The sequence below is a fragment of the Callorhinus ursinus genome, unplaced genomic scaffold (genome assembly GCF_003265705.2).
Source record: "Callorhinus ursinus isolate GAN/ISIS: 27379988/994484 unplaced genomic scaffold, GSC_fseal_2.0 scaffold9, whole genome shotgun sequence".
NCBI lineage: Eukaryota > Metazoa > Chordata > Mammalia > Carnivora > Otariidae > Callorhinus > Callorhinus ursinus.
The window spans coordinates 56,541,347-56,613,155 of NW_027397071.1; the positions used below are offsets into that span (position 1 = coordinate 56,541,347).

General features: G+C 45.6%; 1 long non-coding RNA gene across 1 annotated transcript; it reads left to right on the plus strand.

Moving 5' to 3' along the window:
• The first annotated feature begins 3,213 nt into the window (after positions 1-3,213).
• Positions 3,214-30,659, plus strand: LOC141373441 (uncharacterized). The gene is made up of 4 exons (XR_012379470.1): positions 3,214-3,397; positions 27,326-27,478; positions 28,652-28,747; positions 29,769-30,659. It is a non-coding gene; the product is annotated as an uncharacterized lncRNA (long non-coding RNA).
• The last annotated feature ends 41,150 nt before the right edge of the window (positions 30,660-71,809 follow it).

Genomic DNA, 71,809 nt, shown 5'->3' on the forward strand with positions numbered 1-71,809 from the left:
ATAAAAAAAAAAAATCGTAACTCAGGGCACATGGGTGGCTCAGTCAGTTAAGCATCCGACTCTTGATTTTGGCTCAGGTCTTGAACTCAGGGTGGTGAGATCGAGCCCTTTTGGAGCCAACAGCTCCAAAGCCAAAAGCCCTGTGTGGGCTCCATGCTCAGTGGGGAGTCTGTTAGAGATTCTCTCTCTCTCCCCGTCTCCCTCTGCCCCTCCCCCTGCTCTCTTTCTCTAAAGTAAAAAAATAAATCTTTAAAAAAAGAAAAAAAATCCTATCTCAGTGTGAAATAAAATTCAGAGTCGGTATATACCTACAGTGGAATGCTATTCAGCCTTAACAAGGAAGTAAATTCTGACACATGCTATAAATGGATGAACCTTGAGGACATTATGCTAAGTGAAATAAAACAATCACAAAAGGACAAATGAAGTATGATTTCACTTATATGAAGTATATAAAATAGTCAAAGTAAAAGAAAAAAGTAGAATGGTGGTTGTCGGGCTGGGGGAGGAAAGAACAAAATGGTTAATGGGTATAGAATTTCAGTTTTGCAAGATGAAAAAGTTCTGGCAATTGGTTGTACAACAACGTGAATATAGTTAACACTACTGAACTGTACAGTTAAAAATGGTTAAGATATAAAACTTTATGTATAACTTACTACATTTAAAAGTTAAAAAAAGAAATAAAATTCAGAGTGTGTGGCGGGCGATTCAGCTGTACCTGGATCTGTGTTATTCTGTTCTCCTGAGAAGTTAAAGAACTCAAAATGTCAGTGTTCCCTGTGAGAGTCCCTTCTGCCTCTAGCCACCATGAAGGAGGAAGGGGAAGCTGAAGCTCAGAGAGGTAGTATAGCTTGGGCAAGCTCACACTGCCAACAGAGACAGGGTCTTATGATTAGAATCTAAGTCTTTTTTTTTTTTTTTTTTAGGTTTTATTTATTTGACAGAGAGAGAGAGAACAAGCAGGAGGCAGGGGAAGTGGCAGGCAGGGGGAGAGGGAGAAGCAGAGTCCCCGCTGAGCAGAGAACCTGACGCGGGGCTCCATCCCAGGGCCCTGGGATCATGACCTGAGCTGAAGGCAGACGCTTCACTGACTGAGCCACCTGGGTGCCCCTAGAATCCAAATCTTGACTCCAGTTCAGTGCTGTTCCCTCCCACTGGCATTCAGGATCAGGGTCAAGATTAAGGTCAGGGTCAGGGTCAGGTCAGCCTCTGCAGCCACCTCTTACATACTGACGCTGCCCGGAGTTCCACCGTTTTCACCACAGCAGACAGAAAATGCATTATTCCTTTGACATCTCTGCCTAAATGTCTAATATGCACCTCACACTGCCCTAAACTGATTTGTCATCCAGTGATACACGTTTGAAAATAATTTTTTTAAAAGATTTTATTTATTTATTTGACAGAGAGAGAGACAGCAAGAGAGGGAACACAAGCAGGGGGAGTGGGAGAGGGAGAAGCAAGCTTCCCGCTGAGCAGGGAGCCCGATGTGGGGCTCGATCCCAGGACTCCAGGATCATGACCTGAGCCAAAGGCGGATGCTTAACGACTGAGCCACCCAGGCACCCCTGAAAATAATTTTTGATGATAGTTCACTATGTGGTTTTTGGAAGATGCCTTAGAAGGAATTCAAAGAATTGAGTCACATTCCTTTAACAAACTCTTTCCCCATGTACTTATTTTTGAGAATAAGGTTTCTCAGTGCTGACATCTGTAAATATGAAAAATAGGAACAGAATTGAAGCTTAACTATATACCAATGGGTACATGAACTGAGCAAACAATTCTCATATATCTCATTATGAGATTCATTTCCAATCAAATTTTACTTTATGTGTTTAAGAATTATTTTTAAAAATCCATAATGTATTTGTTGTTTTGATCAATTGTGTACTATTGATTATTACAATTCAGATGGAATTTTTTAATACTTAGAACCACATGGATACAGGAAACAACATTTTACATTTCCATTTATATCCACATTTTGTTAGATATATGGTATGATGATGAATAAACGACTTTCAATCAAATAATCTGCACTAGGCTAAGATTCTGGAGTGGAGGTAAGTGGAATAAAAATATAAGTTCAAGGAATAAAAGGAAGTATGTAAAATTTATGATTCTTTTGTTCTTTCATCCATTTTTTAAGTAAATGTAAGCATCAGAATGCTATATTTAAATTCAGCTGGATACACCTAAAAGACTAAATACTTTTATAATTTCAATATTTACAAATTACCATAAATTACCATGTTTGTAACTATTTAAACTTAAAATGAACAATTTTTTTTCAGATTTGTGAATTTATTTGTGGTAAAGTTCATATTGATTGCTTAAAAAATTAGATTCTATTGTGCATTTACATAATTCTTAATTAAAATAATTACAAGTATACGACATTGAGAGAGTGCTAGGAAATTTCTGGTGGCCATTCATGTAAACTAAATGCTGTGCATGACATACACAAATGTATATACATGACAGGGATTCAGGGATGGATGAGATCATAAGTATAAAATGAACAATTTAATTTTTTAAATGTTAAAAAAAGATTTTATTTATTTATTTGACAGAGAGAGAGCAGCAGAGGGCAAGGGAGAAGCAGACTCCCCACTGAGCAGAGAGCCTGATGCTGGACTTCATCCTAGGATCCCCCATCATGACCCGAGTGAAAGGCAGACGCTTAACCAGCTGAGCCACCCAGGCGCCCCTAAAATGAACAATTTTAGACACTAACTTAAAAATGTGCTTTAGAGTACCTAATTTTTCCATATTCTTTCGGAGGGCAGGTGAACAAAACAAGCTTGACCACCACTGGAACATACGGTTCTTGATGAGTTGCTCCCCAAAGGGTGCAGAGCAACGGGCAGGAAAGCCGGAGGGATAGGGAACCAGAAGCAATTTTTGTTTCCGGTTTGGCTTTGCTTTGCTTTTGTTTCTAAAGATTGGAGAAAACCTGTGTGCCAAGGAGAATGATTTAGGCGAGAGGGGTGAGTGACAGGGCGGGCGAGAAGATCGTGGGCACGGAGTGCCAGCGGAGGCGAGGCCTAGGAGAGCGGCCAGGGCCACCTGCAGACCCCCAAGCGCGAGGGTGGGCACAAGGCCCGGCGCAGGCCCAGCGCCGATCTACATGTGGGGGGTGGGCCTCGGCCGCACGTGGCGCATCTAGCCCGATTGCGTCTACTTCCGCAGTAAAATGGCGGCAAGATCAGGAGCTGTGAGGAAGGGGGAGGAGGTGTTGGGCTGGTAAGAGAGATGTCAACGGTCCTTTAGATTAGTGGGGAGGAATCCCCTCGGGAAACGTAGTAGACTTGGAGTTGGTGACAGGAATTTATTGAGACCAGTCAGCATGGTGGTGTGCTCCTGGGCCGTGTTCCCGAGGCCGGCGCAGGTGAGGGCGGACGGGAGGTGGGTTTTAACCAGCGAGGGGGTTGGCACGGGCACAGGGTGTTGGTGGGGGGGGCGCGTGGAAAGGGGGTTGAGGCCCAGCAAAGGTGATGGAGGCTGGCCTTGGAGCTGCGGAAGGAGCCGAAAGGCGGCATAGAGCTGAGTGATGGGAGCAGCGGATCTCCGAATCTCTGAGGGTGCAGTAGGGATTTTTATATATTCTATATATAATTTTTTTTTTCCAAGAGCACTTTGTGACTCTCCAGTTCTCCTTTTCCTTTTTGTAATAGCCTCTGCGTCGCTTTCCCGAGTGGAGTATCTTCTGACTTCCCGGAGGTGATTGGAGTTTCTCCCAGGGTTACCTCCACCGCCGCAGGGGCCGGCCGGCGCTTTGCGGTTCGCCTCTGCCAGCTTTCCCGCGCGCCCGCCGCCCCCTTGGCCGCGCACTCCGGTGGCGGGAGACGGAAGGAGGCGCTGATTGGAAGCCCGCGGGCGGGGGCGGGGCCTGGCCCGCGTGCCGGGGCTGGTGACCCTGCGGTGAGCTCGGTGTGGGCTCCGGAGCCCTCGGTGCCGCGTGGGGGGTCTCGGGTCCGCGCGTGGGGCCCTATGGGCCCCAATTCCCTGCTTTTCATCCCCGCCCCCACGGTTTAGACTGCGAGTGCTGAATGCTGTGTGCAGCGGCGGCGCGCTTGTCCACCGTGGCCTCCGGGGGGACGGGGGAGGGCGGGGCCGGCGCGGGCCCAGGGGGAGCCGCCCAGGGCTTCCAGCCCGGCCCGGTTTTGAGAGGACCCGGGTCAGAAGAGTGCTTGAAAGCTCTCTGTGGAGGCGGCTTATCCGTGGGGGAGGCGGGGTGGCGGGAAGCTTTGGATTTCCCAGCTGCTCAGAGCACTGCATGCAGCCCTCCAGCAGTGTAGTCCGTGCTTTGTGCCACACCCGGGGGACGTTTCCGGACAGAAAAGCGACTTCCAGCCTTTTCAAGTGACTCTGTCTTGCCCCAGCTCTTGGCCGTCCCTGCATGGAATCCTCACAGCCCTATGATGTAGATATTAGTCTGCCCCTTTTTAGATAAGGGTTGAAGTGACGTACCGAACATCATCTAGATGGTAGGGACAGAATTCGGGTTGGCCCAGATCTGCCTTGATAGCCTAGGCACTTTGTAATACTCCACCTGCGCCATGCCCTCCAGGGGTACCGGTCTGGGTCGGGAGAGGAGAGAAACTAATGATTAGTGAAGTAGTAAGTGCTATTATCTGGTGAATGCTAAAGGCAAGGGAAGATGCCAGTGGTCATTTTTGTGTGTTTGCCCGTTTCCGTGTGATTTGACGAAGCATCCCCAGATGAAATTAAATGTAACCTGGTCAATGAGGATGAGTAGGGAGTTCACGGCAGAGAGAGATGCTTCAGGCCCAGGGAGCAGGAGGTTCCAAGGGGCAGATATCGGGACCCTCAGAATGGAATGACTAGAAGACCCTTAGGGATCCCCTATCCTTTCATTTCACTGAGGAAATAAATGGAGGCCCAGAGAGGGTAAGGAATTATTTAAGATCCCTGAACGGTCCTTGAATGCAGGTTCTCTGCCCTTTATGCTGTGCTCTGGCTTTCTTAATAATTTAAGGTTAGACTTATCCTGTAAGAGTAGTTCACACTTGTTTAGTACTTATTAAATAAGTACTTTATAATATACTTTAGTTTCTTTTAGTTCCTGTAACAACTCCATGAGATATTTGGGCAAAATACAGTATTTTTTACAAGTATTTTACAAAGGAGAAAATTGAGACAGAAGTAACTTACCCAAAATCACACTGCAAATCTCAGCCGAGCCCAGGCTCTTTACTCCTCTGTTATCTTTAGATATAAGTAGATAAGTAAAGAAGGGTATGACAAAAAAAAGCAGGAACCTTTCAGAGTAGAAATGTGTACCATCCTCTTATTCAGATGAGGACCTGAGGCTCAGAGATGTTGGGTGATTTGCCCAAGGTCACAGAGTGAGAAGGAGGTGGGGCCTGCACTGGAGACCAGGCCTGGATTCTCTCTGCTCCATCTAGCACACCCCACCTTAGCTAGGGAGGCAATCACAGCCCTCCTCTTGACTCACATCTTCCTGACACTGCCTTGGGGATATTGGCCTCTGCAGGCAAAATAGCTCTAGTCTTGGCCCAGTTGTATGGTCAAATATCACTTTTCCCATGAGGAATTTCCTATTCAAACAGGACAGGGACCTGGGTCTTCTGGCTTCCAGTGTGATGATTTTCTGCATTCCTCCTCGCTTTCTCCTGTGCAGCATGTCCTCAGGGAATCTAGATCACATTATCCCAAAAAAACGAAGTGTGAGATGCTTTTAGCTCTGGGACCCTTTAGAGAAGCTAGTTGGTAAAGCAACTTTGGTTTAGGTTTGCAGGTTAAGAATCAAGGGGGCAAAGCCTGGTCAGGACAGCCTGCACTGGAGGCATGGGGCCTGCTGGAACTCAGTTAGCACCTCTTAAATCTGGGTGAAGAGTGACAAATAGAGTTATGAATTGGGGGTGGAAAAATGAGCCCCCCTCCCAAGTATTTCTCTTCATGAGTAACCCTCACTGACCTAGTGAATAAGATGCATGAGACTTCTCAAAATTAATTTAGCTCCTCTGGCTTGTCTTCATTGCTAACTTAGGTGTCTCTGAAGGCTTGGCTTCTATAAGGGTTATTTAGAAGGAAAGAGGGCTTCTACTGTGAAGGCAGCTCTGGACTCGATTCCAGGAGGTCTGGGGGGCTTGAGCCAGTGCTGCCAATCACTGGCTGTGTGACCCTGTGAAAGGCAGTTCCTTCTCTAGAGCTCAGTCATTATTCATTCAGTCATTCAGTAAACATTTCTGGAACCCCCACTGTGGACCTGGCATGGTTCTAATGGATGAGACAAATTCTAACAAGACAGTCCTACAGGGGAAGAACTCTCAGCCTCGAGGCTCCGGAGAAGAGACAAGACCAGACATTGTTAGTGGATCCTCAACTACTCTGGGGTATGGGCAAAGGCCCCCCGGAGGAACTGATGTCCACAGGGCCACAACAACCCTTATGGAATCTTCATGAAAATTTGAAAAATGCTCCTCCCCCCTTTTTTTTCTGGGCAAATGCAGCCCCATACCGGAGCGCACAGCTTGGCTAGCAGAGCCCAAGCAGGTATTTGTGCTTCCAGTCACCCCCTGGGCTGGTCACTCCTGCCTGGTGAACAGCTTGCAGATCTGACCACCGCAGCCCTGAATGCCAAGACTGAGGTGTAAAGGTCCAGTAGAAGGCAAAGGTGGAAGAGTCCATTTCAGGCAGAGGAATGAACATGTATAAAACCTGCAGGCTTGAGAAAGCACTTCCTTCACTGGGGAACCTGTGGTGTTCAGTGTGACTAGAAGGGGGAGTGAGTGGTGCTCCAGGGGAATTGAGGAGACTAGGTTGGAAGGATTGGCAGAGCCATTTATTCACTCATGAAGTAAATAATCAGTGGGCGTCACTCTCAGTTTAGTGTTGTAAACACGAGGGAAATAGTAGTGAGTCCACATAATCCCCTGCCCTGGAGGGATTTACATTTTAGTGAGATGATGGGCCTCTGGTGTCTATTACAGTATCATAAGGGACCTTCCCTCTAGCATTGTATGTAATGAGATAATGTGTGTAAAAAGCCCTTTGAGAACTGGGAACTTCTGCATCATTCCTATGAATAAACACTTCTAATCTTCACCCGTGTGACCAACACCAGGGCCCAGGCATTTGGGGGCCTGTTCTTGACACCAGGCACCTACCTGATTGTTTCTTCAGAGCAGAAGTGACCTTTGGTCGTGATCGCAATGCTACAGGAATTAGGACCTTCCCTCCATCTGCTGTCACCGCCCATCCTGACCTGGGAAGAAATCCCCTCTCTCTGGGTCAGCTGAGCAGGCTGGGTGACTTGTGACTTTCTGGGGCCTGTATAGGAATTCACCGGGCTCATCCTTAGACTGTGACCACCTGCTGTGGTCAAAGGTCTTTCTCTTCTGGTTGAGATACCAATGGAGTTGAGAGGGTCACTATGAACGAAAGGGAAGCTCCATCTCTGGGGTAAGAGTGGGCTGAGGGACTCCAGGAGTCTTGTCAGGTTGTCCCTGGGTTAGAAGCTGTGTGGTCTGCTTGGTAGCTCTGATTCAGGTGAAGAGGCTGATTTTTAGGCCTGGGAACTTGGCTGCTTCTCACTATGTGGTTGTGGGCAAGTCGCTTCCTCTTTCTGGATACTAGTTCCTTCCTCTATAAACCAGAAGGTTTCACTTATTGAAATGTGAACAACAGAGCTCTTTGAACTCTTGTGTGGACCCTCAGTATGGAATCCAGATGAAAACAGTGGACTGTGGTTGAGGCAGGTTTGGGGCCTGGAGTTCTCCTGATTTCAACTGTACCTTGTCCTCCTTATTCATCCTCTCAGGACTTCTGGCTCTACTAGATATTGCCCTGAAGTCATAGTGGAATTTAGTTGGAAACAATTGGATTGAACATTTCCCCTCTAAATTGGCTCCTCTGGTCCCTGGGCTTAAGGTGGGGGTGAGGGCAATTAAAAGGTGTTGTGATCATTTTTATAATTTCACATATACATTAAATGATTATCCAGCCCTTTCTCCATTCAGTGTAAACATAATCCTCCTTATCTAGATGACTCTCCCTCACCCCTTTTTTCCATGGACAGACACATGAAATTTAAGCAGCGCCCTTGGCGTTTATATGTACGAGTGTGGCAGCACCCTGAAAACATCTAAAATGTTCCCTGTTTCACTTTCTTTGTGCAGTGTGTTTCCCAAATTGGGGAATCTGTTAATTTTCTTTTTTCTTTAAAAGGGATGTATTTGTTAGAAGACAGTGGCATAAACAAGTAGGAATTTATTTCTCTCCTATAAAGTCCAGATAGGCTTCCCAGGGCTAGAATGATGGCTTCTTAAGTGTCAGGATCTCAGCTTTTTCCATCATGTTGCTCTGTAGTCCTCAACACATGCCTTCCATCTTGTGATCCAAGATGGCGGTTCTAGCTCCTGCCGTCAAGTCTGTATTCCATCTAGCAGGAAGGAGGATAGGAGGAAAGGTGAGAGCCTACCATTGCCTTTGAAGGGCAGAAGTTGCACATGTCACTTCTTTTCACATCCCCCTGCCCATAATTTGGTCATGTGTCCACCCCTACCTTCAAGGGAGGCTAAGAAATCTCTTTAGCTGGGCATCCTTGTGACCAACTAAAAATTCTTTATGCAAAAAAAAAAAAAAAAAGAGAGAGAGAGTGAAAACAGATGGGCTAAATGGAGATTGCTGCCATAGGAGCTAGCCATTTCTCAAGCTTGAGAAAGACTAATTTCAACAGTCCTTTCTAGGTATGAAATTCTGTGATGTGAGTAGACTCTGAGGACTTCAAGCTGTAAGGGAGCTCAAGGGTTTAGCTAATCTAGTCTCCTTCATCGAAGGACTTTACAGATAAGGCCCCTGGGGGTATACGAGATTAGGCAATTTGCCCAAAGGGGGAAAGTCAGTCCAGGAGTGGCAGGATTCCCTGGGCACACAGAAGGGCTCTTGTCTCTGTTCTTTATATTCCTACGTCTGTGGTGTCCTGGCCCCTTCAGACTATCCCTTTCCATTTATTCTACCATTTGGGGGATATAGTAGAGTCCGCCCCAGGCATCAGGATACCCTGAAAGGAGCATGAGCTTTGGAGTCAGGCATAGTTGGCTTTCAGTCCTGCTTCTGCTCCTTATTGCTCTGTGGCCTTAGGCCAGGCATTTCATCTCCTGACTTTTGCTATCCTCATGTTTACAAAGAAGGTATTACCCACCTTACAGGTTTTCTTCTTTCCTTCCACCCTTCCTTCTTCCTCCCTTGCCCCCCTCTCTTTCCATTCGTGGAGTGAATAAGTGAAGGAATTAGGACATAAAAGTGAAGTGAGTAAGCTGTGGGATTTAGGACATAAAAGTGAAACCAAAGGTAGTTTCCTTCCTTTCTTCCTTCCTCTTTCCTCCTCTTCTTTCATCTTCTTTCTTTTTTTCAGTCTCTTTTGATTTTCTACTCCTTCCCACCAGCCTTAATAATCACACGATCCAGAGGACTAAATACATGTAGGAGTTGGTAGGCACCAGATTATCTTCACAATGTGTGATGCCCAGAAATAGTTTGCCCTGACTGGTGAACTTCTACTTCCTTTTACCATTTTTCCCCCTTGTTTCTTATTTTTTAATCAGACAAGGAGAACTGCAGTTCTTCTTGGGTTTCCCCCTTGACCATCTCATCACTGGCCCCTGATGTGGCTGTTTCCCCCCTTCTCCATGACTTCTGAACTCTTTACGGTGTTGATATAATTTCATGCTTACTGTGGGTTTTTTCTCTTCCTTGTCTTTGGCTGGAGTCTTCTGTGAGCTCCTAGAGGACAGGGAAGGGACTTCTCTGTATCCCTGCAGCTTGGCCCACAGCCTGGATACACAGACAGTCATGTGGTGTCCGAGAAGTCGGTCAGGGAGCATGGGTCTGTAGAGGCCATGTCTTACCACCTTCATGTTTTATAGACACAGGAACTGAAGTTCAGCTGGGGGTGAGCTTGCTCCTCTGAGCAAGGACCCTGCGCTCTACCCTGTGTCTGTCACAGTACCTGCTGGGAACAAATCTGGAAAGGAGTGGAGGGAAAGGGGAGGAAGAGAGAAGGTGGGAAATCACCCTTGATTCAGCACTAAAAGTACCTGCTTTTAAGTAAATGCTATCTTCATCTTGACAACAGGAATGTGAGGTAAATACCATTAACCGTCCTGCAGAGGGTGAAATTAAAATGGAAGCCAAGAAAGGTGAAGTCACTTGGTTAAGTTCACACGGTACCTAGGAAGCGTAATGAGAAATGAAACAAGGTCTGTGAAGCCGAGGCCACGCTCTTATTCTTGAACTGTGAGTCAGAGTTACTGACACGGTCAAGTGTGAGAATTAAATGGCCTGTATAGGAAGCCAGATCACTTTAGGAGATCTCTCCCAACGACATTAACGAGGCTCTGTGACCCTGCTGGGAAGTGCACTCTGTGAGTGCTAAGTCCCTCTCAGCTCTTGAGTGCTGGCATTCAGTCTACCTCTCTCTCAATTCCTCCACCATCAGTGTGAGCCATTTAAAAATGACAGATTCTTCCAGGAGCAGCGATGTCTCTTTAGCTTGAATCATCAAGGTCAGGCCAAGCATACTTAATTTGGGGTTTTTGATGGGATTTCTCTTAATTGATTGGGGTGAAGAGTTCAGAGCCAAGTTGGAGGATTGGCTTTTCAGCTCCAAGCTGCAAGAGACTGGGGCTTGGCACGATTCGAGGTTGTCTGATGAGGCTGCATCTGCCCCCGCTTCATCAGCCCACTGGAGAGCACCTACTAGCACCCTCTACTCCCTGGAGCTTATGGAGGTAGCTGCTGCACAAGGAATAAATATGCTCTTAGTCTTCAGAGAAACCATGTCAAATTTCTGGGGCTTTCCTGTTTTGATTCTACCCACTGCCTGGAGGGTTTTCTGTGTTGTTTGGCTGTCTCTCTCCATCTACCCCCCCCCCCCCCACCCTCCCTTTCTCCCCCCCCTCCCTCTCTCCCTCCCCCCATTTTTTTCTTCTTTTCTTCCTTCCAGATATTTTATTATTCTAGCTTTAGAAACACTTTAGGACAGTAAGAAGTTTTGAATTATAATGCTCCCCAGACTCCAGCATACAGTGGCTTTTGTTTTCTGAGCATTGGTATGTTCTGTCTCTTCCTTAGGAAATTCATTTAACTAAGATTCACTGATGATAGCAATAGTTTCAAGAGGGAAAACTTATACCGATGGTACCAGGCACCAGTCTTTCAGGGACTACCGAGTACTGCATTCTTTCTGTCAACAGTGTTGTCGAGCATCTAGCCACTTCAGGGCACCATTGTGGCGCTGGGATTTAGCAGTGCCCAGGGTAAGTCCCCTTCTTCACAGAGCACACCTTGTAGTTGGGAACGCAGGCAGTGAGCACATAAACAAGTATAGAATATCCTTTCAGATTATCTAATTACATTTCAAAAAGACCTCACACGGCAGGTATTACAAGCCCATTTTAGATATGCAGAAATACTGAGGTGCAGATAATGAACTTATCTGCCCAAAAAGGAAGGAGAAGTTGGAATGTAGCCCAACCTGTGGTCTTTCTAGCACCCAGTGTGGCTTTGTATTATTAGCCCAGAGGCAGATACACTGTGAAGCCGTAAAGCTTAACTCCAGGGTCCCTCACTTGCACGGGCCCTTTCTAAATTCACTTCATACCTAATTTTTAACCCTTTTCTTAATGAGGACCCACCACACCTTATAAGCCTCAGGCCTTGGCCTCACAAAACCTGGACCGGTCCCCACTGATAAAAGGATTCAGAGACCATTCTGAGTTTCCATAAGAACTCGGAAGCCAATAGAGGAGACAGATATGAAAATAAATCATCCTGATTCGTAGAGGTAAGAGCTGTAATGGACATGCTATGGACTGAATTTTGTCCTTCTCCCCTAAGTTCATATATTGAAGACCTAACCCTGAATGTGACTGTATTTGCAGGTATGACCGTTAGGGAGGTAATTAGGTTAAATGAGGTTTGTTAGGGTAGGGCCCTAGTCCAATAGGATTAGTGTCCTTGTAAGAAGAGGCAGAGATCCTGGGGAGCTCCCTTCCCATGCACACACAGAGGAAAGGCCATGTAAAGTCATGAGAGAAGGTGGCTGTCCCTAAGCAGGAAGAGGGTTCTCATCAGAAGCTGAATTTTCCTACTTCTTGATCATGGATTTTGGCCTTCAGAACTGTGAGGAAATAAAATCTGTATTTTGTACCACTCAGTCTGTGATATTTTGCACCCAGAGCAGACTAGTACAGGAGGGATGTACAAGGCAGATGGATTTGAGGAGGGGGAAGCCTTCTGGGCATAGGAAACAGTCTGAGGAAAGATACGGAGAGCCAGGAGAGCATGGCATATCTGCAGACCCATAAGTAATCCTCGTGCACCTTGTGGAGTGCGAAGGGAGGGGAGGGGCAGAATCGCAAAAGGTGTGGTATGCCACGCCGCAGAGTTTGGGTTTTATCTGGCAGATGTGGGAGCGTCCCCGGCTTGCCCAGAGCAGGGGAGAGTCACCACTGTCATGGTGGCTGCACAGAGGAAGATGCACAGCAGGACGGGAGACCAGTTAGCCCACTAATGCAATAGCCCAGGGAGGAGAGGGTGTGGCTCTGGAACAGGTTGGTGATGGCACAGGGAGAGGGATGTGTTTGGGATCTGGCAGGAGACAATAGGAGGAAGAGGGAGGAGCTAGGATCACACTTGGGTTCTAGTTTGGGTGTCAGAATGGATGGTGTTTAAAATATCTTGGCCATGTCTAAAGTAACTTGAATATTTACATAGATTGAATTTACTTCTGAGGAAAAGGTTTGGAAGTCCCATATTTCAAAGAAATACCAGGTGGAAGTATGCTATGGTCCTAGATCTATAGGTTTGGTCAACTGGGTGCTCTGCCATGACAGAGTTTTGGAGGGACTCAGGGTCAAACTTGGTAACTTGGCTTGGTGCAGAGAACACTTCTGTCCTAACCTGAGTCTTGGTCTTGATCCAATTTGCTGTTTACCTCTGGGTGAATCATTTGCTTTCTCTGGTCCTTAGTCTCATGTTCTCAAAAAGGAACCACTTGGGTTAAGTGATCCTTAATTTCCTGTTTAGTGCTAATAGTCTACACATCCGTGTTTATCAGCCTATGTACAAATCAAGACTTGGGCGAAGATTAAAGTCTCATTTCCAAGGACAATACCCAGTTCAGTCCCAAAGGACAAGCTTTAACCCCCATGTCATTTCAGCTCTGCTTGGACTCACAGATTCATAGAGGACTCTAGAGGGAGGAGGATACTTGGAAGCTATCCAGTCCAGCTTCTTTGTTCTGCACTTGAAGAGACTGAGAAACAGGAAGAACACTGTCCAAGAGCATCATACAGCTAGTTAGAAGCAGAGCCAGGAATTGAGCCCAGGTCTCCTGACTAGGGGCGTGGGGGCCGATTATGCACTGCATGACTGTAGATGTTGATGGGAGTTGTAGCCCCTGGAATTATGGAAGTAGAGGTCCTGGTCGTCACCCTTATTTTGGCACTGCTCTCACTCTACGTATCTAATTGTTTCAAATGCCTCCTTCTACCCCCCTGGATACCTGGTATCCCCTCTTCCTCCCTTTTACCTGCCTGGTGGTACTCTGTTCATCCTTTACAAATGTCACCTCTCTGGCAGCCATTCTTCCCTTTGTACATACCTCAATGGCTATATATAGTGAACACATTATGTGAAAATTGGTGTCTTACTTACCTCCTTACAGTTGACCCAACAAGGGTGGGAACCATGTCTTATTTATCTCTGTACTTTTAACATCTAGCCCAAGTACTTAGTTAATGTCCATGGAAAGAATGAATACAATAGATAAATAATGATGTCATGAATGAATGAATGTAAACTGAGGTCTGCTGGAGAATATATAATCAGAAAAAGCTTAGGAAGCCATGCCCCACGAAGGGTAAATGAGACTAGGGTTTTCCTCTCATCTGGACCTACAGGTCATCACCCTCATTAAGGATAGCTCCCCTAAGCTGTAAGCAGGAAATGCCTCGGTATCAGGTCCAATGGCCCATATTGAAGACATAATCCTTTGGCTCACCAATGACTCACCAATGGATTCCAGAAGGCTCAGTGTGGGTGGCCTTCCTCAATCAATCAATGGTTGGGCGTCCCAGCTTGTGATTGGATCCCCTTTCTGCCACCCAAGCTTATAGGTCTCTCAGATGCAGCCTGTATGGAGACCTCTGGCCCTCAGGGCTTGCTCAGTTTCTAACCACCCACCAGGAGACTAGGGAATCATCCATAAAAGCTAGATTTTATGACCACTGACACCACTTGAGCATGGTCATTATGATTATTTAACATTTATGAGACACCCTCAGTGCACTTGGGGCAAAGGAAAGGCAGTTTGGCAGCCTCAACACAAACGGATGTTTCTCTATAACCCCACAAAGGTGCTCCCTCCCACCCAGATTAGTTCATTTGCAACTATGTTCAGGAGCTTATATAGGCCAGGGCAGAACTCCCTTAAAGCATCCTATGTACTGTTTAACCTGGGCATTTCCAAGAAAACCTCAGTTAGCCAAATCCCCAAAAAGGAGAACCTTTAATTAACCAGATTTTGATTTTTGCACTTCTCTTGCTTTGTTCTGTGAGTGATGTTGATGTGCAGATTCCTTTATTCTTTCTCATTCAAAAAAATATATGGGCATCTGACTATGTCAGACTATGTGTCTGGTCTTGGCATTATAGAAATAAATAAGACAGCCCATGGTCCTAAACAACTCAAGCATGGAAACAAAAATATAGTGTTATAGGTGATCTATAAGAGCCAGATTGACAGAAGAGTGCAGGCCTGCAGGAGGAAGTGGTCAACTCACTCTTTTGGCGGGGGCAGGCTAAGAAGGCTTTATAGGAGGAAAAGCTCAAGAGAGCATTTGATTGATGATGGTTTCAGAGTGGGTGGATGTGGACCTCATAGGCAGAGAGAATGACCGAGCAAAGGTACAGGACGGTGAAATGGCAGAGCCTAGTCAAGGAATTCTAAACCATATAGACAAGCTGGGATCTACAGTGTGAGGGGATGAGGTGGGAAATGTAGGCAAAGGCTAGATTATAAAGGGCTATGCCCATCGCTGAAGAAGTGTGGTCATGACTGCTGCTTTGGGAAACCATGTCACTCTTCTGGAAAGGCACTCCTCCCTTGGTTTGGTTGACATCACTCTGATGGAGCAGCTCTTACCTCCCTGGCCACTCCCCCTCTGTCATGTCATTTGCATAGGGTTGTCTTTCTCTGCCCACCTTTTAATGCCAGTGTTGCTCAGGGTTTCCTCCACTATTTGTCCTGCTCTAGAACCCCCTTTGGGGAATTTTCCCATTGCAGTCATTCCCAAAATGGTATCTCTTACCAGATGAGTGCTTTCCTGAACTCTAAAAGTGTACTTAGACCCAACTACCTGTTGAAGTCTCTACTTGATGCAGGTGGCCATCTGCTCCCTAAACTTTCACTCATCCTCTGTTTCCTATGCTTATGGACATCATCACTGTCCGGCCGCTCAAACATGGAATTACCCTAGACTCCTCATGTCCACTCATAAGTTATTACGTGAGGTCCACTGAAGATTCATTCATTCAACACTTACTCAGTTTTTACTTTTTGCCAGGGCTGTGACTAGCAGCTGGTGGCGTAGAGATGAGTAGAACAGAACTCTGGCCCTGGAGGAGCTCAGTCAGATGGGAAGAATGGCACATGAACATTCTGGGTGCACAACGTAGCCAGAAAGGGCTGTGGGCAGATGATTTACCTGAGTCCTAGAAGTGCTGTGGAAAAGGCACCTACCATCGCCAGGTGGCTTGGGTGGGGCGAGGGAGGCCCGGCAAGGCTTCCTCAAGGGGATGATCCTTGTGCTGGACCTCAAAGAATAAGTAAGAATTAGGCAGGGGTGGAGGTCGGTGAGGGAGGGGCGGTGTCCTAGGGAAAGGGAAAAACATGAGGAAGTGAGTAGAGATGATAAGCGGTGTGATGCGGTTTTAAGCAGCTCACAGGTGCCAGAGAGAAAAGTGGAAGGCAGGAGCGGTAGGAGGAGATGAGGCTGGGCTCTGTGGGGCCTTGTGTGTCCTGATCGAGAGTTTGGATGTATCCCAAGGGAAATCGGGATTCAACAGTCAGAGCAGAGAACTGACCTGATCGGGGTAACTGTGTGGGAAGATCAGACCAACAGGTAGGGTGGGTTGGCAGGCGGAGGAGGGCTGCTGTGGTACAAGGGCCATGAGAGAGGCAATAAGACCTGGCCAAGGGCAGGTGCTCCAGGGACGGAGAGGAAGGGATACTGGGGAGACATTTCTCAAGTAGAATCAGCTGCCTTTGTTCATCATTTGAATATGAGAATCATATAGAGATGAAGTAAAAGATAAAAGACACTGAGTTTTTCTACCTTAATGATAGGTGAATATTGGTGTCTACTGAGAACACAGGAGTGGAAGTAAGCTTGCAGGGTATAAGAGTCCTCAATTTTAGACCAGTTTTGAGATATTGTACCCAAAAATGCTTTGTAAGCTTGAAAGATGTTTTTCACATGGGGACTGGGGGGTGATTGCTGCTCTGGAATCTGACCTTGACCTCTCCAGGTGGAAGCCATACCCTTGACTTGGGCACAGAGGCCCAGGACAGAACAGAGGGCTATTTTGCAATGTGGGCAGCAAGGATTGAAGTCTTGGTGATCTTCAGACTGAGGAGAGGCCTTAGTAACCTTTGCTGACCCCAAGGCTGCTGGCCACACTGGGACTTGTGCTCTTTGCCATCTCCTGCTGGGAATGCTGGGCCATTTGGGACATGTGGTGAAACCCCATCTATGCCAGAGAGGCAGGAGCTGCTTCTTCTTCTTCTTCTTCTTTTTTTTTTTTTTTAAGATTTTATTTATTTATTTGAGAGAGAGAGAATAAGATAGAGAGAGAGAATGAGAGGGGGGAGGGTCGGGGGAGAAGCAGATTCCCCGCTGAGCAGGGAGCCCAATGCGGGACTCGATCCTGGGACTCCAGGATCATGACCTGAGCCGAAGGCAGTCGCTCAACCAACTGAGCCACCCAGGCGCCCAGAGGCAGGAGCTTCTTGAGCTTTGGCCATTCCCATGGTTACTCCTGTCTACCTCCACATGTTTCTCATGAAAGGGGTGATGGAGGGGGCTGCTGTGGTTGGTGGATTCATCCTCAGTCTGCTCTCCTCCAACTCAATCCTTAAGGAAAGCCACGGTCTTCCAGGAAAAGGGGCTTTGAAGAATAAAGTGCAGTTCTCAGGGAAAAATGGATTTTAGGGTTCTGTCTAGATAATGGTTTTCTTTTTCTCTGTTTTGCTTTTCATTTATTTTGTTTTAAAGGGCAGATGTTTCCTGCTGTCTTGGAACAGAGTAGCATTTCTCTGTATCTCTGCTATTTGGAGTAAATGGAATGAGGTTGGCCTGAGGGTGAGGATGGTGAGCTTGGAGCCCCTTCTTCCTTGTCTGTAAGAGGTTGGACTAGATGCAGCTGCAGGTCCTCTTATGTCTGAGTGTGTAAGAAATGGTTCTTGTGGTCAGTGAGTTTGGAGACTGCACCAGAAATGGAAGGAGCAGGGGCTCGGGAGTCCTTACTCACCAGCCATGAGACCCTGGGTAACTCCATACATCTCCCCAAGTCAAGATTTTCCTGTCTGTCCGATGAAGACAATTAGCCTGTTTGCATACTTTTCAGGCGTTTTTGAGGATTAAGGGCAACTCTCAAAGTGTGATTTGTAAAAGGCTGTGCACCTTCAAGGAGCTTGGGCCTTCCTGGTGACTTTGCCCAGCCTGCTGTTTCACTGGTTCAGGCCAGTTGAATTGTGGCTGCCCTGCAGTTGGCGTGAATAGGCAGGGTCCCTCCTTGGCGGCCTCCCCAGATTTGCTCATTTGCTCCATGAGTATAGTAGTAAGTATCTCATAAGGCTGTAGTGACCCAGGGACATGATTCCACGCAGCTCTGCCTCCATCCGTGTATGGATGCAGCAAGCTTGTATTGCACACCTGTTCTGCACAGTTTCTGTACGAAGTGCTAGAGATGCAGAAATGAATAAGATGTGGATGGCTCTGTTTTCCATGAAAGCACAATGCAGGCACAGGGACACCAACTCTCTAGGCACACATACAAACTATACCCCCCAAAATTATAAAACAGGAATTTAGGGAGAGCCCTGTCCTTGAGGGACCTGGGAACCCCGAGGGGAGCGCATCTGGCTTAGCCTGCAGGTCAGCCCAGTCTCTGAGGAGGAGATGGTACCAGAACTGAGCCTTGGAGGACGAGTTAGCCAGCTGTGACAGGGGGAGGTGCACAGGAGAGGCAGACCACCGTGCAGAGGGGCTTCTTCTCATGCTCTGCTCCCTCACCTCATCCAGGCTTCTGCTCAAAATGTCCCCTCCTCACAGGCGTTTATTCTGAGCACCTCAGTCACTGTCTATCCCTTTACCCTGTTCTAGTTTCCTTAACATCACTGCTCCTGAGCTGAAATGTCTTTCTGTGGCTTTACAGTCTGTCCTCCCTGTTGGAATGTAAGCTCGCTGTGGGGAGGGACCTCCTGTGTCTCATTCAGCGTGGTCTCCCCATGGCCTCAGGCCTGATGCTGGATTAGTCTGCTGCTGCTGCTGCTGTAAGGAGAGACTACAGGCCAGCGGCTCAAACAACAGAAGCTTAGTTTCCCCTGTTTCTGAAGGCTAGGAGTCTTGGATCAAGGCATAGGCAGCGTTGGCTCCTTCGGAGGCCAGTGAGGAAGAAGCAGTTGCATGTCTTCCCCTAGCTTCTGGTGGTTTGCTGGAGATCTTTCATGTTCCTTGTCTTGTAAATACATCACCCTGCTCTCTGCCTTCATCTTTGTGTGCCATTACCCCATGTGTGTCTGGGTCCAAATTTCCCTTTTTAGAAGGATACAATTCATATAGGATTAGGAGTCCATGCTATTTCAGTGTGACCTCATCTTAACAAATCACATCTGCAATTTTCAAATAAGATCATATTCTGAGATATTGGGGGTTAGGACTTCAAGATATGAATTTTGGGTGGATGCAATTCAACCTTCAAAAGACACATAGTAGATAGTCAAAATATATTTGTCGAAGGAAGGAATGGTTGGATAAAGGCACAGAAGCAAGAATTAGCTTGCTGCGGGGCGGCGGGGAGAGCGGTGGGGAGGCAGCCTGGAGGGAGCTCTGGGTTGTTTGGGATTCTTGGAGCTTCAAGAGCAAGGCAGGGACTGGTCAGAGCTGACACCCAAGAGGTATGCATACCTCCTCCTTAGCATGTGGAAAACACTCAATCAGAGGTAGCTTCTGTGATCTTAATTTCTACTGGTTGTTAGGTGGATGCATGAGTGTATCAGTGTGCATGCATCCCTGCTCCTGGAAGCCTCCCTTCATAGTGTAGTGGAACTGCGTGTCAGCAGTTTGGACCGGCACCATCCTGTTTACAGAGGGCCACATGGGCACCCGCTTACTCAGCAGGTCCCGGAGGCCAAGTCTTGTACAAGACGCTCTAACCAGGTCATCTTTCCTTTACATCTCAACAATAGGCTGCCTTCTGCCCCTCTGATAAACAGCTTGTCCTTCATGAACTGAGATCAGTGACGGGTTGGCGGGGGTTCTGGAACATTTCCTTCAGGGTCATAACCACTGAGACACAATTTCTGATTAATCAACCCTTGTGATACAGCATGGCAAGGTAACAGAAAATAAATAGTGTAGGAAACCAAGATTAATGTGGAAATGTCCCTGAGATATCAGGATAGGAAATTGCAAAGGAGCCACGGGGGCTCCTTGGAGAATGAGCTGGAAGTCAGAGGGAGATAAACTCATAGTGAGGTGGAAAAGGGCCCTGACATGAACCCAGCCTCTGCCACCTACCAGCTGTGGGATCCAGGGGAAGTCACCCTCCTGCTGGGAGTGTCCTTTCCCTAGCCCAAAGGTGGGGATAATATGACCCATGGCACTGTAAAAACGAGAGCAAATATATGGGACTTAAACACAGAGGCTGGCCTTTAGCAAGAGCTCAGTGCACGGCAACTATAATAATAGCTTACATAAATTGAGCGCTTAACAAATGGATGAGGCATTATTCTAAGTGATTTAACCTCACAAGGTAGGTGTGGTCATAGAGCTCATTTTACAGTTGAGGAAACTGAGGTTTAAACAGTGTAAGTAGGGTGCCTGGGTGGCTCATTTGTTAAGCGTCTGCCTTCGGCTCAGGTCATGATCCCAGGGTCCTGGGATCGAGCCCCACATCGGGCTCCCTGCTCGGCGGGAAGCCTCCTTCTCCCTCTCCCACTCCCCCTGCTCGTGTTCCTTCTCTCAATATCCCTCTCTGTCAAATAAATAAATAAAATCTTTAAAAAACAAACAAACAAACAAAAATGGTTTAAGTAAATGCCCAAGCTCACCTAGCTACCAGGTGATGAAGCTGAGATTCACATTCAGGCATTCTGTCCTAAAGCTTGTGCTTTTGACTATTAGGCTATGTAATTACTGGCATAATTATAATTGACATGGATATTCTGTAGCTATAAAGTGAGAATTTGGGGCATTTTCAATCAAGAAAACTAGAAGGAAGAGAAACAACAAAAGTTAAGCAATTCCCAGGTGCCAGGCAATCAAATACATTTATCTCAATCAGCCTTCACATGCAGCCTGGAAAAGATATATCATCTACTTGCATTTTAAGAAATAAGTAAACCAAGAGACTCAGAAAGATCGAACAGCCTAGATTCAAACCCAAGTATCTCTGGGCCCAAAGCCCAGGCTCTGTCTACCACACCTGCTGCCTCCAGGAAATTCACTCAGGTTAACACAGAACGGGCTGCAGGACATGGACAGCTCTGTCCCTAAGGGGTGACTAATACATGGAGGCTCTTTCTGACTTGTGTCAGGGCTGGCAATTAGGTAAGGGAGACCATTAACAAGTTCACAGAATATCGGGTCCAAAATGAGTAACAAGTCAGACTGCCGGAGGAAATTAAGAGGGCAGTAGGAAAAATACTGCTGGTCTGAGGGTCCATGAAGTTCGGAGGAAACATTGGTGAGTAAGGAAGATGGATAGGATAGCCTATATTTAAAACTGGCTGGAGGAAGGGAAGGAAGCGATTGGCCTAATTTTAGAAAGCCTCACACTCTGAGGCTCCTAAGGTAGGAGACAAGGAGCTCAGTGAGGATTACTTGTCCTTTGTCATCCACGGGTCTCCAGGGGAGGGGCTGGGGCTAATGAGGAACCCCCCAGTGAGTAGAAAAAGGACAAGGTTCGAGGCCAGATAGACCTAGTGTTAAGCTACATATGATCAAGTCATCTCTCTCAGGCTTGGTTTCCTCATCTATAAAATGGGACGATAGTATCTGCCTGACAGAGTTTTTGTGAAGGATGAAGTGAGAAAAGATAAAGAACCTGCTAAATTGTCTGGCCCTGGTAGGCACTCAACTAATGTTCACTGCATGAGTCTCATGGGGAGATGAAATGTTTGTAAAAAGAAGTCTTCATTCAATCACGGTAAGAGTATCACCAGTAGATTCTAATTTCTTTAGATCAGAAAAGAGATTTTCATGTCTACAGTGTTTGGCCTTTCCCTTTTTCAGGCATACAATGCACTAAAGACTCTATCTGAGAATGGTTAATAATGGCATGACTAAATGTATATACTCAAATCCTGGCATAAAATATTCTTGCTAATTATATAGTATGCTCTGAAGTTCACATTATAGGACTTTAATACCATTACCTCTTTTTTTCCCCAATATTGAGGTATCTTTATGTTTTTTTTTCTGATTTTAAAAATAATGTAAGTTGGTTGAAAAAAATAATTTATGAATTCAGGATGATATGAAGTAGCAAGTGAAAGAATACTCTCTAATTCGACTTCCCAGACATAACCGTGTTTTGTTTTATGTATATGCTTCCAGACTTTATTCATATAAACATATATGTTGCATTCTACATACACATGGAGACACACAGACCCCTTAGCGCAGAATCTTTATTTTTATTTATTTATTTTTTTTAAAGAGTTTATTCATTTATTTTTGAGAGGGAGAGAGCAAGCAAGAGCACAAGCAGGAATGGGGGAGGCGCAGAGGGAGAAGCGGACTCCCTGCTGAGCAGGGAGCCCGATGCCAGACTTGATCCCAGGACTCTGGGATCATGACCTGAGCCAAAGGCAGACACTTAACTGACTTGAGCCACCTGGGTGCCCAGAATCTTGATTTTTAGCTGAGCACGTTGCCACCTGGAAGAGACTGCATTTCCCAGTCTCCATTCCGGACAGGTGTGTGCATGTGGCTAAATTCTGCCCAATAGCAGAGAAGCAGACAGATTGTGTAACACCAAGAAGGTTGCTTACAAGAGGCTAATTCAGGTGGGAGGTGTGGCTTTTTAGCTCTTTTCCTGCCTCCTTCTGGCCTACAAAACAGATGTAAAGTTAGAGTTCCAGCAGTCATCTTAGGCCACAAGGGAACCCTGAGGATGGGAGCCACACGTTGGCGATTACAAGAAAGTGTCTGAGTCATCGACAACTTAAAGGAATAGCTATACCACTTCGGACTGTCCTTCCTCAGGCTTTATTTCACATTGGAGAATAATTCCCTGTGGTTTTTAAGCTACTGTGATGAGGTTTTCTGCAATTTCTAAATGACACACAGTTCTCTCCCACCCTTTCCACTTAACTTTATATTATAGGTATTTTCCCCTGTCAGTACACTGAAAAATCTGCTATACTCTTTTTCATGACCAAGTAAATATTCCCTTGTAAGGATTTACCATAATTTACTCAGTTCCTTATTGATAAATATAAGTTATTTCAGTTTTTGAAAATGACAGTGTGAAACATAAATCTTTGTGCACATTTTAATATTTTCTCAGGATAAGAAGAGGAATTTTAGAGCTAAAATGTTTATGCATCTTTAGTTGGTAATTTAATTAATGAAATTGATAAATAAATTGGTGCATTGTAACTGTTACACATTGCCAAATTATCTCTAGAAAAGTCATTCCTAGTTATACTTCTTTAAGTAGAATTAAAAAAAATTTTTTGGTAAGACTTTTCATACATGCAGGGCACAAAGAATAGCATCAAAAACACATCTTCACTATCCAGTTTAAGGAGTCAAGCTTTCCCATGGTTCCCTGAAGTGCCCTGTGTATTTTGCTCCAGTGGCATCATCCAACGCTTCTCTCTCAACAGGCCAGGGGCTCTCTTGATCTTTCACCAACGCTGGGGGCCAGTGGGTGAATCTGTAGGGTTCTCTCACTCATAAGTGATAGACATTCTCCCCTACCCAAAAATAACTTGGTTCATACAGTTTCAATGCCCTGGGGGAGAACTTGCTATAGGAAAGACTCAGAGGAAGTCATCAGGACCCCACCTGAATTCCCTTCCTGGGCTTTTTTCTCCCTGCTGGCTTCATTCCCAGTTTCCACATAGTGCCACCATGGCAGCCAGCACCTCCACATCTGCATTCTCTATATTCACATCCAACGGAAAAAACATAGTGCCTCTTCCCAGTAGCTCCCTCACAAAACCTGTATTCACTCTGATTAGGTTAACCAGAGTGATGTGCCAATTCTGAGTATATCCAGCTCCCACTATGACTGGAATCTGTCAAACCCTTCTGATGCTCATTTCTATTTGCTGCCTATTTTGGGTTCTTAAACCCCAGGGTTAACTACCTTTTTGATAATGTGGTCCCTGGCCAAGGATAATCATTGTTAACATCGCCTGAGTGCTATAGTGTATTGGGCACCTTATCTCATTCAGTCTCCCCAACAAATTTGTGAGGTGGGTGTGATGTCCACTTAATAAATGAGGAAAATAGAGGCTTAGAGAAGATAAATAAGTGAGCTGAGCTCCCACGGCTTGTGTGTGTTGGGACTGGGATCCAGCCCTTGGTTTGTCTCACTCCGGTGCCCAGTGGAGACACGGCCGACCATACTGTCTCTTGCAAGAGGCTTGTGTTTACCTAACAAGTTGCTGGAAAATGAAAACATTGTGTAAGCTGAAGATTCACAAACATCAGCTCATTGAACTCACTGATATGTCCTAAATTTACCTCCTTCAAGCCCCCCAGGGGAAGGAAGGGGACAGCTTGGTAACTGGCCCGGTCATCCTGAGTAAACAGATTAGGTAAGGGATGAGGGAGACAAGTTATTTCCTGAACGATTTTTTTCTTTATTTCTACAAATACATTTTTTGAAAAGATATCTACAACTGTTTAGGATTTTAAGAATAATGTTAAGACGCTGTCGGTGAGTATTTACTCTGGGCAAAGTGCTGGGAGGACCCACCCTACATGGTGTGATGGAAAGTAGGATTCGGAGTGAACAGGTCAGGTTTCCAGTCTGCCTCTGGTTGTTGTTGGCCCTACTGTGTGACTTGGAGTTGGCCCAGTCTCCTTGCTGGTGTCAGTTTCCCCATTGGTTTAGTGTAGGGTTTGGATAAAGACTTCTCCTATCCAAACTCCCATAGCAGCTTTTCATCTATAGAGTAAGTACAGGGTGAGAGTAACTAGGTGGTCATGGGAACCTGGGCTAACCAGGTGTCATCCCTGAGAATCTCAGAAGGAAAAGAAAATATCTTCCATTGGTTTCAGAACAATCTCCTTGTGGGCTGTGGAGGAGCTGAGGAATGGGACCCTAGGGGTTTTCCTGTCTCTGGAAATATCTGACTTTGGTTATTCCCCAGCCAAAAGCTTCACGACTCCTGCAGGGGGTTGCCTGGAGCACCTGGCCAAGCTCCAGTTTGAATGTGAGGAACATAGGTCATTAGTAAGAGACTTTAATATCCCGTAAACTGGCTTCCTGGAGTGGAGTGCTCACCCCAGCATAATCGAGCTGTTAGCAAGAAACCCAGCCTGTTTCCAGCCAGGGAAGTAGTTCCGTGGAAGACCAGAGGGGGTGTAGTGACAGAGGTGGGAGGGGCCTGGACTGGGAGTCAGAGTTCTAGAGGCTCTGCCACGGACTGGGGCAAGCTACTCCCATTCTCTGGACCTTAGTGTCTTCATCTGCAAAATGAGGGGTGGTATTGGATGTACTTTGGGGCTTTTCAGCTCAGACAGAAAACATAGGAGATTAAGTGAGCACATTCAGGAACCCCCTTGCCTAAGTTCTGATCCAGCCTTGCTGCTCACTGTCCTTGTGTTCTTAGGTAATTTATTTAAACTGTCTGCACCTCTGTTTTCTCATCTGTAAAATGGGAATACTCATAGTATATACCACATGGGGTTTTGTGATGATGAAATGCAAAGCACTTCAAATAGTGCCTGGCGTGAAGTTTAGGAAATGCCCTACAAGTACAACAGTTACTGTGATTCTCACCCATCCCACAGCAGGCAATGCCTGCCCTCTGTTCCAGAGGGTGGGTGGAGCCGATGTGCCACTGCTGGGACCGCAGGCCTGTGGGGCCCTGACAGCGCACCAGGCTTCCTGGGCTGGTGGGAAGGTGACTTTATGCCCAGCTCTACCTCTTCAGGACTGTACAGGGGAGGATGTCTCTGACCAGGGAAACCCCTGGGGGGTCCAAGTGTAAGAATCAGAGGTCTCATGGCAGGGAAAAGGAGAGGGCAAGAGAAAGGAGGGGAGAGGAGGTGGTCTACCCTGTACAGTCAGGGCAGGAGGGGCCGGTCAGGAGGGGCCAGGAAGGCTTGGCTTCCGGTCCTGGCTCTGACGCTTACTTGCTGTGGGAGCCCTGACCAAGTTTCTGGATTCGTCTAACCATGTTGCTTATCTGTAAGATGAAAGCGTAGTGCTCAGACCACAGATCTGTGGAGGGTCTGAATGAAACCACACAGTGGCACAGAGTCAGCTGTCCTGGGGATGCCCGACAAGTGTGAGTTGGATCTGAATCAGAGGAACAAAGGATGCAGCTGGTGACAGCACCAGGGCACGTCGATTGGTGCTAGTGCTGGCGTGTGTGTGAGAGGTGCGTGTAAGGTAGGAGGAAGAGGAAAGGTTTGCAATTTCCTGAGGTTTGGGAAGGCCTTACGAATGGCTTGTCAGAATCTCATTACCCTAAACACCATTGCTGGGGTCCAGGCCTACCCCCCTCCCACAGGAACATCTGCCACGGCCTCTCAGCTGGGCTTCCTGCCTCCAGTCCTTCTCCTTCACACTGTGACCCATTCTTCTAGGGTGACACTCCCCTTAGTGCAGTGACAGTGTCACCACAGGGGCTCCCCACCACCCTCAGGATAAATACCAAAGCCCTGGACATAGATGTTTTCGGATCGGCCCCTGTGGGTCTGCCATCCTCTGGGCCTCAGGACTCTGACCCATACTGAGTGTGTCAACAGGCCCACTGGCGTGAATGTTTCCAGTTGGCCTCAACCAGTGAAGCTCCAAGAGGTGGCGGCGGGGGGGGGGGGCGGCGGAGTGGTCAGAGCATTTACCTCCAGCTTCCCCCCTGCCGGGTTCCCACCGAGGGCTGCATCCTTCTACCGAAGGCCACCGCTCCTGTCACATTCCTGTCCCCCTCCTTCCTCTTGTCCCCTTAGGCTGCAGGTGGTGGTGGTTGCTAGCCTTTGAGCACCACAGCATCCATGATCATTTTCCCAGTTCTGCCCACACTTTGTGTAAAGTTCCTTTCTTAAGCTTTCCTTAAATCACGCAGGTGAGCATGTCACCTCCCTCCCACCGGGACCCTGCCTGACACATATGGCTTCTGAGGCCCTGTGTGAGCCACCCCAGCCGATCTCTCCCCTGGCTCCCGCCGGTGTTCACATGCACCAGTCCCCTTCTCACCCCAGGGTTTTCCCGCTTTGTTACTGTACATCCACTTCCTCCAAGAAGCCTTCTTTGATACCCCCAGGCTCGGTCAGAACCCCTCCTCTCGCTCCAGTAGCTCCTTGTACGTCCCCCATCACAGCTGAATCATACTGTCATTGTCTGCTTACTTGTCTCTTTTCCTGCCAAACTGTGAACCTCCTGAAGGCAGAAACCATATCTTGCCCCAAGGGAGGTGGTATAAAGGTCAGGAGCACAGACTCTGGAACTGGCCTGCTTGGGTTTGTGGTCTAGCTCTTCACTCCTCTGCTGTGTCTTTATGGCCTTAAGCAGGTCACTTAACTTCTCTGTCAACGGCTGCCCCATCTGTAACATGCGGGTACAGAAACTGTCTACCTCCAGGCTTGTTATGAGAATTAAATTAGTTAAACAAGTAAAACAAAGCTTTTTAAAAACATACATTAACACATTTAATATATGAAATTTAATGTAGGATTATTAACTAATTTGATATATGGAATTAGTACCCAATAAATCTTAGGTATTCTGGTCAGCTTGTGACACAAAGTGTATGCTCAGCAAATGGAGAATATAAATGGATTCTTTCTTACAGGTAAATGATTGCGCAATGCTGTACTTTTCCCTCGAGTTTTTACGGCAGCCTTAGGAGGAAAAGAGGGTAGCAGTTCTGTATCCACTTTATAGAAGAGGACACTGACCTTGGAGGGACTTGCCCAGGGACCCACAACTGACACAGAGTTGAGAGGCGAGTAGAACCCGGATGCAGAGACGCCGCTGGGTGCCCTCTCCCGCAGCTGCCCCAGGGCATGAGAAGGCCTGTGGGCTGCAGCTCTGGCCAGGTCTGCCCTGGGAGAGGGGCAGCTGTGGGGTTGGTAGAGTCCGGGGGCTTTAGTGGCCTCAGCCGTGGTCACTTTCCCTGAAAGTCTCTGAGTCACCTTTGGGATTTTCCAAGTTATCAGCTTCTAGAGGGTTAAAAAAAAAAAAAAGTCCATTGTGTTGCAAGTTCTGAAACTAGCTGCATTTACAAGTTCTGTTGGCCCAAGTGTCCATCTGAGGAATGCGGGATCTGAAGGGAGAGCCCAGGAAGGGAGACTCATAAGGGAAATGAGCCTTTAATGTTCCAGTGACCAGCAATAATAATAATTTATGTCAGGTTCCTAAGAACCCTGAACATTTATCTGGTGCTGCTGGGTGCTCAGTCAGTGCCCTAATAACGCTTAGCATGCTGCCTTGGGTTAGTTGCATCAGGGTCCTTTGTCCTTGTCAGCAGAGACTCTCCTTCAGCTCCCAAATCCCAGAACCCAGCTCAGTGCCCCATATACCAGGGGAGCCCCACAGGTGGTTGTGGAATGACTGGCTGAGTATGCAAATGGATCTAATGTTCTTGGTCCCCACATAACTCCATTTTACAGATAAGGAAACTGAGATTTGGAGAGGTTCAATGCCTTGACCAAGGCAGCACAGTTAATAAGGGAAAGAGACTTATTAACTTCATGAAATTCTTCCAGGAGGCCTCCTGTCTTGGTTCAGTGGGGAGCAGCGAGAGCATTCAGTCACAGACATAGGTTCAGGTTCCCAATCTGCCAGCTACCTGCTGTTTGATTTCCTATAAGTTACCCTCTCTGAGCCTCAGGGAGCCGACGTGGTGAAGTGGGCATAGTAAGTATTTTATCAAGTTGTTGCAAGGATTAACAAACATAATGAATGCAAAGGGACTGGCACATAGGCACAAAGAAAGAGCTCTGGAAATATTGGTCACAGTTACCACGGTTCTCATTTGTCCTTAGTTTCTTTTTTATTGCTATTACTTCTTATTATTAGATAAAAAAAAAATACTGCAGTATTTGTTACTTTTATTATTGACTATGGGCCTGGTATTCATTTGGTTTGCAACAAATGAGTTTTTTTCCTTTTTCAGGGTTAGTCTCTGGTTGACTGTCCTGTAAGTGGTGGCCCAGGACTGAATGTTTGCACACCCTGACTCTTGCAGATGTCACGGGCATGGAAATTGGAGGTGAAGAAATTGGGGGTGATGGCCTGGTAATACATTTACTACAGGCAGATGTGCAGAAAATATCACCCGGTTTCTCAGCAATCCTAGAATCACATCGCACAAGCCCCAAATCACCCACACTTTTCCTGCTGTGGCTGCGTGAGCTGTTTGAGGGACTTTCCAAGGGTTTCTTGAAGCTTCTTGCTTCTCCCAAACACTCCTACATCCCAGTCCCCCTGCCAGCCTCTCCCTGGTGACTGACATAAATGCTTTTGGTGTCTTCTGAGATATTTTCCCAATACAAAGACAGCTCAAGGGCCAGCTACTTAAACATTTATTTATAACCCAACCAGGAGCCAGGTTGTCTCTCCATGTAGAGACTGTTTGGATGGGCCTCTGTTGTTTCATATTTACAAATCTCAGAGACTCTTGCTGCCTTTTCATGACTCAGAAGGGGAAACTGAGGTTGAAATTGGTGGGTGAATTGCCCCAGATCACACATTGGTTAGGGGTAGGGTCACAGATCAGTTAGGGATCTGGAAGAGATCCAGACTTTGGGACTCATCATCAGTGAGCCAGCGTGAAGGAGTGGGAAATGAGGACCAGCCTTGACTGTAGCCTGGTTCTAACTTTTTATTGCATGTGTAACCTTGGGCAAGCACTGCCAGTACTCTGAACCTCAGTCTTCTTACCTGTGAAATGGGCATAATTATGCCTTCCTCACAAGAATGGTAGGAATAAAGAAGATAATGGAGAGGAAGTCATCCAGTACAGTGCATGGCAGAAAACTAATAAACCCCTTCTCCCCTACCCGCCCTTTCCTTCTTGAAGTGAACAGGGGCTTTGGAATCAGCCCTGGGTTCAAATCCTCTGTGAACTTGGGAAAAGTATTAATTTCCCTGGGTTTTTGTTTTTCTTATGTATGAAGTGGTGATAAGAACAACCATATTGAGGGTTCTTTGAAGAATTGAAAGAGATGATAGATATAACATAGGAGGCCTTTCTAGACAAAGCTTCTCTTTTTCCTTCTGCCCTCCTCCAGGATTCCTTCCAGAGCGTCATGGGCCAGGGTCTCCTGACCCCAAGCTAAGATGGTGGGAGACTGTGTGTGTGTGTGTCTCTGCCTCCTCCTCCAGGCACAGAGCTCTGCAGCCAGCTCTCAGTTCAGCCAGCAGAGCTGATGGCTCTGGGGACAGCAGTCCTCCCTCCCAGCCCTCAGGCCACTTCAGGACACGGATCCCTTGCGGGGTGTCAGACCCAAAGAGGGTCACTGCAGCAGCTTCCAGAGGGGGTGTTGGAGACCCGGACACTTAAATAACCCTGAGGAGACAGCCCCTTGGCACCCCTTCCTGGTCGTCAGAAGTACGCATTACGTTATTCAGAGAGACACTGAAGTTTCAAACCACTTCATATTTAATCGTCAGTCATGCTCCCTTCCAAAAGCCATTCCAGGAAAAACATCAGTTTGGTTCTACGAAAACTTGCGCACACAGCCCAGGCCTTGAGGGACCAACTCCCAGCCTGTTTTGAGCCAGAGGTGGCGCCAGTCTCAGACACTGTGGCCAAAGCAGTGCACATCTGTCTAGGGTTTCAGTTGTCCTGAGGAGTGGTGTTGCCAAGTTCAGGGACACAGGGGTGTACGTGGGTGGACACGGATAAACCTGTGTTCCAATCCTCCTCTGCCTCCCACTGATGGTGTGTCCTTCAGCAAGATGTGGAGTCCTGCAGAGCCTCTGTTCTTTGCTGTAAAATAGGAATAACATACCTACCTGGAAGGTTGTGTTGAGGTCTGAATCACATATGCCAGTGGTTTAGGTTGAATCATACGAAATTGCCACTTTTGAAGGTCAAAAATGGTTGAATGTTGGTGATTTCATATATTTCAAGTGCTCTCTCTATAAATAAATAAATAAATATATTATAAATAAATAAATATATATGTGTGTGTATATATGTATATGAAGTGGCACATTTAAATAGTCCCCAAAGTGGGCTAAGCATTTATGCAGTGAGTCTCAGAAGTTAGTAAGCATAAGCAGTGGGGAGGGGGCCATTGGAGATCTGCATGGGGCCTAGAAATCTGCATGTGAACAGATGGGATCCCCACCACAGGTGATTTTGATGAGGTGATGCTTTGTGCTTGGTTGAACTAGGCTTTGAACAAGAATAATCTAGAGAAGGAGGGGCAGATAGGATGCTATATGCCAGTTTCTGTCTCCTATTCCTTTTCTTTCTTTTTTTTTTTTTTTTTTTGTCCACATGGGTAGTAGGATTAACTTGGTGTGGGGTGTGTGTGTATAAGGAAGAGAGGGAGAGCATGGGAGAGAGGGAACTTGAGATTCCCTCTGGTCATATTAAAAACCCTAATCCTCATATTTGGGGCCTCTCTTTCTTTTTAAATTACCTGTGCCTTAAATCTTTGCACCCTTTTGAGGTGGGGGGTGGTCAACATGTGTTTTACTCTCAGTAGTGCCTCTAATATTCTAATATTAAGGACACAATTTCAGCTCTCTTTGAAACATCCTTAGACATTGGCGCTAAAGGAATTAGCCAGTGGGAAATGTGACTATCAGACTTGGAAGCAAGTTGTGAACTCTCCTGACGCCACCTCCTCTCATCCCAGGAAAGAGACAGCACCTCCCCATGTCATGCAGTGGGAGATGGGGCAGCAGTGGTACTTGAACTCAGGTCCTCGAGGGCTAAACTTTTGCTCTCCTAGGAGTTTGTAAGCAAACTTCTCCTTAGTCTCCTTGTCACTGTTAATGGCCTAACAAACACTGGCCGGCAGTTATACCAGTGTGAACCCATATGACTTGTTTCAACTGCTCCTTCCTATTGTAATTCATGCTGGACACACAGCACTGCCAGGTAAAATAGGCTTCTTAATCATCTGTTCCTTCAGCACTGAGGATATGGTGACAAGCACAGTAGACGTAATTCTTGCCCTCATGAACTCCACAGCCTCCATGCTACCATTGTGTATAATTCTCTGAGCTATAGGTAAATGCAGTGGAACTTTGAGAATGTATAACAGGGAGGCCTGCGCTAGTTGAGGCTGGGTGGGGGGAGTTACTTGCTCCTTTCTTTATCATGCGAGCCTGATGATGTGTCCAGGCTTCCAAAATACTTGCAGATTTTTATTAAATCCATGCTCATTCCAGACACCATGCTGGTCTCTATGGCTTAGGCACAGATCAAGAAAAAAGGATGATGAGGCCCGGAAGAGTACCAACACTCAAGCTGAGGGGATGCCAGCCAAAAGCCCTGAACCTCACAATGTATGGGGGGAGTCCTCCTGTTTCCCGCAGAGAGGCATTCCTAGGGCCTCCATGTTTTACACCAGGAAGTGAGCGCAGACATTGTCAGCGTTGCTTGGTCTTGAGTTCTGTCCCACTTCTGCAAAATGGAGACAATAAGCATCTCTGCCTTACAGCCATTGTTGTAAGGACACTGGAAATAACAAGACAGAAGTGCCTAGCGCCAGCTCCTCTCTTGTAGTACCTGAGGGATATTCACTAGTTTCTTCCAGGAAACTTGTCCACACAGTTGAGGCCCTTGGTGGCACCGGCCTGCCTTCAGCTCAGCATGTGTGATTCCTAGTCCAGAGCCCTTGCCCCACCATACCATGAGCTCACCTCAGGATATGTGGTGGAAAATTCTAGCAGACCTTAACCTGATGCTTTGAATTTTAACTTCATTTGGGAGATATTAGGAACTCACTGAAGCTCTTTAAACTGAAAGTCCTCTGATGAAGCCGCTTTTAGATGAGGAGTGACCAGGATAGATATGGGGGTTGAGGAGGGAATGAAAACTAGAGAGCAAGAGTCTATTTTATTTTGACTGTTCCATGCATTCAGGTCTACAGGAATATCCACTCCTGCACTGGGGCAGGGCAAGGCTGGGAAGGACAGATGGGAGAGTAGTCATCTTCTGCACTAAAGCACTTAGTGGCTGCCTGTGTCATTTGAGCCTGGTTCTGATTTAATTTATGTGGCCCATCAGCTGTGCCCACAGCGTCTACCTCCAGTATCTGCTTGCTGCGATGTTGGCTGGTACTTATACTCTCCCACCCTTTGAAGAAGGTGATGGTTTCAGATGCCAGATTTAAATTGCTGCCATTCAAAATTAAAGTGGTAATCATTCTGCCAGTCACCCCTCACGAATAATGTCATCGTGGTTCTTCCCGCTAGGAACTTTCCAGATATTCTCTCTCATTCTCCCAGCAACCCTGAAAAAAGTGGGCATTATTATTTATACTTTATGGAAAAGGAAACTGAAGCTCTGAGGTGCCTTTAAACCACATGCAAGGAAACAGTTGGCTAAATGAAAGAACCAGAAAATGAACCTAGCCTGTTCCGAGTGTGAAACCTATTGCTTTCTCCCCAACCACCTTTTACAGAGGACCCATTTTTCCAGATGAGGAAGCTGAAGCTCAGAGAAGCTGTGTGAATTGCCCAAGATCCTGCACCTAGTACAACAGCTAAGCAACAGCTAATTTTTACGGAGTGTTCTCTGTGGCCCAGGCAACAGACTTAGGGTCTCACATACATTCTCTCCTTTAATCTACCTACTGGCTTGCCTTACATCACAAATAAATGCCAGAACTGGTATTTATGATCAGGCATACCTGTGTTCAGAGCTTTCAACTGCCCAATTCTACTTTAAAGAGACTGATGGGGGATTGATAAAAATCCCAAGTTTTCAATGGAAGAAAGCTAATGTTCGCTAAGAAGACACATAATTAGAATTTATGGGGTGAAGTTGTTATGAGCCACCTCTTCCTCTGAATGCAGTTGCTGTCCATTTCTAAGTGATGGATGGAAGTCAGAGCAGTGAGGATCAGTAATGTCTGGCCTCATGTAACGGACACTTGAGTGAAGGGCACCAGTTAGGCGCTGCGATCAGTGAGCAGATAAAACCCCAAAGACACCAGGGATGGCTGAGATCAGACAAATGAATGCAGGCTGCCTCTCTGGGCTCTTTCTTTCCCAAGGAAATTGATGGAAGATGTGTCAGGCCTGGATCACTGCATTCCAGCCCGAAGGGTCAGCTGTCCAAAACCTGTGAGTGTCCCACACCCAGAGGTGAGGGGGCCGGAGAAGGGTCCTCACGGGCTTGGCCTCAGCCCTGGAGACGAGGCGCTATCTGTCTGTTCTGTAAATACTGCAGACATTCCTGGGAGATGAAAGGCATTTCCACAGGCAGCACCGTGAGCCTGTCCAAACTTCAGGCATGTAGTGCTCATCTGCCCGACTCTCTCTTTAAACAACTGTGTAAAATACAGTGACGATGTGAAGGGCGGCGGAGTCCGGAAGGCAGCAGTTGTATTTTCTCTGTGCAACCCCAGGAGAGTCATCGGATCATTGAGTTGTAATGATAATCATAAAATTAATGGACTTTGGTGGAAGTTTTTGGAGTTAACAACGAGTGCTTGCATATCAACAGTTTCCTTTCTTTCCCCCAATAGCCCAGTGAGGAGTGCATTGTGATTACACCCATTTTTATAAACGAGGTGACTGAGGCCCCCAAAGGGAAGTCATTTGTCCTTAGGCCTTGGCTGCTAAGTAATGGAGCAAGGTCTTGTGTCCAGGGCTCCTATCTCTGGCTTACATTTTTTCTACGATGTGACTTAGATATGACCTGGTTCAGCCTCTGGCTGCTTCTGGCAGTTCAAATCTGCTTGAATGTCCAACGTGGCACATTCTGGGGTTGGACAACTATAACAGAGTATTAAAAATAATAGTGACCATTTTTTGAGCCCCTGGTATAAATCAGACTGTACTAAATGCACACTAACCCTCAGATTAGCCTTACATGCTTTAAATTTGTGGGAATTAAGTTTCATAGAACACAAGTGACTTGCTCAAGGTCAACAATCAGTAAGTGTTGGAGCAGGATTTCAAACTCAAGTCCATCTTATGTCAAACCCATGGCACTGCACTTTCTCATTATGTTGAATGGAAATCATCTCTAATTTCCACATAGAAGCCCTTGCTTGCTTTTGCCTCAGGCAATCTGTTGTCCTGGCAGGTGCTAGAAGAAATTTTTGCTTTTGAAGTCTTCTCTCCACCAGGTGCAGAATTCCTAGTTCCTCCAGTGCTTCCTGATGAGATGTGGCTGTCAGGTGGTTCACGCCCCTGGCATTCACCTTGTAACAAACACGAAGCACAGAGTAAAAGAACTAGCGTGGGGCTTCAGGTCTAGAGAAGTGGGCTCTGCTTCAGTTCGGGGTTTACAAGCTGCGTTTCATCACTTGGCTTCTGGGTCCCTCATCTTTTCTCAAGGTTGTTTCAAGAATGCAGTGTAGGAAATTAAGGACATGACAGTGCTCAGAAAAGATGGATAAAGTACATGCATGTCCAAGGTAGCATTATTTATAACAGACCAACAAATAAAAGAAAGGCCATTCACAGTAAAACAGAAAACAGAACTAACTGAAACATTCACAGCAGGAGAGTGGCTCAGTAACAGCACTATGTCCCTTCAGTGGGGTGGTGGTTTGCAGACATTAAAGCTTCTTTAAAAAAAGTTTATAATGAAATGCTAATTAAGGCAAGCAAGCTGTGTCAGTTATACCTCCCTTAAGCTAAAAAACCCCACACAAACAAGGTATAAAGTATTATTTCTAGTATGATTTCAACTTAACATAAAGTAAGACTGGAATAAAATACATCCCCCATGTTAATAATTATTTCCATAATTTTCTGGAGATGATAGGCTTATGAGTTGTGTGTGTGTGTGTGTGTGTGCACATGTGCATGTGTATAAATATGTATGTGTGTATATTCTTTTTTTAATTCTTTTTTATTTATTTATTTATTTTTAAAATTTTTTTATACTTATGTTAATCACCATACATTACATCATTAGTTTTTGATGTAGTATTCCATGATTCATTGTTTGTGAATAACACCCAGTGCTCCACGCAGAATGTGCTCTCTTTAATACCCATCACCAGGCTAACCCATCCCCCCACACCCCTCCCCTCTAGAACCCTCAGTTTGTTTTTCAGAGTCTATTCTCTCTCATGGTTTGTCTCCCCCTCTGACTTACTCCCCTTTGTTCTTCCCCTCCTGCTATCTTCTTCTTCTCTTTTTTTTTTCTTAACATATATTTCATTATTTGTTTCAGAAGTACAGATCTGTGATTCAACAGTCTTGTACAATGCACAGCGCTCACCATAGCACATACCCTCCCCAATGTCTATCATCCAACCACCTCCTCCCTCCCACCCCCCACCACTCCAGCAACCCTCAGTTTGTTTCCTGAGATTAAGAATTCCTCATATCAGTGGGGTCATATGATACATGACTTTCTCTGATTGACTTATTTTACTAAGCATAACACCCTCCAGTTCCATCCACGTCATTGCAAATGGAAAGATCTCATTCCTTTTGATGGCTGCATAATATTCCATTGTGTATATATACCCCATCTTCTTTATCCATTCATCTGTCGATGGACATCTTGGCTCTTTCCACAGTTTGGCTATTGTGGACATTGCTGCTATAAATATTGGGGTGCACGTACCCCTTCGGATCCCTACATTTGTATCTTTGGGGTAAATACTCAGTAGTGCAATTGTTGGATCATATGGTAGCTCTATTTTCAACTGTTTGAGGAACCTCCATACTGTTTTCCAGAGTGGCTGCACCAGCTTGCATTCCCACCAACGGTGTAGGAGGGTTCCCCTTTCTCTGCATCCCCGCCAACATCTGTCGTTTCCTGACTTGTTCATTTTAGCCATTCTGACTGGTGTGAGGTGGTATCTCATTGAGGTTTTGATTTGGATTTCCCTGATGCCGAGCGATGTTGAGCACTTTTTCATGTGTCTGTTGGCCATTTGGATGTCTTCTTTGGAAAAATGTCTTCTGCCCATTTCTTGATTGGATTATTTGTTCTTTGGGTGTTGAGTTTGATAAGTTCTTCATAGATTTTGGATACTAGCCCTTTATCTGATATGTCATTTGCAAATATTTTCTCCCATTCTGTCGGTTGTCTTTTGGTTTTGTGGTCTGTTTCTCTTGCTGTGCAAAAGCTTTTAATCTTGATGAAATCCCAAGAGTTCATTTTTGCCCTTGCTTCCCTTGCCTTTGGCGATGTTTCTAGGAAGAAGTTGCTGCAGCTGAGGTCGAAGAGGTTGCTGCCTGTGTTCTCCTTTAGGATTTTGATGGACTCCTGTCTCACGTTTAGGTCTTTCAACCTTTTGGAGTCTATTTTTGTGTGTGGTGTAAGGAAATGGTCCAGTTTCATTCTTCTGCATGTGGCTATCCAATTTTCCCAACACCATTTGTTGAAGAGACTGTCTTTTTTCCATTGGACATTCTTTCCTGCTTTGTCAAAGATGAGTTGACCATAGAGTTGAGGGTCCATTTCTGGGCTCTCGATTCTGTTCCACTGATCTATGTATCTGTTTTTGTGCCAGTACCATACTGTCTTGATGATGACAGCTTTGTAATAGAGCTGGAAGTCTGGAATTGTGATGCTGCCAGCTTTGATTTTCTTTTTCAATATTCCTCTGGCTATTCGGGGTCTCTTCTGGTTCCATACAAATTTTAGGATTATTTGTTCCATTTCTTTGAAAAAAGTGGATGGTATTTTGATGGGGATTGCATTGAATGTGTAGATTGCTCTAGGTAGCATTGACATCTTCACAATGTTTTTTCTTCCAATCCATGAACATGGAACGTTTTTCCCATTTCTTTGTGTCTTCTTCCATTTCTTTCATGAGTATTTTATAGTTTTCTGAGTACAGATCCTTTGCCTCTTTGGTTAAATTTATTCCTAGGTATCTTATGGTTTTGGGTGCATTTGTAAATGGGATCAAATCCTTAATTTGTCTCTCTTCTGTCTTGTTTTTGGTGTATAGGAATGCCACTGATTTCTGTGCACTGATTTTATATCCTGCTACTTTGCTGAATTCCTGTATGAGTTCTAGCACTTTTGGGGTGGAGTCTTTTGGGTTTCCCACATACAGTATCATATCATCTGCAAAGAGTGAGAGTTTGACTTCCTCTTTGCCGATTTGGATGCCTTTGATTTCTTTTTGTTGTCTGATTGCTGTGGCTAGGACTTCTAATACTATGTTGAATAGCAGTGGTGAGAGTGGACAGCCCTGCCGCGTTCCTGACCTTAGGGGAAAAGCTCTCAGCTTTTCCCCATTGAGAATGATATTCGCCTGAGGTTTTTCATAGATGGCTTTTATGATATTGAGGTATGTACCCTCTATCCCTATCCTCTGAAGAGTTTTGGTCAAGAAAGGATGCTGTAGTTTGTCAAATACTTTTTCTGCATCTATTGAGAGGATCATATGTTTCTTGTTCTCTCTTTTGTTAATATATTGTATCATGTTGATTGATTTGCAAATGTTGAACCAACCTTGCAGCCCAGGGATAAATCCCACTTGGCATGGTGAATAATCCTTTTAATGTACTGTTGGATCCTATTGGCTAGTATTTTGGTGAGAATTTTTGCATCCATGTTCATCAAGGATATTGGTCTGTAGTTCTCCTTTTAGATGGGGTCTTTGTCTGGTTTTGGGATCAAGGTAATGGTGGCCTCATAAAATGAGTTTGGAAGTTTTCCTTCCATTTCTATTTTTTGGAATAGTTTCAGGAGAATAGGTATTAATTCTTCTTTAAATATTTGGTAGTATTCCCCTGGGAAGCCATCTGGCCCTGGGCTTTTGTTTGTTGGGAGATTTTTGAGGACTGCTTCAATTTCCTTAGTGGGTATAGGTCTGTTCAGGTTTTCTATTTCTTCCTGGTTCAGTTTTGGTAGTTGATACATCTCTGGGAATGCACCCATTTCTTCCAGGTTATCTAATTTGCTGGCATAGAGTTGCTCCTAATATGTTCTTATAATTGTTTGTATGTCTTTGGTGTTGGTTGTGATCTCTCCTCTTTCATTCATGATTTTGTTGATTTGGGTCCTTTCTCTTTTCTTTTCGATAAGTCTGGCCAGGGGTTTATCAATCTTGTGAATTCTTTCAAAGTATCAGCTCCTAGTTTCGTTGATCTGTTCCACTGTTCTTTTGGTTTCTATTTCATTGATTTCTGCTCTGATCTTTATGATTTCTCTTCTCTTGCTGGGTTTAGGCTTTATTTGCTGTTTTTTCTCTAGCTCCTTTAGGTGTAGGCTTAGGTTGTGTATTTAAGACCTTTCTTGTTTCTTGAGAGAGGCTTGTATTGCTATATACTTTCCTCTTAGGACTGCCTTTGCTGTATCCCAAAGATTTTGAACAGTTATGTTTTCATTTTCATTGGTTTCCGTGAATTTTTTTTAAATCTTCTTTAATTTCCTGGTTGACCCATTCATTCTTTAGTAGGATGCTCTTTAGCCTCCATGTATTTGAGTTCTTTCCGACTTTTCTCTTGTGATTGAGTTCTAGTTTCAAAGCATTGTGGTCTGAAAATATGCAGGCAATAATCCCAGTCTTTTGGTACCGGTTGAGACCTGATTTATGACCAAGGATGTGATCAATTCTGGAGAATGTTCCATGGGCACTAGAGAAGAATGTGTATTCCTTTGCTTTGGGATGGAATGTTCTGAATATGTCTGTGAAGTCCATTTGGTCCAGTGTTTCATTTAAAGTCTTTATTTCGTCGTTGATCTTTTGCTTAGATGATCTGTCCATTTTAATCAGGGGGGTGTTAAAGTCCCCCACTATTATTGTATTGTTGTCAATGTGTTTCTTTGCTTTTGTTATTAATTGCCTTATATAATTGGCTGCTCCCATGTTCAGGGCATAGATATTTACAATTGTTAAATCTTCTTGTTGGATAGACCCTTTAAGTAGGATATAGTGTCCTTCTTCATCTCTTATTACAGTCTTTGTTTTAAAATCTAATTTGTCTGATAGAAGAATTGCTACCCCAGCTTTCTTTTGGTGTCCATTAGCATGGTAAATGGTTTTCCACCCCCTCACTTTCAATGTGGGGGTGTCTTTGGGTCTAAAATGAGTCTCTTGCAGACAGCATATCGATGGGTCTTGTTTTTTAATCCAATCTGATAGCCTGTGTCTTTTGATTGGGGCATTTAGCCCATTTACATTCAGGGTAACTATTAAAAGGTATGAATTTAGTGCCATTGTATTGCCTGTAAAGTGACTGTTACTGTATATTGTCTGTATTCCTTTCTGATCTATGCTGCTTTTGGCTCTCTCTTTGCTTAGAGGACCCCTTTCAATATTTCTTGGAGGGCTGGTTTCATGTTTGCAAATTCCTTTAGTTTTTGTTTGTCCTGGAAACTTTTTATCTCTCCTTCTATTTTCAATGAGAGCCTAGCTGGATATAGTATTCTTGGTTGCATATTTTTCTCGTTTAGTGCTCTGAAGATATCATGCCAGTCCTTTCTGGCCTGCCAGGTCTCTGTGGAGAGGTCTGTTGCCAATCTAATGTTTCTACCTTTACAGGTTACATATCTCTTCTCCCGAGCTGCTTTCAGGATCTTCTCTTTGTCTCTGAGACTCGTAAGTTTTACTATTAGATGTTGGGGTGTTGACCTATTTTTATTGATTTTGAGAGGGGTTCTCTGTGCCTCCTGGATTTTGATGCCTGTTTCCTTCCCCACATTAGGGAAGTTGTCTGCTATAATTTGCTCCAATATACCGTCTGCCCCCCTCTCTCTCTCTTCTTCTTCTGGGATCCCAATTATTCTAATGTTGTTTCGTCTTATCGTTTCGCTTATCCCTCGAATTCTGCCCTCGTGATCCTGTAGTTGTTTATCTTTTTCTCAGCCTCCTTATTTTCCATCATTTGGTCTTCTATATCGCTGATTCTCTCTTCTGCCTCATTTATCCTAGCAGTTAGTGCCCCCATTTTTGATTGCACCTCATTAATAGCCTTTTTGATTTCGCCTTGTTTAGATTTTAGTTCTTTTATTTCTCCAGAAAGGGTTTCTCTAATAACTTCCATGCTTTTTTCAAGCCCAGCTAGTATCTTTAAAGTCATGATTCTGAACTCTAGGTCCGACATTGTACTAATGTCCGTATTGAATAGGTCCCTGGCAGACGGTACTACCTCTTGTTCTTTTTGCTGAGGTGATTTTTTTTGTCTTGTCATTTTGTCCAGAGGAGAATAGATGAATGAGAGAACAAAATGCTAACAGGTTAACAACGTCCCCAGCAAATATACTCTATAGAAATCAGAAAAGACCTGAAACCAGGGGAAAAGAAAGGGAAAGAAAGAAAAAGAAAGAGAAAAGAAAGAAAGAAAAAAGAAGTAAAAGATTAAAAACAAAAACAGAACAATACAAAAAAAACCGAATATGATCAAATATGATCAGACTAGTGCATAGATCAGTGCCACAACACTAGATTTTGGGTGTATTTTGGTCTGTTAGAAGAAAGTGCCTCCTAAAATTTTAAAGGAAGAAAGACTTATATATGTACAAAATAAGGGTTGATACAATGAAGGGATGGAAGATGACTGTAAAGATGAAAATTATAAAAGATTTTATAAAAGGAATTGATAAGATAATAAGTTGTTTGAAAAAAGAAAGAAGAAGATTAAAAAACAAAGAAGAAACAAAGAGGAAAAAAAAAGGGAGAGAATGTGATCAGGCAGGAGACTAGAACAAAGCCATACACTAGTGATTTAGGGTATATTTTGATCTGTTAGAAAAAACTGTATCTCAAAATTTAAAAGAGAGAAGAACTTATATATATGTGCCAAAAATATGGGTAACTACTATGAAGGGGTAAAATATGACTCTAAAAATGAAAAATAATTTTTTTTTAAAAAAGGGATTGATAAGATGTTGGTTGAAAAAGGGAAAAAGAAAAATTCAAAAAAAGAAAAAAACAGTTAAAAAATTAACCTTGAAAAACTAATGAATCATGGTAAAAAAGCCATGAATTCTATGTGCAGTATTATCCTAGCGCTGGAGTTCTCCCGTTCTCCTTGATCGGTAAACTTGGTCTTGGCTTGCTGGCTGTTCGTGCTGATCTTCTGGGGGAGGGGCCTGTTGCCGTGGTTCCCAAATGTCTTTGCCGGAGGCGGAATTGCCCCGCCCTTGTCGGTCCAGGCTAACCAAGCTGCTCGGGTTTGCTCTCAGGTGCTTTTGTTCCTTGCAAGCTCTTGGTACAGCTTTGGAGGACCAGGGTGAGAATGGTGGCCTCCCAATCTCCGCCCGGAGGAGCTGAGAACTCGGGGCCCCGCTCCTCAGTGCGCCCCCAGAGAAAAGCAGTCACTCCCGTCTCCCCGGTCTCTGGCCGCACTCCGTGCTCACTTGGCCTGTGACCGAGTGTTTCTATCTCTGGCCCCCAACCCCATGTAGAGTCTCCAAACCCAGCAGATCCCTGCGGTGCGCTCCCGCGCCGCTCCTCCCGGGGGAGGAAGGGAAGTCTCCCTGTCTCTGCCGCTTATTGGGTCCCTGTTGGAGGAGTCGTGGCCCGACTGCCGCGGATCACAGTTTATGGCAACCCCGAGCTGAGAGCCTATGCCTTGGCTCTGTGTCTGCAGCCAGCTTCCCCGCTCCGATACCTGGGAGCTCTGGCGCAGTCAGGCACCCCCGGTCTTTCTGTGACCCCGAGGGTCCTGAGACCACACTGTCCCATGAGTGTTCCACCCCCCGCTTAGCCCCTGGAGCGACGTCCCTCAGAGGAGCCGACTTCTGAAAGTTCCGATTTTGTGCTCCGTGGCTCTATCACTTGCCAGAAGCAGCCGACAGAGGCCCCCTCCCCCGCCGTCTCTTCTCCCGAATCTCGCCTCGGATTCACTTCTCTGCACGCCCTACCTTCCAGTAAGTGGTCGCTTCTCTGTTCAGAGAGTTATTGCTACTCTCTTCTTCAATCTCCTGTTGAGTTCGGAGGTGTTCAGAATGGTTTGATCCCTATTCAGCTGAATTCCTGAGACCAGACAAAACCCAGGTCTCCTCGTATGTGTGTATATTCTTTACATTTTTCTATTTTCCAAATTTTATGCAATGAGCATGGGTCGTTTTGAAAACGAACACAAAATGTGGGGCTCAGAGTGGAGCACAGTGAGCTTCCAAATAGGGCCTCACTGGCCCAGAGACCAATTAGCACCTTTTCAAAACCCATTTTGTTTTTCCTGCTGTGCCAAAGTGCCATTTCAGCATCTCTCCTGTGCTCACTCATCTCTTTTGACATCACTATCTTGATTTGACTGGATTCAAAGAGGAAGCCAATACAATAGCCTAAAGCCAGTCTCTAGGAACTGCCTGGGCTCACATCACAAAAACAATATCCTGAGGCAGTCTTTAGAAAAACCCACAAAAACCAACAACCTGTTTAGCATCTCACCAAACAAGCAGCAAGATGAGAAGTTACCTCAGAGTTGGTACTCTGGCCTTGTCCCCTGCTCTTGGAGGGTTAGCTGTCCTGGGCATGGCAAGGCAAGCTGGGTCAGGGCAGGGAAGTTTGCCAAACAGATGAGTTTTGCCTAAAATATCAATGGGTGACCTGGGGACAGGTGAGTCTTACCAGGATGGCTCCCTAAGTTACATCTTCTTTGCCTGATAATATTCTAACCGAATGCCTCTAAGAAAAGTGCTGCTCCCACGTGGTAGGTAGGGAAGTAGGGGAAAGGTAAGGAAGAGAGTGTTTTCTGACATTGCTTCAGCTACACGTTCAGAGCAACAGCTGGAAGCTGAGTCGTTGGTGAGTGTTCGTGGGACTGGTTCTGAAAATGGTAGAACCTTAGCTTCCTTCCTGTCTTACTGTGGGAGTGGCCAGACTTGGGGACTTGATTTTTTTCTGTTTACACAATGAAACTATGTAAGAAGAAAAGGAACATAGATATTATGGGGTGCAGGATGTAAACCATTTGTTGTGACAAGGTATTGCCAAGGTCGTCCAGGCAGCAAGGCAGGGTTAGAATTTAGAAACTTGTTTGGCACCTCCCAGCCCCCATTTATCCACTAGAACATATAAGGGAGAAGTGGTCATCTACCGTACCATGTCTCCCTGGGATACCAATGCCAATGGCACCTCCTGTCTAGCCAGTGCCTGCTGTGTGCCAGGCATCATGCAGAAATTTACAAGCCTTATTCCAACTGTTAAAGGCTGAATTGTATTCTCTTGAAATTTATATGTTGAAATCCTAATCCTGGAACATCAGAATGTGACTGTATTTGGAAATAAGACCTTCAAAGAGGTAATTAAATTAAAATGAGGTCATTAGGGTGAACCCTAATCCAGGATGACTGGTGTCCTAATAAGAGGAGGAAAGTAGGACACAAAGGAAAGACCCTGTGAAGACACAGGGAGAAGGTGATCATCTGGGAGTCAAGGAGAGAGGCCTCAGAAGAGCAACTCTGCTGACACCTTGATCTCTGACTTCCAGCCTCCAGAACTGTGGAACTTGCTATTGTTTAAGCCCCCCAGCTTGTGGTGCTTTGTTATGGCAGCCCAAGCTGACTAGTAATGCACCATCCTAACCATAGCCCTGCCAGTGGGAGGGATTGGTCCCAAGAAACAAATAAGGAAATTCAGACTCAGAGTGGAGAAATAACTCATCTAAGGTCCCAGTTAAGAAGAAGACCTGAGGAGAGCCCATTCCCACTGGAACCTAGGGCTTGGCCACTGCCCTTAGAAGAGATGGGACCTCCTATATGAACATGCACTACAAACTGTAAATGATAGTTGAGTGAACACATCATAAGGCATCACTTCTTATTTTTGCTGTGATAAGTGGCTGTCCCTTGATTGGGAATTCTAGATTGAGCCTGGTCTTCCAGAGGAGCCCCTCCTGGGGTTGCTTTGTGCTTTAACCCCCGGGCCCCATCTTTGTGCCAGAGAAGGGTCTTTCTAATCCCCCTGACCACTGCAGGGCATCGTGAGGCAGCAGACTTGGAGCCAGGGCTCTGGGGCTCCTTCTCTCCATCTGCATCTGCATGGGGACAGTGTTGGGCAAAGACAAAGTTTCTCTGGGCATTTGAGTCTGACCTTCACATATATTGACGGCTCTGCCAGCTTCTGCCACCAGGTTCTTTGTGTGCATTTTAGTGTGTTGGCATTTGTATTTTCCTAGAAAACTATTAGTCTTTCCACCTGCCTTTTGCCTTCTTCATGCTGGCTCATCCCTTAGATCTTGGCTCAGCTATCACTTCCTCAGGGAAGCCCTTCTGGCCTGGACCAGTATCCTCTGTTTTAAGCTGGGTTAGCTCTGTAACAGACATAGTTCCCTGATGAGTCCCTCTCAGAGCCTAGACCTCTGATCGGTATAAGGTGAGCTCTCAACAGATATTGATGCACACATTAATATTCTTTTTTATTACCTTTCCCTGTGCTTTTCAATTCACAGCACATATCATAATTTTTAGTTATGTGATTGACTAAAGTCTTTCTCCCTGTCCCCAGCCACTGGACTGTAACTCCATGAGGGTAGGAATTTGTTTTGCTGACCGATCCATTCTCAGCACCCAGCCTGACCCGGAACAGAGGAGGCAGTTTCAGAATGCTAGTGGCATAACGTAAATGAGGGACACTGACAGGTCACAGAGGTTTGGGTTCACCCAAAGTGGGTTTCCATGACTTGGGAGAGCTCACTCTACACCATTCATTTCTTTATTCATTCAACGAACTGTTGACCTATCCGTCTCAGGCAGTGCATTTACAAAATCGTTAAGAAATTGTCCCAGCCTCCATGTGGTCCTAGTCTGTCGGGGAGGCAGGCATTGACACTGGTAGTAATAATTCAGCGTGGTCAGTGCTGTAACTGGAAGCAGACATGTGGGTGGGGGCGACGTACGGCAGGATGCAATGGTCCAGGTGTCACGGGGTCACAGAGGGCAGAGAGGGGGCAGCTCTTGAGCTGAAGCCTGAGTAAGCGCACTGCAGAGGAAAGCAGGGGAAGGGTACTTTAGGCAGAGGAAAAACTTGAGGAAAGGCCTAGAAGGGAATCGAATGTGGCTGGCAGGGGGCAGGACAATTAGGCTACTTCCTGGCTCTGTGGTGTGGGGAGGGGAGGCCTCTGGGAACAGAGGTAGGAAGGTGGGGTGGGCCTTAAAGGACGTGTGCGCCCGGCCCCCCTCGCCGCTGCAATGTATGCTCTCTGGAGACCTTTGCAGGAGGAGAGCAGGTTGTCATTCTTATCCTGCTGGGACTCAGCTTTTGTCCCTTGTCTGGGCCTTACTCTCTTTGATCCCAGCAAGGCCATTGTTTCCCCAGCACTGGCTTCTCTGCTTTGCAAGGGAAAATGTGGTCTTTGTTCTCCAGAGACTTTTCATCCAAGTCCTGCCCTGGTGGGGACCCGCCAGGGAGGGGCTCAGCGTGAGGAGCTGGTCCCCGGCAGCTGGGGGACAAGGTCCAGCCCTGTCCCTGTTCTCTGCCTTGTGAGCGTTGCACAGAGCTCTCAGAATCCTCTCACTTGGTACAAATCACGCTGTGTTGGGGTGGAGAGGGAGTTCTGGGTAAACAGTTTCAGCTTCTTTATTTTTAAAAATTGCCTTTGTTAACATTTTCAGCCTGATCTTAATATGAATCAAATGCAGCAAGGCCTGGTGAAAGCCTGGGTTTAAATCTCAGCTCCACCATTTACTGGCTAAGACATTTCAGTTCTTGGAGTCTCAGCTGCCTCTCTGAAAAGTCAGGAAAATATTAGCCCTACACCATGGCCCTGCAGTTTTCTTCATTCATTTGGTAGAATATGAAGCACCTACCATGGGGCAGGCACTGTGGCAGGTGCTAGATGATCACTGGAGAAGGACGTAGACTTGATCCTGCCCCTCACGAAGCTTCCATGGGAAGAAAGGCTCAACACAGCCTTGTAAGTATTGCCAAAGAAATGCAGCTTGCTAAGGGAGTGTGTAGCAGGACTTCACCGGGTCTGGGGGGTGGTCAGGAGAGGGGCCCCCAGACAGGTGATGCTCATGCTGAGATGTGCTGTGCATACAAGGAGCCTGGGATGTGGGAGATGGTCCACCAACGTTCACTCCTGCCTCCTTGCCTTGGATCAGATCCCTCACAGACACCTGCCGGGTTTCTGTGGGTTTATGAAACCCCCTCCCTTCCAGGGAAATTACTCAGCTGAAAAGAAGTGGAGGCTGGGGGGCTGCTTCCAGGGGCCTGGAAATTGGTGAAGACATATACAAGGGAATGACCATGGGGCCAGCTGTGACACTTTCTTGTGCCTTAATGAGGATTGCCAGCACTGTGCTACTCGGAGCTGAGCTCTTGGCCCAGCTCCCCAGGCCGGAGAATGGGGGCAGCTTCCAAACCATGGTGCTTTGTGAAGGGAAACAAATGGACCTGTAACTTGATCGAGGTGGCTGGGGAGGCTCCGAGAGCTGTGAGGATGAAGAACAGCTTTCAGAAGCGTGTCAGGGGAGCGGGCAGCCTCCTCTCCTCCAGTGAGGGGATGTGCAGCACAGAGCTGACCCTTGGAGTGGCCTCGAACCCCGGGGGCACAGGCGGTGCTGCTTTGGGCATCTTTGGGCCGCAGTGCTCACGTGGATGGAGACACTTTCTATAGGCCAGGGACATTTACAGAGAGTGTGTTAGTCCTTCAGCAACCTGTCTGCAAGGGAGCATTTCTACCCCTATTTTGCAGATGAAAAAGCTGAGGCTCAGAGTAGTGAAGTAACTGGCCTGAGGTCACACAGCCAGTAAGCGGTGAAGTTGGATTTATATCCAGTTTGGAATGTCTTTCAATCCATAGTTCTTCCACTATATTATGCTGTCAGATAGTTTTTTGGACAGTATTTCCTTCTGAATTATCAATAATGATAAGAATCCTTTTTTTGTATTATGTATTATAAAGCAGTCTTATAAATGGCATTTCACAGGGTCTTCATAGTGCCTTTTCTGGGAGGTACAGTGTTATTATATTCGAGATGAGGAAATAGAAAATAGAAGCTCAGCCAGGCGGGTGGATCCCCCACTGCCGCACAGCAAGGAGGTCAGGGAGCTGGGATAGATGCCAGATCCCATGCACTTTCTACCGTTGTCTTGAGACCCAGGTGGGCTCCTCAGGTATCCCCTGATATCCAGACCATCTCTTGATCCTTAAAATAAAAGCCCAAACACAAACCATGTGTTTTTCTAGCAAACTCAAAGCCTTCACTTTGTTTCTAACTCTTGATAAAACCAGCAGTCCAAATCCCCTTTCCTGGGGCCCCTCCTGCCTAGAAAGGGGTGGTTGGCCATGTGTATTTTTCACTGGGGCTTCCACAAAGAATGTTGCATATAATATGAAACATGTGTCATTGGTGTTTGCTGGAGTGCCCCACCCCATGCTCTTCCCTGCACAGCTGGGAGCCCTTTGGCTGGAGCCCTGTGCTGGGGGACCATGCTATGCACACCTAGAGATTCCTCCCAGAACAGCCCCTCCTGCAGGCAGAGGCAGGGACTGAGCTCACCCTCCGCTCTTGACTTACCTTCCCGCTGGAGGCCTTGCTCCACTCAAGGCTCAGGCGTGTCTAAGTTCAAGCTGGAACGTGCAGAGCATGCACTCAATATCGGTGGGATAAAGTGCAGAATGAATAAGGGCCCAAACCATTCTGCCTTCTGTCTCCACGCAGTATGTGTGCTGTGATGTTGGTTGGGGGAAAGAGTAAGTTTACTGCGATGGAGACCCTCACGTTGGTGTGTTTCTGAAGAACTCTGCAGCTTAAGGAAGGACATTGTTATTTTTGTCCTTTCCCTTCTTGGAAGACCAGGTTGTGGAGCACTGGTTCTTAAACTTGAGTGTGCATCAGAATCACCTGAAGGGCTTATTAAAGCAAGATGGTGGGGCTCCGCCCCCGGTATTTCAGATTCTGTGGGTCAGGTCTGGTCCCATAATTTGCATTTTTAACAAATTCCCAGTTGATGTGATGCTGCTGGTTCAGAGCTGCAACTTGACAACAACTGGTCTGCAGGAAGAAGGATGGAGGTCATGAATGAGAGTTTGTGAAAAGAGAGGGTAGGATATGAGATTGTACTGTGCTTAGAGACATCCTTCTAGAACTCAAACGTGGACACATGACTAACATGCTCAAAGGTCTCCATGGGTCCTTGCTGCCTGCAGGATCAGGGCTCAGTTGCATCGCCTGGCAGTGCAAGGCCCTTCCCACATGGGCTGCCTTCCTCTCTAGCCTCATTGCCTCCCCTTCCCTCTCGGAGTCCACGCCCCCATGACCCAGGGCTTCTCAGCCTGCCTCTAATGTAGGGACTCTTCTGCTCCTTCCCTGTCTTCATACATGCTGCTACTTCCACCTTGGCCGGCCCTCTTTCCTCGACTTAGCCAACCCCTTCTCATCTGAAAGGACCCATCAACTGCCACCGCCCAGCGCCTGACACCTCGTGGACACTGGATAAATGCTGGGGACTGGCTGGAGGGATGATGATGTTCGGTGCAGTCAGTGGAAAGTTGGTTAATTCAGGGTAGGTCATTCGTGAACCTGCCCCAGGTAGGCACCAGGCTAGGTGCTGGGGAGAGAACTCTGAAGAGTGGGAGAGATAAGCCGTAGCTCTCACATGGTTTATTGTCAGAGAGGGAAAAAGGTATAAACTGGTTTGTTTCAGCATTGGTAAGAGGAGTCCTGGGGGAAACGGTGCAAAAGGGGCTCCTGGTAGGAGTACTTAGTCTGAGTGGGGTTAGAGGCAAAGGCCAAAGGAAGGCTTCCAAAGGAGGTGACATGTAAACCAAAGCCCGAAAGCTAATGACAGGGAAGAAGAGCCAAGGCGTGGCCCATTTAGGGACTGAAGTCATCATATCAGAGGGCAGAGATGAAGGGACCTGGATTTTCAGTGGGCTGTGGTGGGGCAGGGGGAGGCCCTCTGAGATTGATGAGACAGGGAAGACCAGTGGACCTTTGTTCAGGTGAAGTGAGGATGAAGCAGAACAGAAAGAAATGGAAGAAAGAGAGTGACCATCTGATGGTGCGGTCCAATCTGGAGACATCTTGAGGGCACCAGGTCAGTGCGGACCGGCGCCATCAGAAGGGGCTTCCTAGAGGCACAGTTGTCAGGGATGGGCAGGATGTGGAAGGTAAAAGGAAGAAAGGAGAGCTCTGGGTGGAGGGGAGCCTGAAGGAAGGCGCGGAGGCAGCACTTGCAAACAGCACAGAGGCGAGTCGCCAGGTTGGCTGAGGAGACAGAGACAAACTTCCTTGTCAGGGTTGCCCGGAGTTTGCAATCTACAATGCCCCTGCCAGCCATGCACACAGCCCAGACAACCTGGCAGGGCAGAGATTATGCTCTTCCCTTCCTCCAGAGGAGGAAACCAGCACAGAGAGTCATGGGAATTGCAGGAGGGGGTCATGGGGCCACAAGGCTTGGTGGTTTGTTCTCTTGGAGAGGTTGACCTTCCCCCCTGCTGTGAGAGCTCTTTCAGCTGCTTTACCATGGGGAACAATGCAGTTGGCTCTGTGGTGTGCATCGTGGTTTCTCTCTTATCTGAGTTTTTCCTGTTCCGTGATCAACACAGAAATGATTCTTGCTGTCCTTAAGCTGTTTACCAGTGGCTCTCTCCTCTTCCTGGTTCCCCAGAGCCTGTTGTGTTCACCCCATAGCCATGGGGTAAGGGAGGGAGGGAAGAAACAGGGATTGAAAGCTCACTGTGTGTCAGGATCCAGCTAGGCACATGCATGCATGCGTATTAGTCCCTACCACCAATGGCTGATGGTGTTTATGGACAAGGACACTGAAGCTCATGATGATGGCGAAGCTCAAGTCCAAGATGAAGCCCCTTGCCTGGACTCATATTGTTAGGTGGTAGAGCTGAGATCCAATCTCTGATCTGTTCGAATTCAAACAAGCAGAATAAACAATACCAGCTGGGACAAAAAGCACAGAAACCAGAGCCTTACCCGAGGGTCAGTACGCAGTGGGAAAATGTTTCTGGAATGTGATACACTCTTCCACAGGTTCATACCTGTTCACATGCCGGCCTCCTTCCTGTCCTCTCCAACCCCCTTTCCCCACAAGCTCTTGTTCATCTTGTAAGCATCCTTACGATGCCTGGGTTAGGTGCCCCTCTCCCAGCTTCTTATTTCTCTGTGCTTATCCTTAACATACAGTGTAGCACAATGTATAATAATGGATGTTTCCGTGGGCTTTTTTTAAGTGACATCCCGGAAGCAGGGTTGATGATGAATCTCTGAGTCCTCAATGCCTAGCACAGCTGTTGACATGCAGAGGATGTGTGAGTAGATTCTTGTTGAATGAAAGACTGAACAAATGGAGGAATGAACCTTGTTCTCAGATTCATTTGCCCACAGTCGGCCTAGAAGTCCCACCCTCTACATGAGGAGGTTTGGGGAGATGTGGTGACATGTCCGGAGTGCCATAGGGAGCCAGATGAAAGCCAGCAAAAACAAAATGAAACAACCACCACCACCACTGCCCAGTGTCCCCTGTCCTCCAACACTTTGCAGGGATCAGCCATGCAGATGTCCTATCCAGAAGATCATCCCTGGAACTGTAGCAGAGATGGTGAGCTGCCTGCCCGGTATCCATTCTCTTCGTGTTGCTTCCTAATTTAAGTGAATTGGGAGTTGCAATATGCCTAGTTTAAAAAGGACATTTCCCAGCCTCCTTAGCAGCAAGGTATGGCCCTGTGATGAATTTCTGGCCAACGAGATATAAGAAGTTTTGGGATGGGATGTATGGGAAATCTCCTTAAAAAAAGGAGAGGGTAAGGGGTGCCTGGCTGCCTCAGTTGGTAGAGCATGTGACTCTTGATCTCAGGGTTGTGGGTTTGAGCCCCACATTGGGTGTAGAGCCTACTTAAAAAAAAAAGGGGGCACCTGGGTGGCTCAGTCATTAAGCATCTGCCTTCAGCTGAGGCCATGATCCCAGGGTCCTGGGATTGAGCCCCGCATCACGCTCCCTGCTCGGTTGGAAGCCTGCTTCTCCCTCTCCCACTCCCCCTGCTTGTGTTCCCTCTCTTGCTGTGTCTCTCTCTGTCAAATAAATAAATAAAATCTTAAAAAAACAAAACAAAAAAAAGAGTAAGGCAGATAAAGTTCTTTGTGGTGGTGGTTTTGCTTTTCCCTTTTCCTTCTAGAATGTTGACATAATGATAAAGATAGTTGCAGAAGTGATTTTGGACCACGAAATATCCTTAAGGATGGAGATGTGCTAAGGATGGAGGGGCAGAGAGGTGGAAGGAATTTGGGTTCTTAGAGACGGTGGAGCCCTGGGTCGCTTGCTTCTAGACTCCTTACGTGGGGAAAAAAATAAGACTTCTATTTTGTTCAAGTCACTCTTATCAGTTTCTGTTTATTTATTGGAAGATGCAGGAAGGAAAGGAAGGGTCATTGGCTCTGGGCCTGGTGGGCTAGGCTGTTTTTAGAAATAGAATTTAGAAAGCTGCCAGAGGTGCACCTTGGCTGAACGGGTGTCCTGCAGGCCAGAGGAAAGGTCACTCCTGTGGGGTCCAGGTTCATTCACTGGCACCACCTGCTGCCCAGTTCCATCTGCTAGGAACAGGGTAGAGCTTGAGGACTGGGCCGGGGCGGGTCTCAGTTCCTCCCATGGGGTTCTGTGACCTTGGGCTGATCTCGTCATTGCACTTTGCGGTTTGAATGGACTTCAGAGATCCAGAGCCTGTGTCAGACACTGAAAGTTGCCTGCCCAGCAGCCATTTCTGCTTTGGTTCTTGTTATTAGAACAATGATTCTGTTGCTCATCATGGTAATTTCTTTTACATTTCCCCCCCTGTTTAGTTAAGAGGCATGTGATCACCCTCCTGCTCCGCCCCCCCACCATGAAATACAAGGGGGCACATCTGGGAAAGTTTTCCTTATTCTTTTCTTAAGAAGAGGCCCAAGACAAACACCCACCTCCTCTTGCCTTTGGGCATTACTGAGTGAGGATGTGAAGTTTGGAGCTGCAGGAGCCATCTTGACACTGTTAAAGAATCACATAGAAACTGGCTTGTGGCCCTGAGCCCTTTGAGGCCCTGTAATAGCCAGCCTGGGACCCCACTAGCTGGACTTCTTGCTGTGAGATAACAAATCGAGTTATTGATTATCACCTTTTTTTCCTTGTAGCCATAAGCCTCTTAACTTAAAAAGAATCTCATTTCTTTATTTGACAAATGTAGAGAATAAGGCTCAGAGGGGGAAAGCGACTGGCCCAGGGTCACACTGTAAGTACAGTAGTGGCAACCTGGAATCCCATTGTATCTTCCTCCCTAATACTGGAAAAAACCCGTTTTTCCTGCATAACACATGGGGTCACCTCAAGTATCAGGTGAGATTCCACACGTGTTTGGGATACATGGAGACCATCTTAATGGTTCTTTTCTTTCTCTCTCTGGATAGGTGAGCCACGGACGTGGGACCAAGCCCAGTTCTACCACAGGGAGCATAATCCTGCACGACAACAAAAAGAATAATCGTTCTTCAGATGTACAGAGTGCTTTATCATTTATACAGCGTGTCAACATTTGCCAAAGTTTTTCATATCCATAATTGCATTAGATTTTCACAACACTGCAGGCTGGGCCAGATAGGGATTATTGTTCCCGTTTGACAGATGAGGACCCTGAGGGTCAGAGAGGCTAACTGAATCCCCTGAGGGAAATCCTGGGTGAGTGGATTAAGTACAGGCCCCTAGCAGGGAGTTCAATGTCTGTGCTGTCTACCATTTACAGTGCCCTGTGTCCTTCTGTGGTCTAGCTTGAGACCACAAGGACTCTGGGAGGTAGGCCAAGTGAGTACTCATCCTACACTACAGAGGAAGAAGTAAAGGCTTGGAGGGGTAGACAGAGGTCATAGAACCAGCTCATTATGGCAGTAAGCTGTCATCCTTCCCTGATTCCACAGCATTTTCTAGAATCATTCCCGATATGAATATCTGCCCTTGTGGTAGGTAGGGCAGATATGGCCATCCTGCATAGGAACATGTCATGGGGCAGAGAGAAGCTACGTGACTTGGCTGAGATGACTGTGCCAGGGGCCAAAGTATGAATGTGGGCTTCCTGGCTCCCTGTCCATTGCTCTTCCTCCTCCTCCTCTACCTCCACAGTGACTGGTGATCCTGGCTTATGTCACCTCTCTAAGGAATCCTATTTCCTCTTGTCTCTCTTGGGAACATGCTTGTCCCATCCACCGCTGTAACCTGTTGCTTGGAATGGTGTCTGGCTCAGTAAGTATTTCTTAAGTGAATAAATGAATCTCTACATTCCAAGCAAGTATTTATTGATGGTCAGATGCCTGGTGGTCCTTGGGAGGAGGTGAGGGGGCAGGCTCAGCACTAACAAATACATGTGGGAGTCTGCCTTTTAGTTTTTGTTGCCCTCACCACTCCATGTCCTCAGGGGCCCCGGTGTGATATCCTAGGCATGGTTCAGACCTGAGCCACTCTGTGCAGCCCCAGCTGTAGCCCTAGTGGGGCTTAGAATAGGCATTGTTGCCAATGTAGCCTGAAGGCCTATTAATTCACTTTATTTACTCATGCCTTCATTCATTCCACCCATTCATTCATGCCTACAATAAATAGACCTGCTCTCAGGTCCTGGGGAACCAAGACAAAGAGAATTTCTGCCCATGAGTTGCTTACATCTAGCTAGGCCGCAAATAATGAGCAGATATTAAAACACTCAGGTGAATAGCAACCACAGGGATAGGCAAAAGGTGCTATCGGAATCTAGAGAAGGGGCACCTAATCCGGTCTGGGCATGGGGATGCTTCCTATGTACCCACAGTTGCCACTAACCGAGAGCTTTCCACATGCTGAGCTCTATGCCAAGCTCTTTATGTTTACTACTTCTCATAGCAACTCTGTGAAGAAGGTGTTACCATTCCCATTTTACAGATGAGCAAACTGAGGCTCAGATTTGGGCGGTGACTTTTCCACAGTCATACAGCTCATTAGTGCTAGGGCTAAGATGTGACTCTGATGCTAGGGCTCCTGACAGCTGATCTGCATTCCTGCCATGCAGACTGCCTCTGTGTCCGTCAGGGGACACCTGAGTCGTATCCTGAAGGAGAAGTATGAGTCAAGTAGGCATATTGGCTGTGGCAAGGGTGGTGGCCGTAGGGCTCTCTCCGTGTGAGGGTGTGGTTTGGGGAATGGCTAAAGGCATTGCAGACAGAAGGGAATAGCACCGGCAAAGATGCAAGAGTTGGAAGCAGCAGCTTGTGTCTAAGTGGGGCCAATGAATTGAAGGTGGGTCCTCCCCACCCATGGTTATGGACAGATTATACGGGGATCTTCCTGCATGATGGGGCCGGGGGCCGGGGATGAGTTGTCTCATAACCCTAGCAGCCCTATAGTGACTGTAACCTTTGGGTGACTGGTTGGGTTAAGCATCATCACACAGGAAAGTCCTGCTAGAAAGAAAAATCATAGCCCGGTTTTTGAATTTTGTAAAGGTTTTGGCCAGGAGGACTAAGAAAATGTGTGGGGCTTGCTCTGACAGGGAGGAGTGAGTGTGGGTCTGCCTGGTGGCTGCGTGCCCACAACAGTTGGCTTGGTGAGCTGCTCTTGGGAAGAGGGGTTCTTATTCTTTCTCTCCTCTTCCATCTTCTTGTTTTCCACACGTACTCACTGAACACCCACTGTGTCCAGCCTGGTGCTATGGTGGATGCACGGATGAGTCAGACCTGGTTGCTGCCCTTGGAGTGCCTACAGTCTAAGACGGGAGATAGGGCATACTGATAGGTATGCCAGTTGATAATCACAGAGGGGGCACCAGCTACAAAGTATTTTTAGTTTGATTGACATTTCTAGGCGCCCATATGTGGCCAGCTGATGGAGAGCAAAGATGAATACCATGGAACTCTTATTTCTGAGAAGCCACCATAAAAGGGGAGAAACTTGAAAGAGTATAAAGATGGAAGCATGGGTGGAGGAAGGAGGATGAGTGAGGGAAGCCACCGATGTGCCAGGACATTTGAGCCAGGCCTTCAGCCCAGCCTGGGGAAGTCCCATTCATGTTTCATGAATGTGATCTTGGAGGAAATGAGTTTTTCACATTATCTCAGAATCCTTCAAGGGTCTGTGAAATCCATATAATGAACTCTGTTTTTCTGTTCCGTTTTCTCTGAGGCCCAGAGAAGTGAAGTAACACACTAAAGGTCACACAGCTGGCAAGTGGCAGAGCTGGGAGCAAACGCAGGCCTTTTGGCTCATGTTCTTTTTAAGACACCCTGCTGCCTCTAGAAATAACACAAGGGAGAGAGTGACAAGTGCCATGTGCCCATGCGCCGTCTACTTTTAGCCCCTTTATTGGACCAAGGCCCAGAAAGTGTCCCATTGTGTCATGTCTGTTCAAGGCTGCGGGTGATCTGTGGGCCCAGGCTTAATCCAGTTGGAGGAATTAGTAACACAGGTTGCCCGGCCTCTCAGTGGGAGAGCTGGTTAATCCTCCAAAACCCCCTGTTCCAGCTCCATCCTTCAGTCACGCTGATCAGGATGGGGCTCAGAGCCCCATTTTGGAGTCTTTGAAATGTGAATGGCAGTGGTCACCCCAAAGCTTTCCCTGAAGACGCACTGGGCTTCAGGGCATAAGTGGGGCATGGGGCACAGTCGCCTTGTCCTAGGCAGTGAGGCATGCAAAAGTGGGTGGGGGCGCTTTGAAGCTGTTGCAAGAAAAGGGAAGGAAAGTTTTAACACTGACCGGCTCAGCACGTGGCGCTAAATGTTTTACATACATCAGAGAGGAAGCGTTTGCTACCGAAAGGGCCTGAAGTTTCTGCAGCAAGCTTTGAAGGCCAGTCTCGACGATGTAGCCCCCTCCTTGTCAGTCTTTCTGCTGGAACAGCAATCTCTGTCAAACCACGAAGGTGGAAGCATCCCATCCAACCCCACCCAGAGTCCTGTGACTCCCACTTTGCAGAGGAGAAGAACGTGGCCCAGAGAGGTCAGGCGGGAGGACGGAGTTAGCCATTGGTGCTGCGGGGATGTAAATGTAGGCCTTGGACTCCAGGACAGTACGTGGGACACTTCAGGCACGTGCTGGGGCCACGAGCCCTGGGGAGGAGGGTGGAGTTGGGGGTCCATGCCTACACCTAGGAATGTGTGCTGAATGCATGAAATCCAGCTGAGGTGGGTGGGGAGCAAGGAGGCTCCTCTGCCTGGCACTGGGCTCTCAAAGCGGCTGTCACGCAGAGATGCCTGTGGCCCCCTCTCCTTCCCGAGGAGCCAGTCACATCCTAGCTCCGGAGGGCAAAGGCCGTTCCTCTGAGAGAATGATGTCTTTCTCTCCCGAAGCCGCTGCTTGGAGAACTGCGGCTACCCCAGCCCCAGCCGCTGAGTGCAACTACACCAAGAAATCAGTGGTTCTCATGGCCGGACAGACGCTTCCACACAGCTTCATTTGGCATAATTATAAGTTTCCTCAATACGTTTTATGTGCATTGTTGTTTCAGCAAAAATTGTTTTGACATAGAAAGTTTTTTATTATCAGTGATGTTTTTCAGGTTCTTTATCATCTCCTAAGGCTGGTTCTCCACCCACATGCACACACTTCAGTGTTAGGCACATTCCGGGGTTGCTCTTTCCCTTTCTCTAGTTTATGCTTTAGAGGGGGAGGGAAGCCTAAATTACATGGTAGGATTCTAGAGGCTGTGAAGGCCAGGTCAGCAGAAAGTGGGGGAGGGGTGCCTCCTGGAGATGGAGTGACATCAGCCTCCCTGAGCCAGGCTGTCTCTGGCCAAGGACCCTGTAGCCCCCAGGCCCCGGGAGCGCTGCTTTGGGAGCCTGCTCATTGAGGAATCGAATCCTGGCTCTATCACTTGCTAGCTGCATGACACTGGGCAAGTTACTTAACATCACCCCTTCCTTCGGTCCAGTTTGCTTTCCAAACTGAGGTACGCATGTTCTTGGAAAGAGCATGTCACTGTGCGGGGGGATGCCAAGTCACCCACTCAATAAACACGAAATTTCCTAATGAAGCACAGGTTTTATCACAATGGTGGTGGTGGTGGTGGTGGTGTGGGTGTGTGTGCATGCTCTGGGAACAATAATGTAATGTTTATATTAAAACAAGGTAGTGGAGGAGAGAGTCACATGCTCAAATTTTCAGGCTGAATGGGGAACTTTGAAGATATGTAATACTTGTCTTGGCCGGCTCTTATCTCCACATTCTCTCTGGGTTCTCACCTGCTCTCTCTTCTGTGTGTTTAAAGATGCTTCTGGGAGGTGTGGCAGGCAGCTATTCTCTCTGCAAAATGGAGGTAACACCCCTTGCCTCAGAGCAGTGGGGGGGTGGGGGTGTCACAATTACATAAGAGAACTTTTTTTTTTTTAAGAGAACATATTTAAAATCATTCAAGACTTGGTCATGAGCTTGTAGATACAACAGATACAACACCAGAGGCATGGTCTGTGAAAGGAAAAGCTGGTAACTTGGACTTTATTAAAATTAAAAACTTCTAAAATATTTTTTAAAATTAAAAAAAAGATTCTCTGTGAAAGACACCATTAGGATAGTTAAAATATGAGCCATAGAAAGGGAGGAAATAGTGGCAAAACACATGTCTGATAAAGGACTTACGTTCAAAATATACAAGAACACTTAAAACTCAGCAACAAGAAAATGGGTGAAACATCTACAGATACCTCACCAGAAAAGGTTTACAGAAGGTAACTAATTACATAAAAAGATGATCAACATCATTTTCATTAGGAAGTTTCAAATTAAAACACTAACAAGAGGGGTACCTGGGTGGCTCAGTTGGTAAAGCATCTGCCTTTGGCTCAGGTCATGATCTCAGGGTTCCTGGGATTCGAGTCCTGCATCAGGCTTCCTGCTCAGCGGGGAATCTTCTTCTCCCTCTCCCTCTGCCCCCCCCCCATGCTCTCTCTCTCTCTCTCTCTCTCTCTCAAATAAATAAAAATCTTAAAAAAAACCCAAAAACAGTAGCAAGGTAACACTATACACCTATAAGAATGGCCCAATTTGAAATGCTGACAATACCAAATATTGGTGAGGTTGTATAGCAACAGAAACTCTCTTTTATTGCTGGTGGGAATGCAAAATGGCTTGACCAGTTTAGAAGACAGTCTTGCAGTTTCTTTCCTTTTTTTTTTTTTTTAAAGATTTTATTTATTTGACAGAGATAGAGAGAGAACACGAGAAGGGGGAGCGGCAGTCAGAGGGAGAGGGAGAAGCAGGCTCCCCGCCGAGCAGGGAGCCCGATGCGGGGCTCAATTCCAGGACCCTGGGATCATGACCTGAGCCGAAGGCAGACATTCAACCGACAGAGCCACCCAGGCGCACCCAATGAACTTGCAGTTTCTTATGAAATTAAATATAGTCTCACCATATGATCCAGCAGCTGCACTTCTAGGTATTCCTCTGATGTGGAAACTCGGGTGCAAACAAAAACCTGCACGCTAGTATTCGTAATTGCCAAAAAATGGTTCGCTCCCCCGCACCACACACCCAAGATGTTCCCCAATTGATGAAAAAACTGTGGTACATATATGCAATGAGATATTATTCCACAATAAGAGAAAAAGAGCTATTAAGCTTTGAAAAGATACAGATGACTCTTTTTTTTATTATGTTAATCACCATACATTACATCATTAGTTTTTGATGTAGTGTTCCATGATTCATTGTTTGTGCATAACACCTGGTGCTCCACGCAGAATGTGCTCTCTTTAATACCGATCACCAGGCTAACCCATCCCCCCAGCCCCTCCCCTCTAGAACCCTCAGTTTGTTTTTCAGAGTCCATAGTCTCTCATGGTTCGTCTCCCCATCTGACTTACTCCCCTTCATTCTTCCCATTCTGCTATCTTCTTCTTCTTTTTTTTCCCCTTAACATATATTGAATTATTTGTTTCAGAAGTACAGATCTGTGATTCAACAGTCTTGCACAATGCACAGCGCTCACCATAGCACATACCCTCCCCAATGTCTATGACCCAGCCACCTCCTCCCTCCCACACCCCCACCACTCCAGCAAACCTGTTTGTTTCCTGAGATTAAGAATTCCTCATATCAGTGGGGTCATATGATACATGTCTTTCTCTGATTGACTTATTTCACTCAGCATAACACCCTCCAGTTCTATCCACGTCGTTGCAAATGGCACGATCTCATTCCTTTTGATGGCTGCATAATATTCCATTGTGTATATATACCCCATCTTCTTTATCCATTCATCTGTCGATGGACATCTTGGCTCTTTCCACAGTTTGGCTATTGTGGACATTGCTGCTATAAACATTGGGGTGCACGTACCCCTTCGGATCCCTACATTTGTATCTTTGGGGTAAATACTCAGTAGTGCAATTGCTGGATCGTATGGTAGCTCTATTTTCAACTGTTTGAGGAACCTCCATACTGTTTTCCAGAGTGGTTGCACCAGCTTGCATTCCCACCAACAGTGTAGGAGGGTTCCCCTTTCTCTGCATCCTCGCCAACATCTGTCGTTTCCTGACTTGTTCATTTTAGCCATTCTAACTGGTGTGAGATGGTATCTCCTTGAGGTTTTGATTTGGATTTCCCTGATGCCAAGCGATGTTGAGCACTTTTTCATATGACTGTTGGCCATTTGGATATCTTCTTTGGAAAAATGTCTGTTCGTGTCTTCTGCCCGTTTCTTGATTGGATTATTTGTTCTTTGGGTGTTGAGTTTGATAGGTTCTTTATAGATTTTGGATTCTAGCCCTTTATCTGATATGTCATTTGCAAATATTTTCTCCCATTCTGTCGGTGTCTTTTGGTTTTGTGGACTGTTTCTCTTGCTGTGCAAAAGCTTTTTATCTTAATGAAATCCCAAGAGTTCATTTTTGCCCTTGTTTCCCTTGCCTTTGGCGATGTTTCTAGGAAGAAGTTGCTGCAGCTGAGGTCGAAGAGGTTGCTACCTGTGTTCTCCTTTAGGATTTTGATGGACTCCTGTCTCACGTTTAGGTCTTTCAACCATTTGGAGTCCATTTTTGTGTGTGGTGTAAGGAAATGGTCCAGTTTCATTCTTCTGCATCTGGCTGTCCAATTTTCTCAACACCATTTGTTGAAGAGACTGTCTTTTTTCCATTGGACATTCTTTCCTGCTTTGTCAAAGATGAGTTGACCATAGAGTTGAGGGTCCATTTCTGGGCTCTCGATTCTGTTTCATTGATCTATGTGTCTGTTTTTGTGCCAGTACCATACTGTCTTGATGATGACAGCTTTGTAATAGAGCTGGAATTCCGGAATTGTGATGCTGCCAGCTATGCTTTTCTTTTTCAATATTCCTCTGGCTATTCAGGGTCTTTTCTGGTTCCATACAAATTTTAGGATTATTTGTTCCATTTCTTTGAAAAAAGTGGATGGTATTTTGATGGGGATTGCATTGAATGTGTAGATTGCTCTAGGTAGCATCGACATCTTCACAATGTTTGTTCTTCCAATCCATGAGCATGGAACGTTTTTCCCATTTCTTTGTGTCTTCTTCCATTTCTTTCATGAGTATTTTATAGTTTTCTGAGTACAGATCCTTTGCCTCTTTGGTTAAATTTATCCCTAGGTATCTTATGGTTTTGGGTGCAATTGTCAATGGGATCAAATCCTTAATTTGTCTCTCTTCTGTCTTGTTGTTGGTGTATAGGAATGCCACTGATTTCTGTGCATTGATTTTATATCCTGCTACTTTGCTGAATTCCTGTATGAGTTCTAGCAGTTTTGGGGTGGAGTCTTTTGGGTTTCCCACATACAGTATCATATCATCTGCAAAGAGTGAGAGTTTGACTTCCTCTTTGCCGATTTGGATGCCTTTGATTTCTTTTTGTTGTCTGATTGCTGTGGCTAGGACTTCTAATACTATGTTGAATAGCAGTGGTGATAGTGGACAGCCCTGCCGCGTTCCTGACCTTAGGGGAAAAGCTCTCAGCTTTTCCCCATTGAGAATGATATTCGCTGGAGGTTTTTCATAGATGGCTTTTATGATATTGAGGTATGTACCCTCTATCCCTATCCTCTGAAGAGTTTTGGTCAAGAAAGGATGCTGTACTTTGTCAAATGCTTTTTCTGCATCTATTGAGAGGATCATATGTTTCTTGTTCTCTCTTTTGTTAATGTATTGTATCATGTTGATTGATTTGCGGATGTTGAACCAACCTTGCAGCCCAGGGATAAATCCCACTTGGTCATGGTGAATAATCCTTTTAATGTACTGTTGGATCCTATTGGCTAGTATTTTGGTGAGAATTTTTACATCCATGTTCATCAAGGATATTGGTCTGTAATTCTCCTTTTTGATGGGGCCTTTGTCTGGTTTTGGGATCAAGGTAATGGTGGCCTCATAAAATGAGTTTGGAAGTTTTCCTTCCATTTCTATTTTTTGGAATAATTTCAGGAGAGTAGGTATTAATTCTTCTTTAAATATTTGGTAGTATTCCCCTGGGAAGCCATCTGGCCCTGGGCTTTTGTTTGTTGGGAGATTTTTGATGACTGCTTCAATTTCCTTAGTGGGTATAGGTCTGTTCAGGTTTTCTATTTCTTCCTGGTTCAGTTTTGGTAGTTGATACATCTCTGGGAATGCACCCATTTCTTCCAGGTTATCTAATTTGCTGGCATAGAGTTGCTCCTAATATGTTCTTATAATTGTTTGTATGTCTTTGGTGTTGGTTGTGATCTCTCCTCTTTCATTCATGATTTTGTTGATTTGGGTCCTTTCTCTTTTCTTTTCGATAAGTCTGGCCAGGGGTTTATCAATCTTGTGAATTCTTTTAAAGAATCAGCTCCTAGTTTCGTTGATCTGTTCCACTGTTCTTTTGGTTTCTATTTCATTGATTTCTGCTCTGATCTTTATGATTTCTCTTCTCCTGCTGGGTTTAGGCTTTATTGGCTGTTTTTTCTCTAGCTCCTTTAGGTGTAGACTTAGGTTGTGTATTTGAGACCTTTCTTGTTTCTTGAGAGAGGCTTGTATTGCTATATACTTTCCTCTCAGGACTGCCTTTGCTGTATCCCAAAGATTTTGAACAGTTGTGTTTTCATTTTCATTGGTTTCCATGAATTTTTTTTAAATCTTCTTTAATTTCCTGGTTGACCCATTCATTCTTTAGTAGGATGCTCTTTAGCCTCCATGTATTTGAGTTCTTTCCGACTTTCCTCTTGTGATTGAGTTCTAGTTTCAAAGTATTGTGGTCTGAAAATATGCAGGCAATAATCCCAATCTTTTGGTACCAGTTGAGACCTGATTTGTGACTTAGGATGTGATCTATTCTGGAGAATGTTCCATGGGCACTAGAGAAGAATGTGTATTCCTTTGCTTTGGGATGGAATGTTCCGAATATGTGTGTGAAGTCTATTTGGTCCAGTGTTTCATTTAAAGTCTTTATTTCCTTGTTGATCTTTTGCTTAGATAATCTGTCCATTTCAGTCAGCGGTGTTAAAGTCCCCCACTATTATTGTATTGTTGTCAATGTGTTTCTTTGCTTTTGTTATTAATTGCCTTATATAATTGGCTGCTCCCATGTTCGGGGCATAGATATTTACAATTGTTAAATCTTCTTGTTGGATAGACCCTTTAGGTAGGATATAGTGTCCTTCTTCATCTCTTATTACAGTCTTTGGTTTAAAATCTAATTTGTCTTATAAAAGGATTGCCACCCCAACTTTCTTTTGGTGTCCATTAGCATGGTAAATTGTTTTCCACCCCCTCACTTTCAATGTGGGGGTGTCTTTGGGTCTAAAATGAGTCTCTTGCAGACAGCATATCGATGGGTCTTGTTTTTTAATCCAATCTGATAGCCTGTGTCTTCTGATTGGGGCATTGAGCCCATTTACATTCAGGGTAACTATTGAAAGGTATGAATTTAGTGCCATTGTATTGCCTGTAAGGTGACTGTTACTGTTTATTGTCTGTGTTCCTTTCTGGTCTATGCTGCTTTTAGGCTCCTCTTTGCTTAGAGGACCCCTTTCAATATTTCTTGGAGGGCTGGTTTCGTGTTGGCAAATTCCTTTAGTTTTTGTTTGTCCTGGAAGCTCTTTATCTCTCCTTCAATTTTCAATGAGAGCCTAGCTGGATATAGTATTCTTGGCTGCATATTTTTCTCGTTTAGTGCTCTGAAGATATCATGCCAGTCCTTTCTGGCCTGCCAGGTCTCTGTGGAGAGGTCTGTTGCCAACCTAATGTTTCTACCATTGTAGGTTACATATCTCTTCTCCCAAGCTGCTTTCAGGATTTTCTCTTTGTCTCTGAGACTCGTAAGTTTTACTATTAGATGTCGGGGTGTTGACCTATTTTTATTGATTTTGAGAGGGGTTCTCTGTGCCTCCTGGATTTTGATGCCTGTTTCCTTCCCCACATTAGGGAAGTTGTCTGCTATAATTTGCTTCAATATACCGTCTGCCCCCCTCTCTCTTTCTTCTTCTTCTGGGATCCCAATTATTCTAATGTTGTTTCGTCTTATCGTATTGCTTATCTCTCGAATTCTGCCCTTGTGATCCTGTAACTGTTTCTCCCTCTTTTTCTCAGCCTCTTTATTTTCCATCATTTGGTCTTCTATATCGCTGATTCTCTCTTCTGCCTCATTTATCCTAGCAGTTAGTGCCCCCATTTTTGATTGCACCTCATTAATAGCCTTTTTGATTTCAACTTGGTTAGATTTTAGTTCTTTTATTTCTCCAGAAAGGGTGTCCCTAATAACTTGCATGCTTTTTTCAAGCCCAGCTAGTATATTTAAAGTCATGATTTTGAACTCTAGTTCCAACATCGTACTAATGTCTGTATTGAGTAGGTCCCTGGCAGACGGTACTACCTCTTGTTCTTTTTGCTGAGGTGATTTTTTTCGTCTTGTCATTTTGTCCAGAGGAGAATAGATGAATGAGAGAAGAAAATGCTAACAGGTTAACAACGTCCCCAGCAAATATACTCCACAAAAATCAGAAAAGACCTGAAACCAGGGGCAAAGAAAGGGAAAGAAAGAAAAAAGAAAGAGAGAGAAAAAAAAGAAAAAGATGAAAACAAACAAAAACAGAGCAAAACAAAAAAAAAAACAGAATATGATCAAATATGATCAGGCTAGTGTATAGATCAGTGTCACACACTAGATTTTGGGTGTGTTTTGGTCTGTTAGAAGAAAGTGCCTCCTAAAATTTTAAAGGAAGAATGACTTATATATGTACAAAATAAGGGTTGATACAATGAAGGGATGGAAGGTGAGTGTAAAGATGAAAATTATAAAAGGTTTTATAAAAAGAATTGATAAGATAATAAGTTGTTTGAAAAAAGAAAGAAGAAGATTAAAAAAAAAAGAAAGAAAAGAAAGAAAAGGGAGAGAATGTGATCAGGCAGGAGACTAGAACAAAGCCATACACTAGAGATTTAGGGTATATTTTGATCTGTTAGAAGAAACTGTATCTCAAAATTTTTTAAAGAGAGAACAACTTATCCATATAGTCCAAAAATAAGGGTAACTATTATGAAGGGATATAATATGACTCTAAAAATGAAAAATAAAAAATGTTTTTTTAAAAAAGGGATTGATAAGATGTTGGTTGAAAAAGGGAAAAAGAAAAATTCAAAAAAAGAAAAAAACAGTTAAAAAATTAACCTTGAAAAACTAATGAATCATGGTAAAAAAGCCATGAATTCTATGTGCAGTATTATCCTAGCGCTGGAGTTCTCCCGTTCTCCTTGATCGGTAAACTTGGTCTTGGCTTGCTGGCTGTTCGTGCTGATCTTCTGGGGGAGGGGCCTGTTGCCGTGGTTTCCAAATGTCTTTGCCGGAGGCGGAATTGCCCTGCCCTTGTCCGTCCGGGCTAAGCAAGCTGCTCGGGTTTGCTCTCAGGAGCTTTTGTTCCCTGCAAGCTCTTGGTACAGCTTTGGAGGACCAGGGTGAAAATGGTGGCCTCCCAATCTCCGCCCGGAGGAGTTGAGAACTCGGGGCCCCGCTCCTCAGTGCGCCCCCAGAGAAAAACAGTCACTCCCATGTCCCTGGTCTCTGGCCGCACTCCGTGCTCACCCGGCCTGTGACCGAGCGTTTCTATCTCTGGCACCCGACCCCGTGTGGAGCCTCCAAACCCAGCAGATCCCTGCGGTGCGCTCCCGCGCCGCTCCTTCCGGGGGAGGAAGGGGAGTCTCCCCAGCTCTGCCACTTGTTGGGTCCCTGCTGGAGGAGCAGTGGCCCGACTGGGCCGCAGATCACAGTTTATGGCACCCTGGAGCTGAGAGCCCGCGCCTCGGCTCCATCTCTGCAGCCGGCTTCCCTGCTCAGATACCTGGGAGCTGTGCTGCACTCAGGCACCCCCGGTCTTTCTGTGACCCCAAGGGTCCTGAGACCACACTGTCCCGCGAGGGTTCCACCTCCCGCTTAGCCACTGGAGCGACGTCCCTCAGCGGAGCCGACTTCTAAATGTTCCGATTGTGTGCTCCGCGGCTCTATCACTTGCCAGAAGCGGCCAACGGAGGCCCCCTCCCCCTCCGTCTATTCTCCCGAATATCGCCTCAGATTCACTTCTCCGAACGTCCTACCTTCCAGTAAGTGGTCGCTTCTCTGTTCAGAGAGTTGTTGCTACTCTCTTCTTTGATCTCCTGTTGAGTTTGTAGGTGTTCAGAATGGTTTGAATTGAATTCCTGAGACCAGATGAAATCCAGGTCTCCTACTCCTCCGCTATCTTGCTCCGCCCCTGATACCGATGACTCTTAAATGCATATCACTAAGTGAAGGAAGATAGTCTGCCAAGGCTGCGTACTCTGTGATTCCAGTTATATGCTCTTCTAGAAAAGGTGAAATTATAGTAGGGCTAAAAACATCCATAGTTGCCAGGAGTGTGGGAGGGGGAGGGTTAAATAGGTGAAACTTAGGGGTTTGTTTTAGGGTATGATACTGTAACTGTGGATACATGACATTATGCACTATCAAAACACGTCAGACTTACAGCACAGAGTGAACCTTAATATATACACATTAAAGGAAAACCATTGAGATATCAAGCGATCCGGGCTGGGGAGATAATATGACAGAACAATCTAATTGTATTACACATGTATGACACAACTTTAGTGAAGGGGTGGAGGAAAAAGTCACTGAACTAAGTAACTTTGGAAATGAGTGGAGTTTGTAAAACTAAAGGCAGAAGGAACTGTATATAAGCACTGCACTTTTGTTAAAAAGTTGTTTCTTATGGAATATGGGTCAACAATTCTGATAACTGCTTTACAAGTACAGTTCATCCTTGAACAACAACGGGTTTGAACTGTGTGGGTATACTTACATGCAGATTTTTTACAATACAGTACTGTAAATATATTTTCTCTTCCTTATGATTTTCTTAATAACATTTCCTTTTCTCTAGTTTACTTACTTGCAAGAGTAGAGTCTATAATACCTATAACATACAAAATATGTGTTGTTGACTTTATGCTATCAGTAAGGATTCCAGTCAACAGTAGCCTAGTAGTAGTTAAGTTTTGGGGGAGCCAAAAGTTATATGGGGACTTTTGACTACATGGAGGTTGGTGTCCCTAACCCCCACATTGTTCAAGGGTCATCTGTATGCTGGAATTGAACAATTAAATAAATGGATGCTGGGAGCCAGCTTTCTTCCTATTGGAGTAAGAGTACGTAAGTTGAGCAAAAGGAGGAAACTAGAATGACACATGTGGTAATGGGTTAGAGTTGAAGACATCAGTGTTAATGGTGTTCAGCTTAATATAGATACAGATGGCTACATATAGAAGTATGTATAGGTATGTATAAGTACATGGATTACTGGTTTTCATACACACATATATTTCCTAGCTCTGTCAACTGAGAGAGCCTAGAAGCAAGGACACTCCAATCACAATGAGCACACCCAGTGCCCAGATCTTGGTTGCTAACACCATTGTACAATAAAAGGAACCAGTTCTCTTTGGAGACATGGCTGAATCTAAGACTAGGACAGGAGATTTATAAGATAAGCTTAGGGCATCTTATAGTACCAGAGAGTAAGTTCCAAAAGTAAGACAAAACAAAGCAAAACCATGATGGGTTATGTCAAAGGGATTCAGGAACCAAGTGAAAGAGCTCACAGTGATCAAAGCTGGAGTAATTTGAACAACAAAATAAGTTAAGATTTTGACAGGTGCCCATCATATTGGTATAAACAAATGATTCAATAAATCAAGGGAGGAGAATATACAAATTGCCTATATAGGTGAATTCAAAATAATATTTATTTATTTATTTAAGAGTTTATTTATTTGTCAGAGAGAGCACAAGCAGGGGGAGTGGCAGGCAGAGCAGGCAGAGGGAGAAGCAGGCTCTCCACTGAGAAGGGAGCCCGATGCAGGACTTGATCCCAGGACCCTGGGATAATGACCTGAGCCAAAGGCAGCCACTTAATGGACTGAGCCATCCAGGGGTCCCTCAAAATAATTTATGTAGATACTTTGCCATCAAAGAGGTGAAGCACATCTCCCTACTCAAGTGTGGACTGCAAATAGTGGTTTCCTTCTAAAGAATGTGGGATGGAAAGGGAGAAAAAAAGGGTAACTTTACAGTAGAGAAATCTGGCAAACACTACCTCAGCCAGGTGTTCAAGGTCAGTGTCAACAATGAGAGGTCATATTGGTGTATGGTGAAATGATATGAACAAAATGGCACTTTGCCTCTGCAATCTTCCTTCCCAAACCCCAGTCTGAGTTACAAGGAAAACAACAGACAAAGGTTAATTGAGGGACAGTCTATAAAATACCTGACCAGTTCTCCTCCAAATGGTGAAGGCCATCAAAAACAAGGAAAGTCTGTGAAACCGTCACAGCCAAGATGAGCCTCGGAGGCAAGACAACTAAATATAATGTGTTATCCTGGATAGGATCCTAAAACTGGAAAAGAACATTAGATAAAATATAAAAATGAGTAAATACAGATTTATCAGTTAATCATGATATATCGTCCTTGGCTCATTAATTATAATAAATGTACCACATTCATGTACAATGTTAATAACTGGGGGATCTGAGTGTGAGATATATGGGAATTCTGGACTATTCTTTGTCATTTTCTGATAAATCTAAAACTATCCTACAATATGAAGTTTATTTTTAAAAATAGAATAATACCAGGAGTGTCTGGGTGGCTCCTTTGGTTAAATGTCTGCCTTCAGCTCAGGTCATGATCCCAGGGTCCTGGGATTGAGCCCCGAGTTGGGCTCTCTGCTCAGTGGGGAGCCTGCTTCTCCCTCTTCCTCTGCCTGCCTCTCTCTCTCTCTCTCTCTGTCAAATAAAATCTTTAAACAAATGGAATAATACCATAAAACATCATTTGGTGAATGGGTGCTATTAAATGGTAATAAATGATAATGAGATTGAGAAATCTGTATTCACTCAAATGGCCTATAGGAAGAGCACTTGGAGGAATGCCCTGACAAGGCCTGTTCCCATAGAAGCTGAAATTTCAAGGGCATGGGTACTGGCTGATGCCAAGTTTTCAGAGAAGGGGTACCATTATTCTTCATGAGACAAGGAAAAGGTGTTTTTTTTTCCTCCCCCTTCTAAAAGGGAGGAGGAAGCAGAATAAAACAATAATGAACATTTATTGAGTGCTGAGCTGTGCCAAGTGCTTTATCTGTTCTAAGTGCTTAGTCTCATTGAATCTTGATGAGGTAGGTACCATTATTCCCCTAGAAAGAGGGAAAGAGAAAAAAAACTGAGGCCTAGAGAATTTGACCTGCCTAATAACATATAGTTAATAAGGGATAGGGAGTATGAGGTAGGATTTGAATCCAAGAAGCTTGGCTCCAGAGCCGTCTCCATGAGTCTACTTGCCAAGAAATATGTTGGTGCCCTGTGACCACTCAAATTCCACTGCAGTGTTTCTAAATTCCTGGAATGTGTGGTGTGAGCTTATTTTCTGTACAAACAAGAAAAGGACTGAATTTTCTATTTTGATGACTTTGGACTATCAAAGGCCAGTGAGAGTTTAGGTCAAGTTTACTTAGATCTGAGTGTCAGGACAAGGGGGTGGGATGGGGGCTTAGTACTTAGCTGACACTGGATAACACTATTATTATTACTACTGGTCATTGTCTTCCTGCCCCACTACCTCCCCACCCCTCACTCAATACCCTAGAGGCTCCTTCAAGTTGGGCTACTTCCTTAGGGGAAACAGGATGTCTTCTACAGGCTTGGGCCAGATCTCTGGGGGCTTGGGGTGGGAAGAGGCTACCTGATTGGTTAACACGGAGCTAGGCACCAGAGAGGAAGTAATGTTTCCGGGAGTTGAGGAAACTGCCATTTCCTCCTCCAGCAGGAATTGGCCTTGGCTATTCTCAGCACCCCGTGGCCATGTGGAGCAATGGAAATCACAGCCTGGCAGCGTCTCAGATTTGTCTCCTGCAGTTTAACAATCTCCCAGTCAAAATAAACTGGCTCCTTTGGTCTCCAGGGCATGGTTAAGGTAATAATTGAGAGAGAGAAGCCAGAGACCTGGCTGTAGCACAAAGGCGTGGAAAGACTTTTATATCAGACTGGTATTGACTGCTTGTGTCTCGTTAAAGTGGTTTAATTGAAGCATTGTGAAGACAAACAAACCAAGAGATTCAGTTATGGTTTCTCAAATAGCTAGTCTCCACCTAAGGAGAATCTGTACCGATGGGGGTAAGGGAGATTGTTGCTCCTTGAAGCGTGTATGTGTAGATAAGTTCTCAACAGGAAAGCTGCATGATTTAGGAGAAAGGGAACTGGAAAATGGATCAGAGAGATTTGGGTCCAAATTGGAACTTCAGCAGACACACTATTTTGAGACAGTCACAACATGGCTGATCTATGCTTTCTTCATGTAGCAAAACCTGCCCTGTTTACCTCACAAAGATACTCTAAAATCAACTTTCCTTCTTTGTTGTATCTCTTCATGTCCACCAGTTCGGAAGCCTTGGAGACTCCCGTGCTCCCTCCCTCCCTCCCTCCCACCTTCTATCATTCCTTCCATAAAAGTTCACTGAGCACCTACTAAATGGCAGTGATCTTGCCTTTAGGGATTCAAAGGGAATGATACAGAGTTTGAGAAAGTAGTTAACAGACAAGTAAATACAAACACATGAGAAAATTTTATACTGTGATCAGAACTATGAAATATGAAATACACATGTCTTGACAAAAAGTGGTTCTGGGAGGAGACGTCACGCTCCATGAGGGGGTGGCGGCCTCCCTGAGGAGGTCATATTTGAAGGGTGCCTAACTCATGAGACAAAACCAGCCCTTTAAGAAGGTGGGTTCCTGGGAGGGGGCAGGCCACCTGTTCGTTGATAATGTGTATTTATTGGGGGATTCTTAATACCAGAAATGTGGTGGGGCGGACAGTCAAGGTCTCTGCTTTCATAGAGTTTATATTTGGGAAGAAGGGACAGAGAAAAATAAACACACAGGTAAATAAAATTCAGTTATTGATAAACACTCTGTAGAGAATTAAGATAAAGGTTGGTCAGAGGGTAGAGTAACTGGGTGATCAGGCAGAGGAAGCAGCAGAGCAGAGGGCCTAAGGCAGGAAGGGCCTGCTGGTTAGATAAACAAAGGCATAAAATGTTCTTCTGACCCACGCCTGGACGTTCCCTATGCCCCACTGGCTACATTCATTGCTACCCAGTTCATAATGGTTCTGAGTCTCCTCCCCATTTACTTGTGGGAATTCCAGCGTGTTCCAGAGGTTTTCCTTGGGCAAGGGGGTTTGGAGTGGGTGGGAGGAAGGTGAACTCACACAGTCTGCAGCTTAGGCATTGCTGGGACGCTGCCCCCTACTGGAGTGTCTGGCAATCAGAAGCACTTCTTGACATCCTCACATGCAGAATGGCCGCGCCCTCCCTGATGGTGGTCTTCCCAAGGATACTGATGGGGGAGCTGAATGTCTCATAAAACTGATGTCTAGCAAAATGCAGTTGACTTGCAGAGAGGTGGGTCCAGCATATGATGCAGCAGGACCCCAGCCAGACTCCCTACCCTTGAGAAGCAGGTAATATACTAGAGACCTTGGTTCATGGGCTCAAAAAAAAATTTTTTTTTTTTAAATAGAGTGCCTACTATGTGCTAGACTGATGTGAGGGGCTGCCAATACCAGGGTAAATGAAAAGTCTAGCTCTTGCCCTCACCGCTTATTGATCTTGGAGGTTAGTGGGCCTTTAATACCAAGGTAGGGCATCTGGATGCGATTCAAAGTGCACTGGGAGGCATTTGAACCACTCAGGAGACTTTCTGTGGCAGGTTATAGGGAACCTAACCCACACTGGCTTGAATAATAAAGAAGGTTTATTGGTACACCATAACTGA